A 72089-nucleotide genomic window follows, 5' to 3' on the forward strand; every position below is an offset into this window, starting at 1 on the left:
GGAGCAACTGAGCCAAGGACAGCAGCTGACAGTCCTAAAGGGGGCTTAAGAGAGATGGGGAAGGAAGAAGAGAAGGAAAAAGAGAAGGAGGAAGGGCCAGAAATTGGGAAAAGTAAAGTCACTATACATTTATATTTCTTTCTGAACTCCAGAAATTAATTTTTTTTAAAACACAAAAATTGCACTGAGCATTGAAATGGCTAAGTTCAGGACAGCCTGTTCACTTTCAACCCCAAATTTTGCAAGGGGCACCAAGTCAAACAGCAGAGCTAAGTTTTAAGGCACTTCCAGAAGCCAGAAGGTGGAGTGGATCTCTCTTCCCGTGGCAAGATGTCCCAAAGGGAAGGGGGCATAGCAGAAAGGGTTGTTCTGTTAGACCCTGCCAGCCAAAATTCCTTGACCAGTGGGGTGGGCAGTACACTTCTGCTAGAATGAATGGGGTGAGCCAATTCCATAGGGACGACAAGATGGGTTCCTCAAATTGCCTCACACTCATGTTGGAAGCACTGAGACACTTCTGGGGTGAAAGCAGTGGTGGGATTTAGCCGGTCCGCATTGGTTCAGATGAACTGGTTGTTAAATCACCATCGCTACCCCATTATCAAAGTGGATCCTGGGCACTGTGCTGTGCTGGCAATGGAGAAATGGGCAATGGAGCGGCTGGCACAAGGGAAGGAGAAGGATGCTTTCCCTCTTTCTTCTTTCTGCTTCTCCTCCTTCCCTCATGCCAGCCACTCCGTTGTCCATTTCTCCATTGCAGCAAAACACCCAGGATTCAATTTGATAGTGTGTGTGTGTGTAATTTAACAACTGGTTTGCCCAGGGTCAGGTTGGCCATTGTTGGAGAATCATCACACATGTGCAGTGGAGCTGGAGCATGGGGATGGGCCACGCCTCCCACAACAGTCAACCTGGGTGAACCAGTTGTTAAATTATTTGAATCCCACCACTGGTTGAAAGGATTATACAATACAGTAAACACAATACCAGAGTTGGAAGGGACCTTGGAGGTCTTCTAGTCCAACCCCCTGCTTAGGCAGGAAACCCTTTACCATTTCAGACAAATGCTATCCAACATCTTCTTAAAGACTTCCAGTGTTTTGGCATTCACAACCTCTGGAGGCAAGCTGTTCCACTGATTAATTGTTCTCACTGTCAGGAAATTTCTCCTCAGTTCTAAGTTGCTTCTCTCCTTGATTAGTTTCCACCCATTGCTTCTTGTTCTACACTCAGGTGCCTTGGAGAATAGCTTGACTCCCTCTTCTTTGTGGCAGCCCCTGAGATATTGGAACACTGCTATCATGTCTCCCCTTCTTTTAATTAAACTAGACATGCCCAGTTCTTGCAACTGTTCTTCATATGCTTTAGCCTCCAGTCCCCTAATCATCTTTGTTGCTCTTCTCTGCACTCTTTCTAGAGTCTCCACAACATTTTTACATCGTGACGACCAAAACTGGATGCAGTATTCCAAGTGTGGCCTTTCCAAGGCATTATAAAGTGGTATTAACACTTCACGTGATCTTGATTCTATCCCTCTGTTTATGCAGCCTAGAACTGTGTTGGCTATTTTGGCAGCTGCTGCCCACTGCTGGCTCATATTTAAATGGTTGTCCACTAGGACTCCAAGATCCCTTTCACAGTTACTACTGTTGAGCAAGGTACCACCTATACTGTACCTGTGCATTTTTTTTGATTAGCCAGTGGCATCACCTTTGCCCAGGGGACACTTAGCTGGGGGCTCCTTTCACAGCAGGAGCTGAAGGACGGGAGCTCACCCTGCCCACAGGTAGCACTTGGGTCTTGAATGTGGACTTGCTAACCTCCATCCCAGCATCCTAACCATGCTAGCCACTGTGCTCCTTGGTTCCTCAGATAACTTGGTCCTATTTCACGAAGGACTTAATGAAAGAGGTTTGTGAGGTAGCTCATTTTCAGAGACGCACAATTTCCCCAACTTTACATGTTCTTTTATTCATGCAAAAAAAGGGAAGAGCAATGAGATTGCTGTTTATTCTCTTGATTAGAAATCCAGGTGCCTTATTTACATTTTGCTTGAAATTAATTCAGTGGATTCTTTGAAATGTAAATGCTGGGAGTGCTATCACTGAAGGAAAAGTGGAAATTTGTCCTCTGAGGAGTGACAGGCGATCTAGGTAGAAATAATTGGCAGTTCAAATAGGTGCGAGCAAGCGCATTTAGGAGTGTTGCAAAATCCTCCAGGAAAGGAGACAAGTGGTTTGTGTCAATCATAGGCTGTAAATGTTTTGATTACAAACCAGAAATGGCTGGTAGATTTTGCCCTGTAAGTTGCCTGTTCCATTATTCAATCAATCATATGGAAATGTATGTTTTAAACAACCACTCCCCCATTGGGATGAAAGATTGCAATGCTTCCCCAGATAGCATACATGGCTGTGATATTATTTGCTTCCTGTAAACTTCTGCTGATTTTACAGATACAGACACAGATTAACAGAGTTGGAAGGGACCTTGTATCTAGTCCAACTCCCCCCACCCTAGCAGACAATACACCATTTTTGACAGATGGCAGTCCAGTCTCTTCTTGAAAATTTCCAGTGGTGAATCTCCCACAACTTCTGAAGGCAACTTGGTTGATTGTTCTCACGGTCAGAAAGTTCCTCCTTATATCCAGGCTGAATCTCTCCTTGTTCAGTTTCCATCCATTATTCCTTATCTGGCCTTCAGGTGTTTTGGAAAATAGCTTGACCCCTTCCTCCTCTCTGGGGCAGCCCCTCAAATATTGGAAGACTGCTATCATGTCTCCTCTGATCCTTCTCTTCACTAGACTAGCCATGCCCAGTTCCTGCAACTGTTCTTCATATGTTTTAGCTTCCAGTCCCCTCATCATCTTGCTCTCCTCTGCACTTTTTCTAGAGTCTCAACATCTTTTTTATAGTGTGGTGGCCAAAACTGGATGCAGTACTCTAGGTGTGGTCTTACTAAGGCTTTATAGAATGGAATTAGTACCTCATTTGATCTTGATTGTATCCCTCTGTCAATGCAACTTAGAATTGCATTGGCTTTTTTAGCTGCCACCTCACACTGTTGGCTCATATTTAAATGGTTGTCCACCAAGACTCCAAGATCCCTCTCACATGACTGCTATTTTTACAATTTTTCATTTAGTGACCATTTGAAGCTACAACAGCATTGAAAAAAGTGATTTATAAATTACAATTTTTCACCCTTATGGCCATTGCAGCATCCCCATAGTCATGTGATCAAACTTCAGGCACTTGGCCACTGATTCATATTTATGACGGTCACAACGTCCCACGGTCACGTGATCACTTTTTGCGACTTTCTGACAAGCAAAATCAATCGGGAATTCAGATTCACTTTACAACCATGTTACTAACTGAACAACTGCAGTCATCCACTTAACAACTATGGCAAGTGAGGTTGTAAAATGGGGTAAAGCTCACTTAACAACTCTGTCACTTAGAAATGGAAAATTTGAATTTAATTGTTGTTGTAAGTTGAGGACTATCTATATTGTCCCTTTCTTGCAATCTAAAATATAAAATAGCCAGAATAAACATTTCAGTTGAGAGTTTCTGAGTTGAGTAGATTCATTGCTTTTGTGTTTGAGATCCCAGTGATCTCAGCCAGATCTTTTTGCAAATCCTCAAAGAAGGCTGTGAAGTTAAAAAAAAAACCTCTCCTATTGTTGCAACTTGTTTTTCTGTGATTCTGTTGAGACTCTAGAAAGAGTGCAGAGTAGAGCAACAAAAATGATTAGGGGACTGGAGGCAAAAACATATGAAGAACGGTTGCAGGAACTGGGTAGGTCTAGTTTGAAGAAACGAAGGACCTTGGGCGACATGATAGCAGTGTTCCAATATCTCAGGGGCTGCCACAAAGAAGAGGGAGTCAAGCTAGCTATTCTCCAAAGCACCACAGGGTAAGACAAGAAGCAATGGGTGGAAACTAATCAAGGAGAGAAGCAACTTAGAACTGAGGAGAAATTTCCTGACAGTTAGAACAATTAATCAGTGGAACAACTTGCCTCCAGAAGTTGTAAATGCTCCAACACTGGAAGTTTTTAAGAAGAAATTGGATAACCATTTCTCTGAAATGGTTTCCTGCCTAAGCAGGGGGTTGGACTAGAAGACTTCCAAGGTCCCTTCCAACTCTGTTATTGTATTCTATCGTCTGAACTTAATATTGGTTGAATCCATCATTTCTTTTACTGCAGATATTAAGTTTCTAAATGCTATTACATATGTAGCTGCAAAAAATAAAAATAAAGTAAGAAGGATGTGAACATATCCTCCCTTTCTCTGTGCTACTCTTCAGCTAGCCTTCTTTAAATAATTATGGGGATATCTACACAGAATATACTGTTAACATTATAAATACGTCATAATTTAATGTAAGCAGACAGGTTAGTGAATTCCTCATTCTGTCTCCAATTAAGAAGTCAGTGTTGTTGTTCTGAAGTCTGCATTCCAAGTTGTGTTTGTACAAAAACAAGCCAAGGGAAAGAAGGTGTGTGTGTGTGTGTGTGTGTGTGTGTGTGTGTGTGTGTGTGTGTGTATCTTTCAATGCAAGTGACTCACAAAAATCTCTCGGAAGAATGAATTCCTGGAAAGGAACAGTTTGCAACATCCTTTGAAGAAAGAAAAGGAGACTTAAGTAAAAGTCCACTCTACAATTCAAGATCGACAAGCATATTAAAAATTTACAAAAGGCAGCCCACAGCCAATCAATTAGCAACAAACAGAATGTTAATACACTTAAACCACTCTGAGCAATCCCTGGCTACAGATGGCTGTTAAGCTACACTTGGCAACATCGCTGGAAACTTCAGCACATTTAGTTGATAAGAGATGGGCTTTTCTATGAGTTTCTTCCTCCAAGTTTGCTCTGAAGGAAATGTTATATACAGAGGGCAAAGCCTTATACATGGCCCACTGCAGTGGTGGGATTCAAATATTTTTACTACTGGTTCTGTGGGCATGGCTTGGTGGGCATGGTGTGGCTTGGTGGGCATGGTGTGGCTTGATGGCCATGGCTTGGTGGGCATGGTGTGGCTTGGTGGGCATGGTGTGGCTTGGTGGGCACGGTGTGGCTTGGTGGGCACAATGTGGCTTGGGCATGGTGCGGCTTGGTGGGTGTGACTTGGTGGGCATGGTATGACTTCGTGGCTGTGGCTTGGTGGCCGTGAAAGAGGAAGGATACTGTAAAATGCCCATTCTCCCCCACTCCAGGGAAAGAATACTGCAAAATCCCCATTCCCTCCCAATCAGCTGGGACTTGGGAGGCAGAGATTAGATGGGGGTGGGGCCAGTCAGAGGTGGTATTTACCGGTTCTCCAAACTACTCAAAATTTCTGCTACCGGTTCTCCAGAACTGTTCAACACCTGTTGAATACCACCTCTGACCCACTGTCACCAGTCCCTCTAACCAAGGGCGACACCATGCACGGAGAAGAATCAGATTTCACCTCTAAAAGTCTCAAACATGAAATTCTCCTGGGACTATTTGAAATAGGAAGCTGTCGCCAAGATCTGAAGGAAGAATTCAACCAGATTTACTTATCTTTTGTAGTATAAACACACAGTTACTCATCTGATTGTGCATTGACTTATACACATAGGCCTTGACTTACAATAGTTAATTTAGTTTGAAGTTACAACTTGAAAAAGTGACATTTTTTTTCATACTTATGAGTGTTACGTGATCCACCTTCGTTACGTAATCAAAATTCAGTTGCTTGGCAACTGACGCATACTTAAAGGTTGTAAAATGGGACAAAATTATCTTAAACGTTTTACTTAGCAACAAACGTTCTGGGATGAATTGTGGTTGTAAGTCATGGACAAGCTGTATAATGCACATTTAAGAAGGGAAAATTACTGTGTTGTCAATCCAAATACCTATAGTGCGTATGTTTTAGTTAAGCAGCAGATCCAAAGCTTTGGAGCAGAGGTAGTATTCCTTTCCTTTCCCTACCTGTTCACAAAGTGAGTGCATGCATGCATTTTTGGTGAAAAAAGGGCCTAAATGGGATGCCGTAGAGCTGGGGTGGGTGGGCGGAGCCACCCCCGATTTCCGCTATCGGTTCGGGCAAACCAGTCTGAACCGGTAGAATGCCACCTCTGCTATGGAGGGTTACATTTCAATGCCCAACTTCTTCCCAGGCTTATCCCTTCAAGAAGGGACCATGTCTGTAGCCTCCCAGCCTTCAAAACCCTGTCAATATTGAAAGAGTGTTATGTCCTCTGTATGAGTAAGAATTGCCCTAAGCTGGCATCGGTCTCTAAAATTATTTTAGCAATAGCAATAGCAGTTAGACTTATATAGCGCTTCATAGGGCTTTCAGCCCTCTCTAAGCGGTTTACAGAGTCAGCATATTGCCCCCAACAACAATCCGGGTCTTCATTTTACCCACCTCGGAAGGATGGAAGGCTGAGTCAACCCTGAGCCGGTGAGATTTGAACAGCAGAACTGCAGAACTGCAGTCAGCTGAAGTAGCCTGCAGTGCTGCATTTAACCACTGCCCCACCTCGGCTCTATTTTGAAGGACCAATATTTTTTATGCAAAGCAATCAAGCATTTTAGATGCTTGACGAAGTTTAAGAGCCGTGATGGTTAGAATGCAGCATTGCAGGCTAATTCTGCTAACTGCCAGCAGTTTGATTCTCATCAGCTCAAGATTGACTCAGCCTTTCATCCTTCCGAGATCAGTAAAATGAAGACCTAAATTGTTGGGAGCAAATGCTATCATTGTAAACTGCACAGAGAGTGCCGTAAAAGCATTGTGAAGTGGTATTTAAGTGCTATGGCTAAGTGCTATTAGAGTCCAAGAGATCTTTTCGGATTTGAGATTTCTCATGTTCCTTTTTATTAGTTGATGAAGCTGAAAAGGGGAAAAAGAATAAGAAGGAAGAAATGCTTTGTTGTAGGTTGTAATAAAACAAGGGGGAGTTCAAAACAACCGTCTTTTCCTAAAGTTACATTTATTTTTGTTCTTCCTTTATTATTTTTGCAAATAACTCAAGGGAGCAAACATAATCAACACACCCTTTTCCTGTTTTCCCAAACAAAAAAACCCAGCCTGTGAGTTGGGTTGGGCTGAGAGAGAGCGACTGGCACAAGGTCATCTAGCTGCCTTTCATGGTTAAGGTGGGATCAGAACTCACTGTCTCCTGTTTTAGAATAGAACAGAATAACTGAGTTGGAAGGGACTTTTGGAGGTCTTCTAGTTCAACCCTCTGCTTAGGCAGGAAACCTTACACCACTTCAGACAAATGGTTATCTGTTCTGACCCCCTCCTCCATCCAGTAACAAGTGCCGAGACAAGCTTAACTGGAATGTACTTTAATAGCAAGAAACCAAAACCTCGGTGGCTGAAAGCCAAGCATAACAAACAGATAAGAACCTTGGCAGCAACTCAGACAAACCTTGGCAGCAATCCAGCCTGCCAAGCTAATTACAAAGTTCTCCAACTTTTAATCAATGCATTGACTTCTGCAAGAGGGGTGTGTCCGTAAGCAGTCTTTTTATAGTCAGGAGAGGAGCCTAATGACAACCAGCTAAGTGCAATTACCTCCTGTAACTGCGCAACAGTTCCTGACGCCTATTAGCTCTTCGATGCCGTGCATCCAGGAACAACTCACTACTGGTGTCTGGCTCACTCTCCCTTGTCTCCTCCCCACTGGTCCAAGGCTCAGGTGCCTCCTGGTGGCCAACCAGCCTCTCTGCGCCCTGCTCGGAGTTGGAACCTTGTCCAGGGTCCTCCACATCCTCCAGAGCCGACTCATAGGGCCCCTCGCTGTCGCAGTCTGGTGGCAGCTCCAATGGCTCCTGCTGGGCCACAATAGTTAGCCAACATTTTCTTAAAAACTTTCAGTGTTGGAGCGTTTAGAACTTCTGAAGGCAAGTTGTTCCACTGAGCAATTGTTCTAACTGTCAGGAAATTTCTCCTCAGTTCTAAGTTGCTTCTCTCCTTGATTAGTTTCCACCCATTGCTTCTTGTCTTGCCCTCCAGTGCTTTGGAGAATAGTTTGACTCCCTCTTCTTTGTGGTAGCCTCTGAGATACTGGAACACTGCTATCATGTCATCCCTAGTCGTTCTTTTCATCAGACTAGACATACCCAGTTCCAGCAACCGTTCTTCATATGTTTTACCCTCCAGTCCCCTAATCATCTTTGTTGCTCTTCTCTGCACTCTTTCTAGAGTCCCAACATCTTTTTTACATTGTGGTCTGATACCTCAACCACTAGACCAAGTCAAACTATGGTTCCATGTAGCTTGTTGAAAAGGTAGCTAGAAGAACAGGCTTGGCCTACTTAATTTTACCTTAACCCCTACTCTACACCCCTCTCCCAAATAATTCAAGTGCAGAATAAATGTGCATCTCTTGGGATACCAATTTTCACATTTCCGCACTAGTTGAGTTGAAGTTTAAAAAAGAAACAAAGAACTATAAATTGGAGAGCTATAGAGTCTCCTTCACCTTAAACAGACTTGGACCATTGTGGTGGTTTTTGAGAGGCAGAGATGGGTCAAATCCCACAAACGTTTCAATTTCCTGGGGAAAGTTACCCGCACAATGAGGTCTGAATCCTGTGTTCAAGATTCCCCCCCCCCCCCAAGGTTTGGGAAATAATGAGATGACCAAAATGCTCTTATTCTAATTTACTGGTGGGAAGCACTGAAGGGTTCCAGATTGGGTATAAGGTAAAGAAAAGTTCTCCTGCACATGAGTGCTAGTCATTTCCAGCTCTAGGGGGTCGTGCTCATCTCCGTTTCAAAGGCAAAGAGCCAGCACTGTCCAAAGACGTCTCTGTGGTCATGTGGCCGGCATGACTCAACACCGAAGGCGCATGGAACACTGTTACCTTCCCACCAAAAGTGGTTCCTATTTTCCTACTTGCATTTTTACGTGCTTTCGAACTGTTAGGTTGGCAGAAGCTGGGACAAGTAACGGGAGCTCACCCTGTTACACAGCACTAGGGATTCGAACTGCCGAACTTCTGACCTTCTGCTCGATAAGCTCAGCGTCTTAACCACTGAGCCACCACATCCCTTTAGATTGGGTATAATGCTTCCTAAAAAAAAAACCTTCGTCAAAAGAGGAGCAAGTTAGGTGGGCTTTTCCATAGAGCTGCATTGCTGCCAATATTCTAAAAACGAAGGCGCAGGATGCTCTCTTCTACCTTCCATATGTTGCTCTGTTTATTTCATGCAATATTTTTATTTAGCTACCAGTAGTGGGGGGAGAGGTAAGGGAGATCTAGCAGCAGATGTACTTAGAGTTCTCCTAAATTTATTAGGAGATGCTGAAAAAGAAAGAGAGAGAGAGAGGGAGGGAGGGAGGGAGAGGGAGAGGGAGAGGGAGAGGGAGAGGGAGAGGGAGAGGGAGAGGGAGAGGGAGAGAGAGAGAGAGAGAGAGAGAGAGAGAGAGAGAGAGAGAGAGAGAGAGAGAGAGAGAGAGAGAGAGAGAGAGAGAGAGCTTCTTTCTTCAAAACACTTGGCAGAACATAATGTATAATTGCCTGACTGATCTTTCCAATATTTGTACATGTATAAAAATCTGTTTATGAGCTACCTCCTTGTTCTCTCATTCAGCTGCAGACATCCAAACCAGAAGTGATAAATTATAGTAAAAGAACAAACCATACCTCTGTTTTTCAATACGCTGGGCTTGCCAGTGATAAGCTTAAGGCACATAGGGACATGGTGATCCAAGGTATTCATGATATCCTTGGGAAATGCCAATCACAGGAGCCGATTCATTGCTTATTTGTGTGAGAAGAGAGGAGCTCTTAGGGAATCAGGGACTAAACACAGGTCTCTTCAGGCTGATGCTGTTTGAAAAAAAAACAGCTTTGCTACCCACAAAGCTGCATCAATTGCTGTCCTTTCACAGACCTGTCCTTTTCATCATCTGCAACTTTCCTATCTTTTCTGAAGCGTCTGTCTCTGTTTATTATAATTGCATTGCTACTTTTTTTTCATTATTTATTTTAGGAGAGGAGAAACATGGCCACTGAGTAGCTTTAGAAGCTCTAGGTGACAAAAATAGATAGATGATAGATGATAGATAGATAGATAGATAGATAGATAGATGATAGATAGATAGATAGATAGATAGATAGATAGATAGATAGATAGATAGATAGATAGATGGAGGGAGAGAGAGAGAGAGAGCTGTGTGTGTGTATGTTTTGGAACACCTTGAGCAAGTTCAACCAAACTTGGTAGATAGATGACTTACTCCCTGGAACAAATACTGTGGGGGTAAGACACCCCTAAGTCCCCTCAGGGTGTGTGTTCTGTTAAGATACAGCCTGTTGTGCCTTAAAATGGCTTCTATGGTATTGCCGTAAATGGCTTCTACTGTGCAACATAGTGGAATTGCTTTGGTAATGGCTTCACAGTACTACACAAGAGGGCTCCCTCTGGTAAGGAGGAAATTCCAACATTAGAAGAAACGTTCCCATTATTCTCTTTCAAAATTAAGATCCTCATTTTTTTCCTCTTATTACCTCTAAGGACAGAAAAATATCTTCTACAGAAAGCCTGCCATTTTATGTCCCCAAATTTGATACCACTGATATCGTATCATGGTGCAAGATGTGGGGTCCCATCCGTTGCTTTGGGGCAGCCGAAATGGCCACAAGTGGGGAAACAATAACAGTGTCATTTTTTCCCCTTTAAAACATTTTGAATAAACTCACTGTGAACAATTTATGGAATATTTCTTATCAATCTCGTATACCAGTTTTGGAGACCAATGCAATTCGAGCAATTAGGGCCCACCCAGACACTGTTGGTTTTATTTTAAAAAAAGGTTATTCGATTTATACCCACTGCCTCATTTTTATTTAAGATTTCCTGTAAAATAAGACTTAATTCAGTGGCAGAAGCACTGTCTATAGAAACTTGTTTTACAGAGGGGGAGGTGGGAGAGAGGAATGATAGATTTTAAATATTTCCACATAGCTGTGGCTCAAATCCTCAAAGAGTCCAGGATTGTAGGTTTTATACCCCCTGAGGCCAGGTGTCAAACTTCATTGACATTCTGGCATGAAAATGGGTCTTGTGGTTTGGCATAGGCCCAAGGAATTGCTTGTCTAATTCATGAAACCATCACAAAGATCGGATTATATTTGGGAGGAGAAGGTGTTCCTGATAAAGATTTAGCCACGTTGTGAGAGAAAATCATTTGCAATGTGAGTTACCATATTTTTCGGATTCTGAAATGCACTCCCCGCCCCAAAAAGGGGGTGGAAATGGCTGTGCATCGTATAGACCGAATACTGCCCTGGTTTTGGTTTCCCAAAACCCCCATGCTTCCCATTTTCACCAAAAAAGGGCCCGTTTTTGTAAAAACAGTATGCGTGAAGTGTTTGGGAGGCCTACAGAGTGCTCCTGGGAGCTGGCAAAGGCAAAAACGGGACACATGGGAGGTTCATGAGGCCAAAAACAAGCCTTTTGATGAAAACAGTATGCATGAAGGATTTGAGAGGCCTGCAGAGTGCTCCTGGGGGAGGGCAAAACAGATGTGCAGAGACCAAAACCTTTTGTTTTCCTCTTCGAAATGTAGGTGCGCCTTATACTCCAGTGCGTCTTATAATCTAAAAAATACAGTAGTGCTTGAAAAAAAAAAGATTCCCCCCCACTTGCCCCAACTCAGCCAAAGGATATATTATGACAACGTGAACGGACTCTCTTTTCTTGTGTGGGATTCGGAATCCATAAAGCAAGGGTGATGCCTTTTATGAAATAATGCTTTTGGGAATTTGAACCATTGCTTGCTAAAAAGTGAAGAACGTTCTGAAAGTTTGGTACAGTGACGATCCATCCATCTCCATAGAATAAGAACTGGTGAACATGGTCTGATGAGAGGAGATGGGACAAAAATAGTAAATGATTTTTAGCCAATTATAATAATAACAAAGAAATGTTAATGGTCATTGTTTAACAATATACACATGCTATGGTATTGGCACAAGTAACTTGGATATAAATTTTAATCAGTGAGTTGCAGTGGTGGGTTTCAAATTTTTTAGAACCTCTTCTGTGGGTGTGGCCTGCTTTGTGGGAGTGGCTTGCCAGCCATGTGACCGAGTGGGAGTGGCTTGCCAGCCATGTGACCAAGTGGGAGTGGCCTGGCAGTCATGTGACTTGGTGGGCGTGGCCAACATGTAAAATGTGGTGAAACTCACTTAACAACGCTCTCGCTTAGCAACCAAAATGTTGGCTGAGAAACTCTGGCATTTGAAGCACGCAAGTCTTAAAGCTGTCCAGTTACAAGACCCTTGCACCCCTAACCCTTTAGAAAAAAAAATCCCTAGGGGTGTTCAAACTTGACAGCTTTAAGACTTTAAGGTTTAGATAGGACTCTTAGAAGCGGGCGGGGCGATTGGTGAGCCAGCCAATCAGTGAGCGGTGGGCGGGGCAAGCGTGGTGCAGATTGGCGGGGGGAGGGAGCTGGAACCGGTTCTAAATGGTACGGTAGACCCACCCCTGGTGAGTTGTGAAAAAAAGGCGGGGGAGGAGGTTTAGAAACTTTATTAATTCACCTTTACTTTAAAGATACTATAAAAGTGTAATGTTATTGGAGGATTTTTTTGAAATAGCTAATGAATGCCATTATGCGGTTGTGCCTTTAAGTATGAATGATTTGAGGTAAAAGCACGTTCAAATAATTGTAGTCAAATGAGAATTGTGGTACATTGACAGATATACAAAGATTTTTGACTTAAAGTGTATAATCTAATATGAACTATACGTAATGACTGGGGAAGAAATGCACGAAAGTTATCTGTAACCAATCGACACGCTTTCTACAAGATGTAATGAAGGATGATTCTTTTTTTGTGTTTTTTTTTGTTTAATTAAAATAAAATAAAAATTTCAAAAAACAGCAACTGGTGAACATTAGAACTGAACATTTCCAGATCGTTGCGGCATCTGCTGAGGTGGAAATATAATGGTGTTGATGGTTCCTCACTTCATTATCTACTGACTACAAGAGGACCAATAGCATGGGGCTAGAGCGTTAAGGGCAGGGGTGTCAAACTCAAGCCATGCGCCCCCCCCAGCTGCATTTTTGCTAGCAGAGCACTGCAGGAAGCTGTCATAGCCAAAAATGGGGTGGGATGGGGCCTGTGCACAGGCCACATGTAGCCCCCCCTCCCGGGGCCCTGTTTTTGTTGGCAGAGGGCTAGCAAAACAAACTAAAAAGAAAACAAAAGGAGAAATGTTTCCCCTTTTGCACTTGAGCACGCAAGAAGGGACAGGAAAGGAGGAAGGAAAAGAGGAAAGACAAAGAAAAAGCAGGGAAGAAGGGAAGAGAGCAAGGAAGGAAAAATAAGAAAAGGGGAGGGGGAGGAAGAAGAAAGGAGAATGAAGAGGGAAGGAAAAAGAAGAAAAGGAAGGAAGGAAGGAAGGAAGGAAAGGACATTATAATTATAAGAGTGAGGGAAGGTCTGAGGGAACTCCTGCCTTAGCACTTGGCCACATGAGTGATGTTGAGCTGGTCATGTCCACCATGGCCACACCCACCATGGCGATGCCCCCCCACCCCCCTGAGGTCAAACACAACCCTGATGCGGCCCTCAATGAAATCGAGTTTGACACCCCTAGATAAGGATTTACACTGTGTGGGATCCTTGGTGCTCTCTGAGCTTGGTGGTTTCCTTGGAGAAGTTTCATTGACCCCTAACCCAAACATCACATCATCAGTGCACTGAGAATATTACCTAGTTGGGTCAGGAAACCTCTGCAGGAAAACAACTAAGCTCAGAGAGGACCAAGAGCCTCTCATTTGAATCCTGAGCTACAAATATTCTCCTTTATTGCTTTACCTTGTGTTTCATCTTTGCCTATTACTTTGCCAATACAATTGCAAATCTACTTCATCCTTTCTTGCCAGCCATGCACACAGAACCTATTCTTTGACTTTCATTCCAGTAAGGTGTGATTAGCTAGGCAGTAATGCATTTCCTATAACAACAATACAGGGACATGGTGGCACAGTGGCTAAGACGCTGAGCTTGTCAGTCGGAAAGGTCAGCAGTTCAAATCCCTAGCGCCGCGTAACGGAGTGAGCTCCCGTTACTTGTCCCAGCTTCTGCCAACCTAGCAGTTTGAAAGCACGTAAAAATGCAAGTAGAAAAATAGGAACCACCTTTGGTGGGGAGGTAACAGTGTTCTGTGCGCCTTTAGTCATGCTGGCCACCACTGTTCCCTCTAAGGTGCGCGCGTGCGCGGCCGCGCACGTCGCTAGAAACCTCCGCGCAGAGCTTTCTAACTGCCGCGCAGAGCTTTCTACCAAAGCAAACGTGGAGAAGTCCTTTGCAGGCAGCTAGAACTGGCCGCTTGCAAAGGACCTCCCCAGACTTGTTTTGATGAGCCGCCAGTCCTCTTGCTTCTTCTCCTTCACCAGCAAAGCTCCCGCAGTGGTGCCTCTCTCTCCACGCGGTGCACCTGAGCTGGCCCCCGCGTTATCCCTCCCCCTTCCTCCTCTGCCGTGCTTTTGAGGCCGCGGGAGCTAGTAGGAAAGCGGCGGAGGTGGAGGCGATGGCAGGGATAACCCAGAGCCCAGCTGAGGTGCTCCGAGCGAAGGGGGAGGCACCACCGCCGCTGCTTTGCCGGTGAAGGAGAAGGACCAAGAGGACTGGCAGCTTTGAAATGGTCCCGCCGGCTGCAGATTTGATTCAGCGTAAGCAGGGGCCGAACACATGCTGAGCCGACTTTGCGCAGTGAGGCAGAGTAATTCAACCCCCACCCAAAGAACACGTGTCTCTGTGTGTGTGTGTGTGTGTGTGTGTGTGTGTGTGTGTGTGAGAGAGAGAGAGAGAGAGAGAGAGAGAGAGAGAGAGAGAGAGAGAGAGAGAGAGAGTGAGTTTGATCAAAATTGGTGGCCAAAGGAGTGGAGGGAAGGAAGGAAGGAAGCCCTGCCCCCTGTGAAAAAAACTGAAGATGGAGCAGTGAATGAATAAACCATAAAAGCAACAAACAGTTAATGCGTAAGTAAGCTGAGGAGGAAGTTCTCAACTAAGGAAGAAATATTAGAAAGAAATATAAAAAGCTCAATATGCCAAAACACTTATTTTAGTCTTCATTTAATTACTTGTATTGTAGTCTGATGTAACATCTTTTTAAAGTTAACGTTAGTTAGAAAAGATAGGGTACAAAACTTAAATAATAAAAAAAATTGTACATTCATTTTGAAAAATAAATGCAATACTTGATTAATTTCATATCTTTATTTAAAATAGTTTTGGCATGGCATATGATTTTATTGACTCAGTTGGAAATGATGTGGATGTTGTATCTGATTCTGAGGCATATATATTCTTAAGTAACATAACATATAGCATATTGTCCAAACTTGCTAGACTATTTAATTGATCTTATTACTTTAAAGGGGGAGAGTTTCATGATGAATTATTTTATTACATTTATGTTGTATTTATATATTATATTTATTACATTTATATTCCACATTATATATTTGTATTGTTATTTTAGTGTTTATTGTCAATTTTGATAGATATATTGATATATCAATACTGATTTTAATCATACTAAATAACAATTACTGCTATTATTTATCAGCATTAAATATTTACATTTTTAATATCGAGTTAGTCATATTTTAGAATAATAGGATTATCTTTTAATAGGATAATTGGCAAAATCTGATTCAAATGTGATGGGTTGCATTCCAAAGGAATGTGAGAGGACAGGTTGCCTGCAAAATGCCAGGACCCAGGACCTGTTGGTGCCATGTCTCTCTCTAGCCAGTCTAATGATCTAAAAGCTGAGCAGAAGTCTTTTTTTTTCCAGGGTGAGCGGAAAAGTATAGTGTTTGAGTAGCACATTTTCATGCCTGGCATTCATCAGGCTGAAACCTCGCTCGCAATTGGCGCTTGACGCTTGGAATGTTGCGCAAATGTCCAGCAGACGAGACAGAAGTTCAAACTGTGGCTCTCTTAGGTGCTCAGGCATGAAACTGTGCCGCTCAAACACTATACTTTTCCGCTCACCCTGAAAAAAAATTAGAGGGAACATTGCTGGCCACATGACTACGGAGATGTCTTCGGACAGCGCTGGCTCTTCGGCTTTGAAACGGAGATGAGCACCGCCCCCTAGAGTCGGGAATGACTAGCACATATGTGTGTCGGGAAACTTTCCTTTTATATCAACAAGAAAACTTCTTTCAGCTACTCTTATAAAACCTGCTTCAATAATCATTGTTTAACTCAGAGCCTTGCTTTCATGTTCACATGCACACACGGACTGCTGCCATCTCTCCACAGTCGTGGCTCATTGGCTGAGCTCTACCATTTGACAGAGTGAAGAGGTCACCTCAGGTGGTGGATTTGGGAAGTGATGAATGGGCAGCTGGTGGCTCATTCGTTATGATTATATGCAATAGCCAAGCCTTGGAAAACAAATCATTTTGATGTTTGGGAATATTGATAATGCTGATAAATAAGTCTAGGATGATTCTTCAGGCACCCGATTAGCATGTTTATGAATTTCTACACCTGGAACATAATCAATCAAGTGTGCTTGTTTCACCCACTGCACCAACAGAAATGGAAGTCCAGTGTTTGTTATGGGACTAGCCACAAATATGAGAAAGCTAGCATGGAGGTTTTGTTTATTGATATTGACTTGGAAACAGGCAGTAGAAGGCTGAGTTCCTTTGTTGAAAGCTTCCTTAATCTACGTGATCAGAGGATTCATTTCCAGAGTGATGTGAAATTGTTTCAGACTTTGGGTGATGAGAAATCAGCATTTATCCCCTTAAAATAACTTCTAAGGCATTATTGGTGTATCCCCTAATTCAAAGTAACGGGGTGTTATGAAATTACAGTGAAATTGGCTTTGTCTTTTTGTAAACCTAGTACTGTTCTTAGGATGGGTATCAGGGGTGGGTTCCTGCCAGTTCTAAGCTCTTCTATAGAAGAGGTTCCACAAATCTACAGTGCCATTTAGAACCGGTTCCAGCTCCCTCCCCCCGTCCGTCCACACATCATCAAGAGGACGAGCAAGAGGAGGAATTCTGGGAGCTGAAGTCCACAAGTCTTAAAGCTGTCAAGTTTGAACACCCCTGGGGTTTTTTTTCTTAAAGGGTTAGGGGTACAAGGGTCTTGTAACTTGACAGCTTTAAGACTTGTGTGCTTCAAATGCCAGTGTTTCTGAGCCAACATTTTAGTTGCTAAGCAAGAGCGTTGTTAAGTGAGTTTCACCGCATTTTACAAGTTGGCCACTCCCATCCAGTCACATGGCCAGCAGGCCACTCCCACAAAGCAGGCCACACCTACAGAAGAGGTTCTAAAAAATTTGAAACCCACCACTGATGGGTATTACCCTCATGTCAGTTCAGACATTTGGAGAACAAGGGCACAAATATCAATTCTAGTTTCACCAGTTTTTATAGGGGGAAAGTACCCTTCCCCTTGATTAATTTTGACACCATTCCAGTAATATCCTACTGTTTCATTATTTATTGCCCAATGTAAAGTGAAAGAGCATAGCTCAATGGCAGCACCCTTCGGAAGATGTCAAGTTTAGCTCAGAAGATTTCATTAGAAGGATCAACTAGAAGGTGGTAGATAAAACTATAGCTTTGCTTAAAATCCTGGATCAATATAGTCAGTCAGAGCAGGTATGATTGGATTGGAGAGAAAAAAAATACTAAATTGGACTATGACAATGTCCTGCTCCTAAGAGAGAGAGAATTGATAGCTCACAGATATAATGAAATCCTAGGTAAGTTCTTTCATCCCTGTTTATTCTCATCTTTGTTTATTGGTGTGACATAACCTCTGGTTGCTTCCGCACAGTTTGGGATGCGTTCCTATTTACTCAAGGTTATTTTTCTATGGTTGGAAGGAGGACAAGACACATTAAATCCAGTTAACATGTAAAAAAAAATGTTTGGTCTGGCACAAAGCTATGAAAGCTTCAGCTCTTCTCTGTGAGGCTGAGTATTCATTTGCCTATCCATGAGTTTGTGCGCCTGGTTAAGATGAGGACAAGGTAAATTCGGCCAATTTCCTGGTGTATGAAATGGAGGCTCAGGACTCTTCTATAGGCAGCACAATCGCCAAGACAATATTGAGGATTTAGCGCCACAGGGCGCACATAATTCAGGCCTCTCATACATGGTCACTGTCACAGCTCCTTCACTTAATAACCAAGAAAGAAACCACTCAACTCCATTTTGCAGAATTAAGAGTACTTTCACTGATTGTAAGTAATAAGAAGCTAAGCAAAGCTGGATCTGAGCAAAAGAGCGCGAAAGCATTAGATATCAATACATGATTCATTCCCCTCCCCTTGGTACCCCAGTCCATAGTCCAATCATATATCTCCACAGCTGTCAAGTGGGAGACATCTTCAAAATCATCATCAGGTTGGTATGCCGGACAGTTGGCCTTGGCGGGAAACTCCCCTCCTTCCACATGCGCAAACGAATGGTGAGAACAACTCCTAATTAACAGTCCTCCTGTATAGATTATTTCCCTCACCCAAATACCATGCCCTCCCTCCCGGTTTCAATGGCAGCCAAAAAGCAAGCAGCAAAACAGAGGCTGACATCCACTATTTGTCAGTCCTTGGATTCTGGCGTTCAAGATGGCAGAACCATTCTGCTCCACTAAGCAGGATGTTGAGGCCACATATTTGCAGTTCTCTCTTAAGCTCCAACAACTGGCGCACTACAATAAAGACTTGTATGTTATAATAAGTACTTGATGTTCTTGGAATATAAATATATCAAGAAAGCATTTCCCCATAATTGCTACTTTTTAGCTCTGTTTGCAAAACACACTTAACAAATCCAAGCGTTGATGTATTGGTACACATTAAACCTGATACGTTTGTTGTTGTTGCTTAGGGGGCTGTGAAATTGAGTTAATTTATGGGTTGGGTTAATTTATGGTTCAGTGTATTGTGCCAACTCAGAATATGGATTATTTGTATAACATGGTTAGCATGGGGTGTGAAAATAGCAATTCAAAGCTCATTTACTTGGCTTTGGCATCGCTTCATATTGACTTTGCTCTTGTTGTCTTGGGCTATGAGGACAAAGAGTTGGAGGTTTGGAGGAAGAAACCAGCAAGTTGTGTTTTCTCCTTCAACCTCTTGTGTTCCTAATCTGAGTTTGGGATTATAGTATGATTCTATTGGTCTTCTGCAATGCAGGTACATCAAATCCATAATGGAAACGTCTGTAGATTCTGACAAAAATGAAATCAGGAACTTGAAGTATGGATATTCTTTCAATAGATCTACCCAGAAGAAACAATATGTGGGTTACAAGAATTCTACCAAATAAATCGGTTTTGATAACCTGGCGGCCCTCTTCATTCTTAACAGGGCTGACTATAAAACTTAAACTGAATCCTTATTAACCTGGACGTTGGCTATCACATCTGCTTACAGTTGTCCCGTGTTCTCAGGCAGCTCCTGGGAGTGAAAAGTGTTGCCATGCATAGTGTGTGTCAGAGCCTGTTTGGATGAATCTTTCCTATGAAATATGGAAGGGATAGAAACTTTGGAGAAAGAATCAAGGGAGAGTTGAGCAGGGACTTGTGTCTCCAAAGGAGCTCTTTCCAACTCTTTTAGATCTGCAATTTAGGAGATATCTGATAGCCCTCAAGCTAATGGTAACAGGGTTGTTGCTGAGTCTAGAGCAACAAATAGAATGGTCCAGGCTTCAAGGCTGAGTTCCTTGAGGCCATGGTCTCTTAAGAAGTTCTAGCTGGGTTCAGCCTAAAGATCTGGAGCAGAAGAGACTCAACTTCTTAGTAATGTTGATGATAGCCTTTCCTGTCACTTGTGCATCCAGAATTGCTACTGCTTGTTCACTTGAACTCCTAGATCTCAATCTTTCTTTGACTATGCTCTGTACCTGCTCTTCTAGGTTTATGGTTCTTCCTCTGCTATTTTGAACACTCTACGAGATTTTACCTAACCTTGTTGCCTTCCCTTTGTTTTGAGAGTTTCTTGCTCATTGATCTTTCTTTACTGGACTACATTTTTTGCTTGTTTCCTGTTTTGGATAGCGCAACACTTGATGTGCAGCTTTCAATGCAGTAGGAAGATTTGATCACTGCCCATGTGTTGGTAGAAAAAAAAGGATGTATGCAGAGGTGGTATTCAGCCAGTTCTGATTCTGGTGAACCGGTAGCAGAACTTTTGAGTAGTTCGGAGAACGGCAAATATCATCTCTGACTGGCCCTGCTGCCATCTATTCACTGCCTCCTGAGTCCCAGCTTATGGGCATCCCAGCTGATCGGCTGGGTCTTCATTTGTTGCCCTGCACAGAATGGAGCTAGAAAGCAGGTTAGTGGGGTGTTCTGACCCCCCCCCTCTGTCCGGTGAGTCATGCCGACACAAGCTTACTGTTAGCCACTCTTTATTCACAGTAATTACTCACAGACAAGACATTGGCAGCAACCCAGACTCCCAAAGATAAGAGACGCACACAAGAGCTTCTCCAGCTTAGTATAACGGTTGTGTCCTGCAAAAGGTCTCCTCCCAAAGTCTCTTCTTATATACTCTCTTGGGAGGAGCCTAATCACAACCACCTCTGCCTGATTATCTCCTATGAGTCTGTCTCCGTAATTGCTGCCTTTGCTTCTCCGCCCTTCTCTGCCTGGCGTCAGGGACAAACTCCTTTTGCTCTTCCCCACAGCTCCAGTGCCTGACATCAGGGACAAACTCCCTTTGATCTTCACCACTGCTCCAGTGCCTGATGTCAGGGACAAACTCCCTTTGACTTTCACCATTGCTCCATGCCTCAGGCACCTCCTGGTGGCCAACCAGCCTCTCTGGTCCCTGCTTGAAGTCTGAACCCTGCCCAGGGTCCTCCACATCCTCCAGAGTTGACTCATAGGGTCCATCACTATCGGAGTCCATCGGCAGCTCCAACGTCTCCTGCTGGGCCACAATAGTGGGGTAGGGAGGAAATGGGGATTTTGCAGTATCCTTCCCCTGTCACGCCCACTAAGCCATGCCCACCAAACCACACCACGCCCACCAAACCATGTCCCCAGAACTGGTAGTAAAAAAAAATTGAATCCCACCACCACTGGAAGTATGTCTAAGCAACTGCTAGAGCAATAGCTTCTCTTTCCTTTAGACAACCGCACCGTTTTTGTAGCTTCCCAATTTGATGTCAGTGCAGAAAAGGCCTTCTGTCTACTATGCCAGCTGGTTCAGCTCAGAAGTCAAGAACAGAAGGACCCAGGATTCTAAAGCAAACTGTATTTCACTGGCAGGGCCACAAACTCCAGCAAATGCAGGTGCTAAGTCAACTCCAGATACATAGGAGGTTTCTTTGAAATTATACCGTCTGGTGGAACATGTTTTTAATGCTCTCTTCAAAGTTCATACATTTTGTTATAAATGGACACGGGAGGAGTCCAGGAATGCATTTTTTTTCCCTTTGGGTAAATAAGATGCTAAGATCTTCCTCTTTGAAGCTCAGGGGGAAATGATTTATGTTTTGATACCAAACATGTTTGCTGCTTCTTTACCTTGCACATATCTATAAATACTGATGTACAAAAATCTAAGGCGCCTCACTGTGTTTCTAGAATGTGAATGTTCCTGCTGTACCAGAGTTTCTAAAAAAAAGAAAAAAAGAAAAGGAAATCTTTCTATCGCCATTAACAGAAAAATGGCACAGAGAAAATTCAGAGTTCCCCCCCCCCCCTTCACATTAAGAACAGCCATAGAGAGTTCATTTACTGGAGGCTGTGAATGAATCCCTTTCATAACTATATGGACTTGTCCATACCAAAAGAGCTTTGTGTACAGAGCAATGCGTGAAAAAAAGAATATACAGTTTTGGGAGAGAGGCCCTTGGATGTTTAAAGTCCACTTTGTTCCCTAATAATGTTGCTGTGTAATATTTATCTAGGAATGAGGGCCCTTTTAAATGAATCAGAATTAAAATTGGTATTATCTAGAGGCAGTTCTCTAGATAATACCAATTTTATTCTAATTCATTTAAAACGGCCCTCATTCCTAGGTAAATATTGATATTATCTAGAGGTAGTTTATAGGGACGTGGTGGCTCAGTGGCTAAGGCGCTGAGCTTGTCAATCAGAAAGGTTGGCAGTTCGACGATTCGAATCCCTAGCACCGCGTAATGGAATGGGCTCCCGTTACTTGTCCCAGCTTCTGCCAACCTAGCGGTTCGAAAACACGTAAATAATGCAAGTAGAAAAATAGGAACCACCTTTGGTGCGAAGGTAACAGTGTTCCGTGCGCCTGTGGCGTTTAGTCATGCTGGCCACATGACTATGGAGACGTCTTCGGATAGCGCTGGCTCTTTGGCTTTGAAACGGAGATGAGCACCGCCCTCTAAAGTCGGGAATGACTAGGACATATGTGTGAGGGGAACCTTTACCTTACCATAATTCTACTCAGGTATTTTTTTTCCTCCAAAAAGTGCACATTCACAAAACTTTTCTATATCATCAGAATTATTGGCAAGTATTTACCTCAGCCACTCAGCCTATGCAGATTCACCTTAGAAAGTCATCCACAAAGAGAAATTGTGTTGGGTATTATTATGGAATAAAAAAGCACCTCTCTAGCCAATTCCTTTGTCTTTCTCACTTTCTGTCACTGTAGTTCTTCACTAACCATCAGGAGGAATGTTGTGATTGAGAACTGCATTCAAATGTAAAATTCATCTTTCATTTCTTGAACTTTCCGCTTTATATCTCCTTTGTGGCTTTCAGTTCTCTTGCCTTTCAAATCAACGCTAAAACAACAACAGCAACCCACTGCTAGGCATATTAACAAAAATGAATAAGAGCATTCCTGTTTCCTAATAGCTTTCTGAGAAATGTCCCATGTGCTTATGGAGTTATTTATGGAGTCCTGCCTTGGTCCTCAGTGTTCCAGAACTTAGAAAAGGCCATTGGCCCAAGACAGTAGAAGCAGTTTACTTACTGTGGCAGACCCTGGGCCAGATTAAAGATGGTGATTGGCAGATAAACTCTTTTCTTCAGCCTTACTTGACTGCCTTCACTGTTCAGGGCTCAAATTCCCTGCATTCCGAGCCTGTCGCTGGTCTCTTTTATAACCTCCCACTTCCTAGCTTAGCAATGAAGCCGTTGTGGAAATTTCAGGTACTGGAAAAGGCCTTGGGGACCTTGTCAACTGCCATCCTTCCAAGCATCCTTTTCCATCTCCTCCCTCCCACTCCCTCCCACTCCCCATCACTCCTGCATCTTAGAGGTTGCCCCCCCCCCCGCTGCCTTCCTGGGGAAAGGCCCCTTAATACCTCAAAACCACCACCGAGACAACCCCACTTCGCTTCCATCCTAAGCAGCCATAATGATGCTCGTTTCTGCCTCCCTATTCTTGCTCCTGCTCCTTTTCCAGAACCAGGGTTCTTCTGCTGATGGGGTCCGTCCTCAGCGGAGAGGTGAGTCATAGAATGCCTTGGTTAGCTTTTGCAAAACTTTGCCAGGTTAGAGCAGCCACGCAGAAAGGAAAGCCAGAAAGAGGCAGCCACCTGAATATTTGTGGCTTAAATATTTATATGACGGATCTTTCCCCTTTTCCTATCACACTATAAAGCTTTCTTCCCAGCTGATGCTTTGGTCTTAATTTTGGATTCCTCACCTTTACGCCCCCCCCCCAATGCAATAGTTTAGACTATTCTGCTAAACAAATAATTCCCTCAACACTGTCAAACTATTCACTACGGCTGCATTTCTATTACTATTAGTCTTCTCATCGTTCCTATTACCCATCTCCTCCCACTTATGACTGCAGGACTGTAACCTTTTTGCTTGTATCCTTATGATTTATATTGATTGTTTCCTGATTGCTTATTTGTACCCTATGACTATCATTAAGTGTTAAGTGATTCTTTTTTTAAATTAAATTTTGTTATTGTTTTTATTACACACACAAAAAAGAAAAAAAAACGAATCATCTTTTGTTACATCTTGCAGAAAGCGTGTCCATTGGTACATATACATTTCGTGCATTTCTTCCACAATCATTACCTATACTTCATTCAAATTAAGTTGTACATTTTAGAATTTATGCATTTTACTATCACTGTATTTGATTACAGTTACTTAAACTTGTTTTTTTTCTAAAATCATTTAGCTTTAAAGACACAACCACCTACTGGCATACTTTCACAATGTCAATGAGTCTACCATAACTTTACATCTTTATAACATATTCTAAAAAAGAGGCAATTAGTAGGATGTCTAACATTCCCTCCCCTTTTCCCCTCCCAACTCACAAATTAGTGCTTATGTCCGAATTACTTTTAGTAGTACAAGTGTTGTACCTTATGATTCTTGATGAATGTATCTTGTCTGTTTATGTACACTGAGATCATATGCACCAAAGACAAATTCATTGTGTGTCCAATCACACTTGGCCGATAAAAAATTCCATTCCATTCCATTCCATTCCATTCCATTCTATTCTATTCTATTCTATTCTATTCTATTCTATTCTATTCTATTCTATTCTATTCTATTCTATTCTATTCTATTCTATTCTTATCACAGTGATAAATCTCAGTGTACATGCAAACAATAGTGTACATACAAGCAACAAAATAATACGATTTGAAGAAGGTCTCAAGGCAGATCAAGCTACAATGGATAAAAGGATTTCTTTACATAATGATGCGTTTTAGTTCTCTTTTCTACAAATGCAGAAGAAAATCATAATCTAAAAGATCTATCAATGGCTATTAGGCTCAGCAGTTATTTCTCTCTCGACCCTCTTTCTAGCATGTTTTCAGGGTTATTGTATTCATCAGTTACAGCCCTGAATATTTTCCAGCTCTTGAGCTTGCAATCTCAAATTCTGCATCCACAAGAGAAAGAGATGGAAAGAAAAGAAGAAACAAGGCAACATTCAGACACTGACGGTTAAAATTATAGTTTTTTGTTCTGTCTTGCTGAACCGAAAACAGCAGTCAGTTCAGTGACAGTTGGAGGAAAAGCAAATGGAGACGGTTTTTCAGAAGACATAATGGAATTACTTTGGCTCTCACACTTTTCTTGCCTCTTCAGATCAAATTTTATTTTTGACCTTGAAGTTAGCTATTCTACCACACTCCTTTGGCAGGAGATTTCAGGCAGTTACTGTATTTGCTTACAATCTCTAGGGATCACAGAATGGAGCAAATACGTGTGATGGGTAGTAAAAATATTTTACTGCAATGTAAAGAGACATGATGGATTTGTCAATATTTCAACATTTCCTCAGGTTTGCAAGGGGATTCAATATAAAATCTCTCTTGATATACATATATACCATACACACACGTGTGTGTGTGTGTGTGTGTGTGTGTGTGTGTGTGTATGTGTGTGTAATTTATGTAATAGAACTGCGTTTGACATATTTAGTTTTACACATCTTTTTCCTGCATGGTTATTGGTAAATTTCTTGTGAGATGGGTGGCTCTATAAATTTGATAGATAAATAAATAAGCAATCACAGGACCAAAATAGCCCCCAACCATCAGCCCATCCTTGACTGTTTCGGGCTGCTGGGTGTAAATTTCTGGGAAATTTGGAGAATGGTGTGAAAGAGCCAAAAATACAATCTTGTTTTTTTTCTTTCTTTTTCTCTGCAAGCCACCAACGTCAGGACAAAGACTGTGTCATTATTTCCTTTACTATAATGACTGCAGATCAGACCTGAAGGCAAATCAGAACAAAGGAAGAGCCTCCATCGTTAATGCAAATCCCAGAAAAGTAATCCCATTTAACATTTCAAGTCCTATTAGACTGAAATGCTTCCAGTTAAGCCAAAAAACCTTCAACCCACCCTCAAACATGGTCAAGGATTTATGTGCCACATTACTGAGTGTGTTGAATGCTGAATATTCAAAGAGGATTGAAATATATATACCCCAGTGGGTTTGTTATTTTGGAGGGAATATAGTCCTAAAGAAAAACACATGGTTATTGGCATCATTGGACGTACCATAAGAGTGGCGCCAACAGACCAGCATCAGAAAAATGGGAAGGGGAAATTAAGTCAGGTTGAGGGCTTATATATATCTTCCCTATTTAGGGTATGGTGAGAATCTTGGATAGTTAGGGATAAAACCACCTCTTGTTCTGCCAACAGCTCCATGTTCTCACACCACATTTTAAGATGTTTCAGTGTCTGAATTTCCCACAATTGACCAAATCAGCAATAGAGACTGATGATGATGATGTTGAGGAGGAGGAGGAGGAGGAGGAAGAAGAAGAGGAGGAGGAGAAACAACTGCTGGGATTTGTCTCTCCAAGAGAAATCCAGTACTAACCTCACAGGAGAAAATGCAAAATATGGAATAGTCTATACTAGAGATTACTGTATCATAAAAGGAGTAATCATTGGGAAAAACGGTGTAGTTTTCGTATGGAAAAAGTTCATAAGGATGAATGTCTATGGAGATTCTCAATCAACCAGATCATAGTTTAACAGATTGTTAGGTCATCGAATCCAACTCCCCACCCAAGCAGGAGACCCTACACCATTTCTGACAGATGGCTGTCCAGTCTCTTCTTGAACTCTTCCAGTGATGAAGCTCCCACAACTTCTGAAGGCCACTTCTGTTCCAATGGTTCTCACTCTCACAATGGTTGCCCCAAAGGTGCTTTTTCGAAAGGCAACTGGACTTTCTTGTTTTCTTTTCTTTTCTTTGAAAGTGTTTCTGAAGAAGTGAAGAAACTTCTTGGGCGAGAAACGAAACGTTTTCAAAGGAAAAACAAAACCCAAGGAAGTCTAGTTGCCTTTTGGAGAAAGCACCTTTGCTTTCGATCATAAGGTTGGAATTCTATCGCCATCTAGTTGAGAGGAAGTCCAAATGAATTTAATGGGACCTGCGTCTGAGTTGTTATATTTTTAATTTTTGAAAAAAAAAGTTATTCCCTTCTCCCAAATAGGTGCCCAGTGCAGGACGAGACCTACAGATCTGGTGTTCATTGTGGACAGCTCCCGAAGTGTGCGCCCCAATGAATTTGACAAAGTCAAGATTTTTGTGTCTCAGGTCATTGAGGCACTTGATGTAGGTCCTAATACAACACGGGTTGGAGTCATCAACTATGCCAGTGCTGTCAAGAATGAATTGTCCCTAAGAACGCATCAAACGAAGACCAGCCTGTTACAAGCTGTTCGCAAGATCGAGCCTCTCTCCACTGGGACCATGACAGGCCTGGCTATACAGTTTGCCATCAACAGAGCATTCAGTGAAGGGGAAGGAGCCAGGGTGAGATCCCCAGAGATCAACAAGGTGAGATTGTCAAGGAGCTTGGCTTTATTTTCTTCTTGCTTTGTTTCGTGGCAATCATTCCATGAACTTAGTTCTCCCTGTCTCTCTTGTTTGCAACCTGTGTTTTCAGGAGCATTGGTGGTCCTCAAAATTATGTACCTTTTGTGGGTGCTTAGATGATTTATTTTTAAAAAATGGTTAAAGTCTAATGGGATTTGGCATAGCTGTTGGAAGTCTAATAGTTCGAATAGCACCACTTGAACACCATTGGCATTGACAAATTCACCATCAATCAATTGCAAAAGGCAGCTTTCTCAGAAGAGTTTGGATATAAAGTCTTAATGTAATGGATGTAAACTCTTAATGTAAAACTTAATGGTGTTCCAGAAACCATCACAGGATGTTGTGATGATTTCTGGAACACTATTAAACATCCCCTTCTGCCTATCCCAGGTCCTCAGGAAGGGCTCAATAGGCAGACAAAAATGCCAAATCCAGTTTGAATATCTGACTGACTGAGCAAAGGACCATAATAGTATCTCATGCTGTCATATAAGATTTGAACCATTTAACTGCAGGCAAATGGGAAGTGTGGAAACTTAATGCTTCTGACATGCCTCCCAGCAACTAACTGTGGTTTCCAAAGGACATAATCTCCTATCCTAGGGGCTTCATCTCCTCTCAGCAAGTTAATGAGATACTTGTTTTCCCACTGTTATTAGCTACTAGGAAAAATGGGTAGAGTTCCCAGTTTTATGTGCACCACATCTAACAAGCTTTGGAAGGCCATTTGAGGCCTGCAGACCTGCAGTTGATCACTAACACCCAAGCGGAATATAAGTTTATCCATGAACAAATGCTTTCATCCCTTTTATTTGTCATGTTTAATTTCATAACATTCTTCTCTTCACCCAATTGCTGTTCTGCTTCTCAATTACCTAACTGACACTTAGATACAAAGAGTAACAACCGTTTGATGAAATGTCTCCTCATAAAGTCCTTCAGGAGATACAAAGATTACCATCTTCTTCCATATGTTCCTTCCCGTTTGTCTTGGCCATTTTCTGAGGCACAGCTTCAGATTCCCTGACCTCATAGAACTAGTGATAGAGCCAAAAATCCAGGGGTGGGCTGCCACGGTATCGTCTGGGTTTGGGAGAACCCATAGCTAATGTTATGGCCAATTCAGAGATCCCCCAAATCCCACCCCACCCTGCCCTTCCCACCTCTCCCCACCTCTCTCAGAAGTCTCCATGTGGCCGGTTTTAGATGCAAGGTAAGTGCAGAGCCCATGTTGAGGCTCGGGAAGGGGGAGGGAGAAATGGGCCTCCTAGAAGTTCTGGAAATCCAGAAATGGGCTTGTTTCCAGCCTCTGGAGGGCCTTTGGAGCTCGGGGGAGGCAGTTTTCACCCTCCCAGAGGCTCGAGGAATGCCTCCGGAACCTGAGGAATGCGAAAATGCCCCCCCCCGCCATGGTGCAAGAGGCTGACTAGGCCATGCCCACTATGGCCATTCCCACATGGCCACACCCACCCAGTAACTTGGCAGAGAACTCGTTGCTGAAATTTTTGAATCTCACCCCTGCATAAAGCCTACATTTGGAGAATTGATACACCTCAGCTTTGTGGGATGGGGTCAACATATTTATCAAGCCATGATGCTCTACTGGTTAAGGCTATAAAAATGTGGTTCTTTAAAGAACAGAGGTGGGTGAAAGTGAGGAGATCTTTAGGTTTTAGGCATAAATGCCCTTTTCTATGAGCATTTTATTCTTGGAAGGATTTAAAATTAGCTAAATATAGTTGACTTCATCACCTTGAATTTCACTCACAGGTGGGCTAGAAGCTAAATATATACGAAGTCAGATATTCTTTGGGGGGGGAGACATAAGTCAACAAGAAAAAAAATCTATCTTGTGGGAAAGAGCTTGAAATACTAAATTAAAGGTTCCTTTCCATAACATTTTCACGAAGATACCTGTTATTGCTATTGTTTTTTTTTATGACCATTTCTGCTGCAAGGGGGAAAAAGTTACCTCAAACAGAAGGCCCTTTCAACTTTATTAAAAGAACCTTATGGATCAGGGGAAACCTTTGGTCTGAAGGACAGAAATGGTAGGCCATAATTTAGCTGGCATCTCATTGTTTTTAAACCAAACCGAGTTTCAATTTCTTTCACAAGCTGAAAAGAACAATTCTGCTTTTTCGCTTTTTCTCATAAAAGAACAGTTTGTGCAACATGATCTATGCATTTTGTTTCCAAATATTGATTCATGTCAAGTCAATGCACATGGGTAACTGGATGTCACACTCTGATTCATGACTACAGATGTTCATTCCACACTTGTAAGAAACGTTTGTACATAAACTTGTATGTGTGAAGTCTTTTTATAGTGTTTGACTATGAATGCCTAAACATGGAAGCTGATTATCGCAGTTCCCATCTGTCTTTATTCTATGTGTGGAGATCAAGACTAAATATTTATTTATCTGGGACAGACACTCTTTTCTTTTGCTTGAATAATCATAGTTTATTTAGGTTCTAGTTTTTAAATCTTTTAATTCCTAATGAAGTAATTCTTTTCATTTGGGATCAAGATTCAGAAACTCTGGTCTGTTTCTTCTTCTTGTGCCATATCCATCATCGGACGTTGGCGATCATGTTGGCAATCCTATTTTTATCAATAGCCACACAAAAAAAAGTGTTGCTGAGTTTTGTCCAAACCAGTCCTTAGGTTCTGACGCTGTGATGGTCTTCTTCCTGGACCTTGTTTGCCTTCAATCTTTCCCTGGAGCCTTAAGTGAAGGATGCCGTATTTTTCTGGGTGTCGCATCACATGTCCAAAATATTCTAACTTTTGCTTTTTTGTGGTTTTGATGATTTCCCTTGGCTTTCCCAGGAGGCTTATCCCATCCTCATTTCTGATTTTGTCAACCCAACTTATATGCAATAGCCACCTGTAAATCCACATTTCAGATACTTCTAGTCTCTTCAAGTGGCTTTCTGTCAGAGACCAACTCTCCACTCTGTAGAGCAGGATAGAAAAAATGTAGCATCTGACAAGCCTGATATCTGTTTAGAATGAGCAAATCACTCAAAATCTGATCCTTTGCTTTGGCACTCCAGGTTAGGCTGGTTCAGAATCTTCTTACATTTTTTTAAAAAATAGATGGGTAGGCATTTTCATTTGTTTTTCTCAACCTATGACTTGACCAAGAAATCTGTTCACGCTTCTTTGATCTCCTGCTTATTCACAGCAGTGGAAGGTGCTTCCTAGGGAGATTTCTTTCTCTGCAACACTTCTTGGACTAAATAAATGAATTGCTGAAGGCACAAAGGGTTTGTTAGTGAAGCTACGAGGTTGCAAATATCACACAGTCTTGATTTCTTAAAATAAGAGGGAGGTATAAGAGATTTTACAGCTCCACCTATTGCTGAAATTGACATGTTACACCATTTGGAACACACCAGTCTAATTCGGTTTGTGCAAATGGTGCTCGCATAACAATCCAGTTAAGATCGAGTTCTATGTAGACCTTTCACTTCTCAATTTCTTTATTTATTTCAAGAAACACAATTCATTGACACCAATGCACAATGAACTTAAAAAGGAGTCTGTGTGGGCTTCAAAAGTTAATATTACACCAAATGAATCAGTGCAATGGTATGTGGGAAGGTTTTGTTTTTGAAGGTTTGAAGGCTATGGTTTTCCCAGTTGCAATGTATGGCTGTGATAGTTGGACCATAAGAAAGACTGAGTGCCAAAGAATGGAAGCCTTTGAACTCTGATGTTGGAGAAGACTCCTGCAAGTCCCTTGGACTGCAAGGCGATCAAACCGGTCAGTCCTAGAGGAGATCAACCCTGACTGCTCTTTAGAAGGCCAGATCCTGAAGAGGAAACTTAAACACTTTACCACCTAATGAGAAGGAAGGACTCACTGGAGAAGAGCCTAATGCTGGGAAAGATTGAGGGCAAAAGAAGAATGGGACGACAGAGAATGAGGTGGCTGGATGGAGTTACAGAAGCAGTCGGTGTGAGCTTAAATAGACTCCAGAGGATGGTAGAGGACAGGAAGGCCTGGAGGAGTGTTGTCCATGGGGTTGCGATGGGTCCGATGTGACTTTGCAACTAACAACAACAAAATGTGGGAAGGACCTTGGCGAACAGGAGGAAGAACCTCGGAGAGCACAACAGGCATGTCAAAGAGGTGTGGGATGCATTTCAGAAAGGACCTCTCCCTCAGTTTCCAGAAAGGAAAAGAAAAGAAGGGGAGGAATATCTATGGAACTTCTCAAACATCCAGGTCAAATGTGCTTTTTTCGAAAGGCAACTGAGCTATTTTTTAAAAAAAATCATCTTCTTCTTATCCAAGAAGCTTCATCAGTTCTGATCTTCATCAGCTTCTTAAATGAGAAGCAAACAGCTTCTTCAAAGAGAAAACATTTCTTCCTCCAGGAAAAAAAAAACATAGTCCAGTTGCCTTTTGGAAAAAGCACCTTTGAAACAAGGGAGAAATGTTTTCAGTTAATGTTCAGTAGAAATGTTTCTACAAGCTTGGAACTCTGACTGATATTCTCCTTTATTGATAATATTTTCAGTCTTGCAAGATACAACCTTACAATAGAGTTAGTATTCCTGGTTATGCTTCTTGTCCAAATTACCCCGAAGGGCTAACAATGAGATCCGTGTCCTTTGCAAGAGATCTCCCTTGCTAGCTCATTTCTTTGGTAGTTGAATGTGATTCAGAAATATGCTGGTTGCTGCCCTACTTTCAAAACCGTTCATGCTGCTGCTCTTGCATTTTTGCCACTGAGCTCTGGAGAAAAGCCCTGGGATGTAACTGAGCCTATGAATCAGATGCATTGTATCACCTGACACTTCTACAGCAGAAGCAATGAAGATGCCTCCAAAGCAAATGGTACCATGAAACTGAATGGGGCATCCAAGCACTCGCCTGCATTAGAAGACTCCCATTTTTCATATCTTTCTCCCCCTCTTGTTGCTTTTCAGTGGATTTAACGATTATAATGCGTCATCTTTTATTCAACTAACTTAGCCAGGCAGATGTTCAGCAATTTGAACAGCTGGAGCTGCATTTAACTCTGAACATAATGAAGCTTCAACAGGTTGCAACCCAGACATGGAATCATGTTACCTTCGCTACAGGTTTGGGACCGGGAGGGCACCCTTGCATGCACAGAGTGTCTATGATGACGTCTGGGTGGATGGGTAGAGCCTCCCACCCCTACTGCTACTGGTTTGCCCTAACCAGGGAGAACTGGCAGAATGCCACCTCTGTGACAACCCTATGAGTAGAGGACACTTAAAAATTTGCAGAAGAGGCATAGAGTATGCAGGATGGGTGGGCGGGGATAGGTGTCAGGTCTGCCTATGGCCTTTTAGAGTCACATGACAAATGTTTATATAAGGGGACATCTGTCAAGGGTGGGTCAACAGCATGATCGATGCCCTACTTCTTTTTTTATATATATGAATCCCTCCTCACCTTTTGCAGGCCTTTGTATCTATACGAGAGGATAATTTATTTACTTTTTTTTTGCTGTGAAATTTTAGGAAACAATCCTTTATTTGGGGGATTCAGATATCTAGATGGAATTTATCCAGCTGAAAATGAAAATGTTTAAAGACAGAAAGTAATTTTAAGATGAGGAATAATTGTAACTGATTCTGACCAGAAAAATCAAATTAGGGGTCTTCTAGAGAAAAAAAAAACTACTCTGTTACATTTTCAGTTCTTTCTTTCTTTCTTTCTTTCTTTCTTTCTTTCTTTCTTTCTTTCTTTCTTTCACATTTTCTTTCTTTCTTTCTTAATTTCTTTCTTTCTTAATTTCTTTCTTTCTTAATTTCTTTCTTTCTTAATTTCTTTCTTTCTTTCACATTGTATTTCTTTTTTCTATTTTTCTTCCTTCTTTCCTTTGTTCCTTTCCTTTCCTTCCTTCTTGCCTTCCTTCCTTCCCTCCTTCCTTCCTTCCTTCCTTCCTTCCTTCCTTCCCTCTCTCCCTTCCTCTCTACCCTCATTTCATTCAAATATATGCCTCTCCCGTCTGCAATCATGAAGCACTACTTTGTATTATTGTTCATCCCTTTTAAGGCCCAGATACAGTCTCTCCTTTTAAGATGTACTCTGGGGAGCCTTCCTTGTGCCGAAGTGCCTTTTAATAAAGAAGCAAGAGATTATTACAATATCTAGGGAATAGGATCCTTTGTTTCTATTTGTGGTTGAGATAGTGGAATATTAATCTCACTTGGTTTGATAAACACCATTAGGGAACGGTAAACATCATCCCCATCCCAACTCTTGCTGGGGCCCAGTTGGGAAAGAAATCAAGGAAGTCTTCATCCTCTCATTCCCAGGTGGCCATTGTAGTGACGGACGGTCACCCCCAGGATGGGGTGAAAGATGTGTCAGCAAGGGCAAGAGCTCTTGGGATCGAAATCTTTGCCATTGGTGTGGGCCGTGTCGACATGCGTACTTTGCGACAGATAGCCAGCCAGCCCCTGGATGACCATGTGGATTATGTCGAAAGTTATAGTGTCATTGCGAAGCTGAGCAAAAAGTTTCAGGAAGCTTTCTGCGGTAAGTCTGAGACATTCCTGAAGGAAACACCTACGAGAAATTGTCCTTTCCCAACTACAAGATGTTCCTGGGTATTTCTTTGTTAAAAATAAGCATCTGATTAGAAATAACTAGGAAGCAAAGAGAATTCACACGGGGCATTTTATAAGTAGCTTAGTTTATAGCAGTTCACCCAGCCAGAGGTGGTATTCAGCAGGTTCTGACTAGTTCTAGAGAACCAGTAGCAGAAATTTTGAGTAGTTTGGAGAACTGGCAAATACCACTTCTGGCTGGCCCCGCCCCTGATCTATTCAATGCCTCCGGAGTCCCAGCTGATTGGTTGGGTCTTCTTTTGCTGTCCTGAACTTGTAAATGCCACCTCTGACTGGCCCCATCCCCATCTATTCTCTGCCTCCCGAGTCCCAGCTGATCGGGAAGAAATGGGGATTTTGCAGTAACCTTCCCCTGCAGAGGGGAGGGAAAGGAGATTTTACAATATCTGACATGCCCACCAAGCCACACTCACCAAGCCATGCCACGCCCACCAAGCCACACCCACAGAACCGGTAGTAAATTTTTTGAATCCCACTACTGCACCCAGCCCTAAAAAATCTGTTATGTTCAAAAATTGTGGGGGATACTATCTTGAAATACATGCAGCATCCTTGGCAATTGTAGAGAAGATGTTTGTCTTTGCCCACTCCTGATATTATTTGGTAGTGTCCCATGCAAATACTCACCATATCTGATCCTACGTAGCTTTGGAGAACTAGATAAAATCAGCCACATTCTGTTAAACCTAAGGAAATTTACTGTGCCATAAAATGCCTCTTGCCTAGGTTCGGGAGGCTGATGCACCTCCTTTGTTCAGGAGTCTCCAAGGATGCACATGGCTCATGGGCCATTTCATGATCCTGGTTAAAAAGTTTATGAAGAAAGGAACATTCAGATGGTTTATAAGGTCAGATGTTGATTCCAGGAGATTGGAATTGCTAAAGTTTTTAGGACCCAGGGCAGAGGTGTGTTCCTACCAGTTTGGACTGGTTCAGCTGAGTAGGTAGTAACTCGGCCTGCCAGGCCCCGAACCGGTGCTACCCTCAGCACCGCCATCTTGATTTTCGTTTCTGCGCATGCACAGAACAATCTTCATTGCAAAGGTGTAATTTTTCTTTCCTTTTCTAACATTGTGCACATGCACAGTCCTTTTTAGGTGCAAATGTGCACGTGCACACAATTTGGTGTCATTTGGTGTGCGCGCAAGCATTTGGTTGGCAGCAACCCACCCATGATCCAGGGATGTCAAACTGGCAGCCCGCAGGCAGGATGTTTCACACCAGGGGTGGTATTCACTTACTTTCCCTACCGGTTTGCAAATGTGAGCGTGCGCCCATCCACGCATGTGCTCAGCCTTCCGTGCATGCACCTTGATCATGTGCGTGGCTTGCACGCATGCACTCGGCTTGAAAATGTGCCTAAATAGGACAGCATAGAGCTGGTTCGGGTGAACCAGTCCGAACTGGCTGAATACCACCTCTGTGTTACAGGCAGGCCATGCCCACCCTGAAGGGAAAAAAAATGTCATGATACATCATGTGACGGCAACATGAGTTTGACACCTGTGTTCTAGATGATCTACTCAAGACAAATGGATACTGTAGTCAAAATATTTTGATCAAAGAAAAGAATAGAAGGACTTTTGTTTCCACATGGAGACCACTTCGGAGCTTTGTGCTTGAAGTGGAAAAGAATGAAACTTTGATTTTGGGTTTTACCGATTAGATTAATAGATCTTTATAGAAATGGCTTGTTCGTATTATCAGGAAAAAACAAAACGTTGTGATTTGATATTAATGCCTTATTTTACTGCAAAAGAGAGAGTTGGAAGTCAATGTTTCTTTTTCTTTTCTTCTTATCCTTCCTCACTTCTCTTCCTTCTCTTCTTCCCCACCATTTTCCTATTTATTTTTGTACCAGTATTTTGTATCGTATTTTAACTCAATAAAAACATTAAACCCAAAAAAGAAGAAGGATACTGTAAGCTAAAGTCAAACCTGCTCGTTTACTGCGTTTATTACTTTATTACTTTACAGTTGTGTCAGATATGTGTGTCACCGGAGACCATGATTGCCAGCAGATTTGTGTCAGTACAGGAGCATCGTACGCCTGCGCTTGTGAAGTGGGCTTCACCCTTAATAATGATGGGAAGACCTGCAGTGGTAAATAAGTTTTGTTTAAAACTTTGTCAAGGGAGCCAAAGTTGATTAGAAGTCATGGAAATGCGTGCCCAATTCACAATGTGTGAAATAACCTCATTCCTTTGAGGATAAACTGACATTCTGTAAAACAGCCAAAGAGAACAAAGAACACGCTTTCAGACAGGAATCTTAGTTTCGGACTTTCTCTTGTCTAGCGCAGGGGTCCCCAAACCCAGTCCGTGGACTAGCACTGATCTGCGGCATTCCAGGAATTGGTCCGCACAATAGCAATAGCACTTAGACTTATATACCGCTTTACAGTGCTTTACAGCCTTCTCTCGGCAGTTTACAGAGTCAGCCTATTGCCCCCAACAATCTGGGTCCTCATTTTACCCACAATGGAAGGATGGAAGGCGGAGTCAACCTTGAGCCTGATGACATTTGAACTGCCAAATGGCAGGCAGCCAGCAGTCAGCAGAAGCAGCCTGTAGTACTGCACTCTAACCACTGCACCACCATGGCTCACAAATAAGCAAAGCCCCATCCTCAGGGAGGACTTGCAACTATACCCCCGCTGGTCTACAGAAAACCTCTCTCCTTGGAACCAGTCCCTGGTGCCCAGAAGGTTGGGGGCCACTGGTCCAGTGTGTAGTTCAGGAGTTACTAAATACTAAATACTAAAAATTGCTTCTGCGCATGCACAGAAGCCAAAAACAAGATGGTGATGCCTACGGTGCCACCGAGAGAACCAGTTCAGGGGTATGGCAGACCTGGCTGCCAAGTTACTACTATTCAGCTGAACTGGTCTGAACTGGTAGGAACCCACCTCTACTGCATACTATGGTGTAGAGTAGAACAACCCGTTCTTGAAAATAGGGGGCCTGTTCTGACCCCACTCTTTGCTCGTTCAGAAACTACAGCCACACAAAGCTTGTAAAGGAATGTCTTTATCAGTCCTGGCTCAAGCTGGCTGCAAGGCCAAAATAAACATAGATAAACGGCTCTTACAAAAAGTTGAACAGCAAATGCAAAAACAAACTCTCACAGCAAACCAGGTTTACATAAAGCAAATCACTTATCCAAGTGCTTCTTTGAATCATGAACACGAACTAGAACAGGAATGGAACGGAACTAACAAACGAACGAACGATGAACGTTGACTTCTGCAACTAGGGTGTGGCACCATCAGTCTTTTATCCACAGGAGGAGATTCTTAACGAGCCACAGCTGCTTGTTATCTTCTCCTGTGAGCATCCTGAAACCACTCACTGATAGCAGCTCCAAAGGCTCCTACCGAGCCACAACAGGGCTAAAGCAGAAATTATAATGCTTGAACATAACGACTTATTTTACTTCTTGTAGTGAGGACACACCTCTCTAAACACACTGATCTGGCTGATTAAAATCAGTTTTTAAAGAAGTATTGCTATCTAAATGGAAGAAGTGTCCATCCCCCCCGTCCCCCTCCCCCAGTAGTGGCTTTCTTCCCGTTTTCTGTTTTTCCCTTTCCTACAGTATGCAATGGAGGAGCTGCCACAGACCTCATCTTTCTGATAGACGGGTCGAAGAGCGTGAGGCCCGAGAACTTTGAGTTGGTGAAGAGATTCATTAACCAGATTGTGGATTCTCTGGAGGTGTCAGATAAAAACACTCACGTGGGCCTGGTCCAGTACTCTAGCTCAGTCAAGCAGGAGTTCCCACTGGGGCAATACAAGAACAAGAAGGATATCAAAACAGCAGTGAGAAAGATGACATATATGGAAAAGGGCACCATGACTGGCCAAGCTTTGAAATACCTCGTCGACAATTCCTTCGCCATCACTAGTGGAGCAAGGCCTGGTGTCCCCAAGGTGGCCATTGTATTTACTGATGGGCGCTCCCAAGATTACATCAACGATGCAGCCAAGAAAGCTAAAGAATTAGGTAAGCATTGGGAAATTAGGACCGTAGTTTGATAGAGCCCAGTTGGGTTCATTGCTTAATCTCATAAATTGATAACATTGTGCTTTGAGGGGTCCTGGATGCTCTCTGAGCTTGGTTGTTTGTGACACTGATGAGGTTCTCTAGTTTGGGTAATGAAACATCTGCAAGAAAACAACCAAGCTCTAAGAGCACCAAGGAGCCCTCATTTCAATCCTGAGATGCAAATATTCTCCTTGTTCTGACCTAGGCTTCCCCAAAAAGTATGAAGCAGACTCTTGTAATTGTAATTAATTGTAATTTAATAAATTTATATGCCGCCCAATCCCGTAGGACTCTGGGCGGCTTACAACATACAAGATTAAAAAGATAAAAAGTTAAAAAATAGGGAAAGAGAAAACAGATTTAAAAGCAACACACCATACACTCAATCTGGGTGGGGCTGGACCTCGTACATGAGGTCAACAGCCCCAGGCCTGTCGGAATAGCCAGGTTTTAGTGGCTTTTTGGAAGGCCAAGAGAGTGGGAAGGGTCCGGATCTCTGTGGGTAGATCGTTCCACAGGGCCGGAGCAGCTACAGAGAGTCGCCAGCCGGCATTGTCCGGTCGATGGCACTCGGAGAAGGTCCAACCTGTGAGATCTAATCGGCCATTGGGAGGTATGTGGCAGGAGGCGGTCTCGCAGATATCCAGGTCCTAGGCCATGTAGGGCTTTAAAGGTGATAACCAGCACCTTGAAGCGCGTTCGGAGACCGATAGGAAGCCAGTGCAGCTCGCAGAGGATAGGTGTAACATGGATGTATCTAGGTACACCTGATATCGCTTGTGCGGCTGCATTCTGGACTAACTGTAGTCTCCGAACACTTTTCAAGGGTAGTCCCATGTAGAGCGCATTACAGTAATCAAGCCTTGAGGTGACGAGGGCATGAGTGACCATTTGAAGTGCCTCCTGGTCCAGGTAGGGGCGCAACTGGTGCACCAGGCGAACCTGGGCAAAAGCCCCCCTGGTCACAGCCGACAAATGGTGTTCTAGTGTCCCAGGAGGACACCCAAGTTGCGAACCCTCTCTGAGGGGTGTAATATTTCACATCCCAGGCTAAGGGATGGAATATCTGGACTATCCTTGGGGGACAACATCAATAGCCACTTGGTCTTGTCTGGATTGAGTGCAAGCTTGTTCGCTCCCATCCAGACCCTGACAGCCTCTTGGTCCTGATAAAACCCCTTTTATTAAATGAATGTGAATTCCTCTCATTCACATTCAGCAAAGGCCTGGTAAACAGGCTTTCAAAGGTGAATTTATGACCACAGACCTTATCTGGCTTGGAAAGCTGCCATGTAAATATTTTCCAAATGAGGTGCTGTGCAAGGAAAGACTTGGCACAGAGTCTCTGAGATTCACGGACAGATCTTCACACTCCTGAAACTAATGAATGAATGAATGAATGAACAAATTGTTTCCTGCAAAAGCCCACTCCCTTTTCACTCCTCTTTCATTTCCTATGGGAGGGGCCATTCACTGTCCACCTGTGGCTTTACTCCCAAGTTGCCCATGATTTCTTAGCTATTCTGGCAGCTCTGTGAATGTGCACACTGGGAATAGGCTCCAACTGTTCCTCTGCCTCAAAGCTGTGTAGCTCCGAAGGTATCTAAGAACTGCCAGACAGCCTTGGCTCCATTTCTGCCTCTGACGCAGAGCCCTCGTCTGAACTTTCCCCAGGCTCCAGGACTGGCCCATGTTCCTCCTCAACCTCCTCACTGTCTGATTCTGCTGCCAGCTCCGCTGGCTGCTGGAAGGCCATAACATTCCTTTATTGGTACATTGTATTATATCAACGAGGATTATATTTCTACAGTAATACATTCCCCTTTCTCTTCCGGGGTTGATCAACCCTCTCTTTTACTGTTGCATCCAACGCATGCAACTATGATGTCATAATGTTTACAAAACTAGATGTGAACTTGACAAAGCCAGGAGATGCATAACAAAGTAATTTGCCTGATGCAATACCTGAAAATCATTGTGAGAAGATAAGGTGATGGCCCCTGGAGAGGAACAGTCCAGATGAAAGTTTTTTATTTATAATGCCTCCATGTTTTCCAGAATTTTTTTAAAAAAAATCTTTATATACATACCCGCACAATGCCTTTTGATCAATAATGCTTTTCATGAACAGGGCAAGACACAGATGATTAGATCTTGTTTGTTTCAGGATACAAGATGTTTGCTGTTGGGGTGGGCAATGCCATTGAAGATGAACTCAAGGCAATTGCCTCAGAACCAGTGGCAGAGCACTACTTCTATACCGCTGATTTCCAAACCATCAATCAAATTGGAAAGAAGCTGCAGACTAAAATATGTGTTGGTAGGTGAAATTGCACAATAGGGCATTAATAGTGCAACACTGTGACATTTTGTTATGACAAATACCATGTTTCCCTGAAAATACAACCTATCCTGAAAGTAATCCCTAGCTTGATTTTTACACATGTACCCAATATAAGCCCTCGCACACTTCAGGAAAGGCCTCTGACGGTGAAACAGAAGCCAGGGGGCACCACACACATCAATTGGGAGCTAGTTTCTTGGCTGCAGAGACCTTTCCTGAAGACCTCTGATGGCGAAACAAAGCCAAAGGGTGCCACTTGTGTCAATCTGGAGCTCTTTTCTTGGCTGCAGAGACTTTTCCTGAAGGCCTCTGATGATTAAATGGAGGCCAAGAGTGACACACACAATTGGCAGCAAGCGGCCACAGAAGAAGTGGGATGGCAGTGGGCTCCTGCTGGGCAGGGCTGTCGGTGCCACCGCCATTGCAAGGTGAGTCAGTGGAAGACATCCTCCCAAAATAAGACCTGGTGCCTTTTTTGGTGGCAAAAATATATATAAGACTAAGTCATATATATTTTCAGGGAAACACGGTAGTTGCAGATTCTATTTGTATAACAAGCAAGGTAATGACTATAGAGATTCTCATTCTTCCAGGTGATGGATTGTCCCAAAGGTTCTTTTTCAAAAGGCAACTGGACTTTGATTTTCCTTGAAAACATTTCATTTCTCATGTAAGTTCTGAAGAAGCTTCTTGGATGAGAAGGGAGATGTCTTCAAGGAAAAGCGACCTTGGGGAAAAAACACCTTTGGGGTGACTAAGTTAATGATTCTTCTGCTATTTTGTCTTGATTTTTCTAGGAATCATTATGCTCATGGTAGTATCTTCTGGCATTATTGATACCAATTGTCTCCACAAGTTTCTAAATTATTATCTTCAGGGATCATGTCTCCTGTATGTCCTCCATCACCTGAATGGTGGCTATTACGGAGAGTGTTTCTTAATGGTGACTCTTCATTGTGGGATACCCATCCCAAAGTGGTTCACATTATGTTTATTGCATTGTTAACACCCTCACTCCATGGGGACCCATCTATGCATTAAGATCTTCAGAGCATCCTGCTGCTTCCACAATTATATAATCCTCAATGGGCTGGTAGCACCATATCCTACTGAGTATCATATGTGTACAATCTCCCATGGTGCCTGCATGAATAACTACTGCCAATGCCTTTGCTCTATCAACAATTGAGGGGGTGGGGTAAGGAGTTAGAAACCCAGAGGCTTTATCTATATTTGAGGAAGCAGTCTTCAGTGCTTATTATCCCATCCTGCCATCAAGATGAGCTTTATCCCATTCATAAAATGACAACTGTGAAGTAGACACAAAGCTGGCCCTACCATTATATCAAATTAAGCAATGGCTTCCAGAAAAGGAAAGACAATCTGTTAGAGGACATAGCCAGGGGTGGTATTCAGTCGGTTCATACAGGTTCGGGTGAACCGGTAGCGGAAATTTTGAGTAGTTCGGAGAACCGGCAAATACCATCTCTGGTTGGGCCTGCCCTCCCACTCCTGTTGTTCCCTGTTCTATATTCCCTTTTTTAGCTCAGCTGATTCACATGGTAGAGAGGATTGATGTGCATTTGAGCCAAAAAAAAACAGCTCAACTCACCAGCGCTGACACCGCAAAGCGCTCTCTCAGAGAACTGGTAGGAAGAGATTTGGAACCCCACCACTGGACATAGCAACTCATGTCATACAGTCTGTCTATTATTTTTCAAACCTGTTTTCCCTCAAGGAAGGCAGAGAACACTGTCACGTTCAACGTTGAAGTAAGATTGAATTGGTAAACTGGTGACCTTCTCCATGAAAGTGATGTTGGGGGAGAGTCTCGTCCCTTGTTGGGTCTCACATTTCAAAGTGCTTCAGTCCGACCCTGAACAGATGGTAGAAAGAACCAATCCCTTCAAGAGTTACTTGAAAGCTGTTATTTGAAATGCTCAATTAACCTTCTTGAGGATGGTCCAGAAATCAGTTGAATGCTCAAAGAGCTCAATTCATTTTCGCAGCAAGGATTAGCCTGTCCGTGCATCTTGAGTTAGATGCATACCCAACGCTTATGCTCAATCTCTTTCTGTGAAATGATGTGTTTGGATTTTTTTTTGTCTAAGTAGGGGCTAGAACATGGCAAACACATTTCCAAAAGTGAGTGCTGCAACTGGCTTTCTCAACCCATTGAAGATTCTCCTGTAAATACACCAGGTGATTCAATGTGTCAAAGACAGGGGTTGAGAACGTTTAACAAAATAACAGAATGACAGAGTTGGAAGGGATTTTGGAGGTCATCTAGTCCACTCCCCCCCCCCCACTCAAGCAGCCAACCCTATAATATTTCAGACAAATGGCTGTCCAGTCTCTTTTAAAAACGTCTAGTGATAGAGCACCTACAACTTCTGGAGACATTCCACTGATTAATTGTCCTAACTGCCAGGGAATCTCTTCTTAGTTTTAGGTTGGGTCTCCCTTTGATTCATTTCCATCCATTGCTTCTTGTCCTACTTTCAGGTGTTTTGGATAATAGGTTGACCCCCTCTTCTTTGTGGCAGTCCCTCAAATGTTGCTATCACTGCTATCATGTCATCCGTAGTCTTTCTTTTTATTAAACCGGACATACTTTTTCATTGTTTGAAAAAGGGTTTAAGGATAGATGTTAGTATGAGAAATCTCTGGAAGTCAATTTTTTTTCCTCCTTCCATTCTTAAACACGCAGGCACCCCTTCCCCCAACATTTCTTCCAAATGATCGAAAACCGTTCTTCTGAAATTTAGTTTTCAAATGATGGGAATTTCAGCAGTACAATGTGGGGCTCTTTGAAAGAAAATGGATTTGAATAGGCTTCTTGGTCTTATTGCACTTTTACTTTTGAAGAAATAAAACACACAAATGGTGCTACTGAGAACTAGTTATTGCTGAATTTCACTGATGCAAAGTTGCAATCTCAGGGCCAAAAATAGAGTGCTCTGAAACTGTTTGCAGTCTACCATCATCACAGGTTGCATGATGAGGACTACGAAAAATATGTCCCATAAGCTTTTATAATATTTCATAATATTCAAGACCTTCTTCCGATATTTTATTTCCTGAACCATTTTGTCTTGTCTCTTCAGAGGAAGATCCATGTGAATGTGAAGCTGTTGTCAAATTCCAGAGAAAGGTAGACAATCTCATAAAGGCATTGACCCGAAAACATATCCTTTGGGGGCCACTTGGAATAGAGTGTGTTAGGGCATCTTTGGGGCTTGAGGTGATTATGGAAAGCACAAACCTGATTTACACCAAGTGATGCCCTTGTCCACCATGCTTGAGATTTGAAGAGGAGGATATTTATGATATTTCCTCAACAATGAAAAATAAGTGATGGCTACATGTGTTGTTTAGGATTATTTTATGTAGCTACTGATCTTATTTCAAAACTAACTCTCTATTCACAATGCATAGAATATTCCTGATATCTCCTGCTGTGATGTAGCAATAGATGATAGTAGATAGATAGATAGATAGATAGATAGATAGATAGATAGATAGATAGATAGAGGTATGGATGGATAGATAGATTAGGTAGATAGATGATAGATGATAGATAGATATAGATAGCTGATAGAGATAGATAGATAATATATAGATGATAGATGATAGATAGATAATTAGGTAGACAGACAGAGACATAAACATGATAGAGATGGATGGATAGGTAAATAGATAGACAGAGAGAAAGAGAGAGAGATTGAGATATGGATGGATGGATAGATAGATGATAGATAGATGATAGATAGACAGACAGACAGAAAATAGCTGATAGATAGATAGCTGATAGAGATAGATAAATAGATAGATGATAAATGATAGATCGATAGAGAGCTGATAGAGATAGATAAATAGATAGATGATAGATAGATAGCTGATAAAGATAGATAAATAGATAGATGATAGATGATAGATAGATAAGTGGATAGATAGACAGAGACATAAAGATGATAGAGCTGAATGGATAAGTAAGTAGATAGAGAGAAAGTGAGAGATTGAGATGATGGATGGATAGATAGAGATAGAGATAGATATAAGGGGTGGTGGTATGGGGTGGGAAAAATGATACTGGAGAATGGGGAGGTCAGAAAGGCAGAAAGATGCTGTACTCATCCCTTTCCATTTTTGCTTAAGTGACTTCTACTCTTGGCAGCCATTAGAACCAAATCATTCTTAAAAGAATGTGACTTTAAGCAGAAATTGAATAATCATCCCTGGATTATATTGGTGTTTCCCAACCTGAGCAACTTTTTAAGATGGGTGGCCTTCACCTCCCTTGCTGGCTGATGAATTCTGGGAGTTGAAGTCCTCCCATCTTAAAATAGCTGTGGTTGATTCATATCTGTATCCAACAACTTATTTCCATGATTTTTATTTAGTCCATCTCATTGAATTGAAACTCCTGAAAATATGTTCATCCTCTTTCTATGTATGTTATTCCTTAAGTCTTGCTCACTGGAAGCTGTATCCAAAAAGCTTGCCCTTCTAGAAAACAAGATCTCTGTTTAAAAAGTTGGATACTGTGGCTTCTTCCCAACTTAAAATGAATGTACCAGAAGACTCTTGCGGATGGATATGTCTCTTTCATAGTATCCAAAGTTCAACTAATTTGGAAGTGTCTTTGTGAAATGAAAAAGTTGAATCTTTAGCATGTAAACCATAGCAAAATGTTCTTGTTTATTGAATGTCACTAAACTTTTCTTACCTCACAGAATATGCATGCATTAATTACCTGGAGAATTGTTTTAACCAAACCTTAATATATACACTTACACTTATTATATTTTAATGCATCGTCTTGCAAGTTCTGTGGATGCTAATTGGGATTTTTTGTATTTTTGGGGTGGTGGTGGTTTGCTTATTTTTATTTTAAAGAACAAAATTTGATTTATGTGGTTTTGAATATTACGGGTTTTTTTCTTTTAAAATGGTAAATATCTATGAATTACCTGCAAGTAGATGAAAGAATTATATCAAACTTGCTCAGATATGTTAGAATACGATGCATCTGCTCTATACCTGAAAAAGGAAGATGAATTTTGAAATCTAATAATGATAACAACAACAATAATAATACCCTTAACAGTTACCTTAACAGTTCCTAGGTCCTTGGTTAGGACTCGAGCTGCTGAGCTACTAACCAACCCCAAAGGCTATGAATCTCACTAAAGATTTAATAATAATAATAATAATAATAATAATAATAATAATAATAATAATAATAATCCGGTGAAACAACTGGCCGCTGTGATACAATTGTATAATAATAATGACTTTTCTGCTCCTAGCAGCATAACCTCTGATATTAAAAGTTTTCTATAATGAATTCATCTATGAATGTAATGACAATGATAGCTATTATGATGCTATTATTAGCTTCTAGATAGATAGATAACTTATAATGTACCAAAGTGTTGGAATTCATTGTTGGAACATATTTCTATGCAACAACCACAGTAGTATTCAGCCAGTAGATGGCAGTGTTTACAAGTTTGTATCTCTATGCTCTTTTGTTCTAAGTAGTTTTTTTGTTATTTGTTACAGTAATAGAGTTGAGCAGTAAGGCACATGGTGACTGTTCTCTTTATTTGCTCTATATGGTGCTTTATACAAACAGAATTTCTAACACAAGGATATTCATAGGGTGTAATCAAAAGTCAAGACATTAGCCATTGTGGTGTGATCAAAATTCCATTTTTTTAATGTGTGATACACATGAAATATGGTGTACCTTCAATTATATGGCTGGACCATTATCTTGACTTTTTTTTTTGACGAAAACCTGCAGACATTCCTGAATGTTATTATTGACTGCACGCTAGATGAATATGATCTTTATTTAGATGGTACCATAACTACAGACCTGTCTAAGTCCACCCAGTGATATGACCATCCTGTTCGCTTTAGAAGATTAAAAACCAAGTTCCGAGCTATGCTATCTGTCTTGCGTCTGTTTATCACCACGCTTTCCAGTGTGTGAGCACATGGTTGACCTTGACTTCAGTTTTTTTTTCTTTCAAAGCGTTTGTACCAAAATATTGACACTTGAGGATACATAAATGGTCTTTGCAGAAATATCATGCTAAACAAATATTGTTTTGTGTGGGAAATAAAAACAAAAATCACTGAAGACTTTTTGGCTTATGCTGATCATCTCTCTTCATATCCTAATCTTATTTTTCGGATTAGAAAATTAAAAGTATTCCAAAGTAAAGGAATGTCAAAAAGATAAAAGGTTAGGCTTGATTGGGTGAAATTTTCAGGGAGTCGTCATCTTTTGTGCATTCCCAAAATGGTGGTAAAGTAGTTAAGTGCACTATTATAGGCAAACTCTTCCCAAAGTGTAGAGCAGGGATGGCAAAACCTTTTGGCACTGAGTGTCCAGACCAGAAAGTTTGTGCATGCACTGGAGTGCTGGAGATTGAGATATGGATGGATGGATAGATAAATGATAGATAGATGAAAGATAGAGATAGATAGACAGACAGAAAATAGATGATAGATAGATAGCTGATAGAGATAGATAAATAGATAGATGATAGATGATAGATAGATAAGTAGATAGATAGACAGAGACATAAAGATGATAGAAATGAATGGATAGTTAAGTAGACAGAGAGAAAGAGAGAGATTGAGATGATGGATGGATGGATGGATAGATAGATAGAGATAGAGGTAGGATATAAGGGGTGGTGGTATGGGGTGGGAAAAATGATACTGGAGAATGGGGAGGTCAGAAAGGCAGAAAGATGCTGTACTCATCCGTTTCCATTTTTGCTTAAGTGACTTCTACTCTTGGCAGCCATTAGAACCTTGAACAGTGCCCAGACCAGAAAGTGCATCCATGCGGGTGGACTGGAGTGCTGGAAACCGGAAGACCAGCTGGCTGGTTCACGCATGCCTGTTTTTTTGGCCATTTTCAGGTGGTTTGGGGGGCGTTTTTGGCTGTGTTTGGGGCCATTTTCAGGTCGTTCTCTAGCTGTTTTCTGGCCATTTTCCACCTGCTTTCCAGGTCAAAAATGGTCTGAAAATGGCCCCTTCTTTTTCCGCCATTTTTGGCCAGTTTTTTGGCCATTTTCTGGCACTCAAGCACCCGCAAAGACCAGTTGGTGACACCACCATGCTCATAGAGAGGGCTCTGCATGCCACGGATGGCATAGGTTCACCATCACAGGCCTAAAGTTTGATCTTGATGGGGCTCAAGGTTGATTCAACCTTCCATCCTTCAGTAAAATAAGAACCCAGATTGTTGGGGGAAATATGGGAAAAATGCCGACATTGCAAACTGCTCAGAGAATGCTGTGAATATAATAGAATAGAATAGTTGGAAGGGACCTTAGAAGTTTTCCAGTCCAACTCCCTACTTAGGCAGGAAACCCTACATCACTTCAGCCAAATGGTTATCCAATCTCTTCTTAAAAGCTTCCAGTGTTGGAGCATTCACAACTTCTGGAGGCAAATTGTTCCATTGATTAATTGTTCTCACTGTCAGGAAATTCCTCCATAGTTCTAAGTTGCTTCTCTCCTTGATTAGTTTCCACCCATTGCTTCTTGTCCTGCCCTCAGGTGCTTTATAGAGTAGCTTGACTCCCTCTTCTTTGTGGCAACCCCTGAGATATTGAAACACTGCTCTCATGTCTCCCCTAGTCCTTCTGTTAATCAAACTAGACATACCCAGTTCCTGCAACTGTTCTTCATATGTTTTCATCATCTTTGTTGCTCTTCTCTGTACTCTTTCTAGAGTTTAAACATACCGCTATGGGGCTGTATGTAAGTCTAAATGTTTTTGCTATTATTATATTCATGGACAAATCATTAAGCAATGTGGCATGGTTTTCTCAGCATTCACAGTTGCTTATAGTCTTGGGTAGTGGAATGGAGAATTAGTTAAGCTTCTCAAAGCTCCTTTAAGAAAATGTGTCATGCCAACTGGAATAAGATATAATTACCAACTGATGAACTTCTGAATCTGGAATTTGAAATGGGTGGCAAAGATATGGGACCAGACATGATATAAGTTTATGTCTTTCATCTTAGAACTGAGATGTTTCTTCAAGGTCATGGATATAAATATCTGATCAGCTTCCCATATAAAGGGCAAGACAGCCTTTAAGGAACCAAGCACAATACATCATGATAATTTTGTGAGCCAAATTCAGTGCCAATAAATGGATACTCCAGCTTATTTTGCTACAGAACAGCCCAAAATAGCTAGAATTTATTAGCAGTCAGAAAGCTACTTTCTGCTTTGTTTGGGGTCGATTGAATAGACAGAAACATTAATTAACTCTCTTTTCTCTTCTTGTACCAGTTTAAAATATGAAAAGTTGCATTCTTGGCTCCAATGTTGTATGAGACATTAGGCAACAATGTTTGGCAATCTAATTAGACTTTCTGAAAAGATTCAAGCCAGCTTTTGATGCCAATTGCAAAGAGGCACACCCTTCATGCCAGACACGCTCTTAATCTTTAAATTACACGATCCGCATTAATTACATAGAAATAAAAGTGGCATAATAAACGACGCAATGTTGAATTTAACCGTACGCTGCTGATGGGAAGGCTGTGATTTAGAAATGACTACACCCTACAAGATACGGATTTAAAATACTTGTAGAATGTGCATCCTTTACCAAGCATCAGGCATTTTCCAAGTTAACAAATGACCTCCCCCTTCAATAATGTAGACCTTGAAATTTGAAACACAACCACTAAGCCCGGTTTTGCTTGTAGGGCCGGTTTTTGCCCTCCAGAGCCTTCCGGGAAGTCTCCTGAAGGTCCCTGAAGGCTCCGGAGGTCAAAAATCGGCCCTATGGACAAACTGGAAGTCATTATTCCCAAACTTCCAGGTTCCCCATAGGTCTGTTTTTCGCCCTTCGGTGGCTTCAGGGAAGCTCCTGAGGACTCCGGAGGGCATCTGGGGGAAGGCTGTTTTCACCCTCCCCAGGCTCCTAGAAAGCCTCTGGAGCCTGGGGAGGGCGAAAAAACCATGCCAAAAGTGTGTGTGTGTGTGGGGGGGCTGGTTGCACATGCATGTGAGCGGTGTGTGTGTGTCACACACATAGGATTATGGGTGTGGCATGCTCGCGCATGACCCCCCTGCGCTCCCCCCATTTTTGGCATGGGACCCAAAAAAGGTTAGCCATCACTGCACTAAGCTGTGTGCTGGTTTCCGAAGAAATAGTGTAAATTCTTGGACTGCACCAGTTTTTATTTCATAAGGAGTTTACCAACGAAATGGAAGACAAGACAAATATATCTGTATGAGAATGTTGTTGAAAGTACCTGGAAGCTACAGCTGATCTAGAATGGGACTTGGCTGCACTGATTACCAGATGGCTACTGGATGCTAATCAAGGTGCTGGGTATCAATTTGTTGATGTAGGATCTGAATGTCTCCAGGATCGCCTTCTCCTCATTTGTTTTTCCCAGCCATTGAGAGTTGGAAGGAGGACTATTTCAGGTCTCTTCACTTAGATATTGCTACCTTCTCTGCCTAGAAAGAGAGCAGTTGAATGAAAAGAAGGACTAGGGGAGACATGATAGCAATGGTCCGATAACTCAGGGGCTGCCACAAAGAAGAGGGAGTCAAGCTATTCTCCATGGCATTTGAAAGCAGGATAAAGCAATGGGTGGAAACTAATCAAGGAGAGAAGCAATCTAGAACCAAGGAGAAATTTCCTGACAAGAACAATTAATCAGTGGAACAACTTGCCTCCAGAAGTTGTGAATTCTCCAAGACTGGAAGTTTTTAAGATGAGATTGTATAACCATTTGTCTAAAATGGTGTAGAGTTTCCTGCCTAAGCAGGGAGATTGGACTAGAAGACCTCCAAGGTCCCTTCCAACTCTGCTCTGCTATTCTATTCTATTCTATTCTATTCTATTCTATTCTATTCTATTCTATTCTATTCTATTCTATTCTATTCTACTCTACTCTACTCTACTCTACTCTACTCTACTCTTATTTATTTATTTATTTGTTTGTTTGTTTGTTTGTTTGTTTGTCTTGTATGCCGCCCACTCCCGGAGGACTCCGGGCGGCTCACAAAAGACAAGGGAAAGGGGGAAAACGAGACAAAGACAACATATTAAAAACAAAACCAACATTCACAATTTCTGTGGAGGTAGATGCTTCTCAACCCCCCCCCCCCCAGCCTGCTGGAACAGCCAGGACTTGGTGGCTTTGCGGAAGGCTGGGAGGGTAGTAAGGGTCCAGATCTCAACAGGGAGATCGTTCCAGAGGGCCGGAGCTGCAACAGAGAAGGCCCTCCCCCGGGGAGTCGCCAGCCGACATTGGCTGGCAGATGGAATCCGGAGGAGACCTAACCTGTGCGATCTAATTGGTCTGAGAGAGGTAATCGGCAGGAGGCGGTCTCTCAGGTATTCTACTCTACTCTACTCTACTCTACTCTACTCTACTCTACTCTACTCTACTCTACTCTACTCTACTCTATTTCTATGCACCTCAGAGGTGGACCTTTCATTTGCTGTCTTTCCCCCAGAAATCAAGAGGTTAGCTGCCTTTTGTTTCTCCTTCCCTAGCATCCTAAATCCATTATCTTTTACCATTATATCCACAGAGGCACCTTCATTCCAGCCTTCCTGCTTTGGATACGTTTTGCATGCAAGAAACATATCATCCAAACTCAGCCAGCATTCTCCTGACATAGAAAAATAAAATAAAATGCAACATACTCTACAAGACCACCAAGATTAGGTTTGAAAATAATTCTCCCCAAGAGCATTAACATAACAAGCAAATGCAGATTACTTTTATAAAAAGCTCTGCAAACCACTTTCCTCCTCAACCAATATCCCCTGCTTCACACTAACCACTAGATGGTACTCTTGGAATGAAAATCAAGCTGGTACTACTTATCCCACCTGCAGTTTTGATAAACAGGCTTCCATTTCCTCTTTCTTTTTTGCTAGATTTAAAATGAGTTTTTTTTCCTGACATTGATCATAATTGAGAATAATACCATTTCGCCTTCTGTGATTTGGGGGTGAATCAGTGAAGGTTTTTTTTGCATGTGTGTGTGTGTGTGTGCAGCTGAACCTGGGTATCCTTCGTGCCTCCTTTTTCTGCTGCTTGCATCTTTCAACATGTTGTTTCCTTGCTCTGCTGAACGAAAAGCAAAGCATGTGAGAGCTTCAAGAACCCTGCAAGCAACTTATTGATTCTCATTTGATATGCTCCATCTGAGGCTCAGGGGAGCATTCCTTCTTGGTTTCTTGCAGTCCTTGTGACTCCCAAATGTGCATGGACAGTGGCCCTTGATTTCTGGCAATCTCTGGTTGGTGCTTACTCTTGTTTTAGGAAGAGGTTCCATTTCTCTTTCAATCTCTGTCCAGGGCTCAACTGCATATTATACATAAGGGCATATAAAATCCAGCTTCAGCTTGCTTGTTATTTATCAGTTTTGAATAGTATTAAACTGGGTGGGCATGGTGGGCCTGGCCTAGTCAGGCTACCACACCATGGCAGGGGGGGTGAGGTGGAGGGCCCAAAGCACTTGCTTAGAGTTACATCACTTGAGGAGGGTTGGACTTAGTTCCCTTGTGGCTACATAGGAATTCTAGGCTGATAGCTCTTTTCACTCCTCCCCCAGGTTCTGCCATTCCTTCTCCTACATCAAGGGAAGTTGGATGGCAGAGAAACAGAGAAGATGATGGAGAATGTAATAAGTGAAAGGTACAATTCAAGGTCTTTTAAAAAAGATAAAGGGATACAGCTAAAGGGGTGGGCTTCAAAAATTGCAGCAACGGATTCGCTGCCCTGTTCCTAACTTAACAACTGCAGTGATTCATTTAACAACTGTGGCAAGAAAGGTCATAAAAATCAGTTAACAACTGTCTCACTTAGCAAGCAGAAATGTTGAGCTGAATTGTGGTTGTAAGCTGAGGACTATCTATTCAGATGTTCATTCAGATGATGTCTTGTTTCTCCATTCCCTTCTTTTCCTCCTGATAGTTTGAAATCTTCTTTTAGCTTCCAACATCATTTTAATGTTGGCTCTAGACCCTAAATGAAGGAAGAGCCCATGGAAGATGCAGTGGATGCCTTAGACTCATTTCCAATTTTAATCCTGTGTGCGGTGAAGCTAGGAAGTATTTGCTTTGCCAGTCAATGTTTTATTTACATTTCCCCCCCACCCAGGGTGCTTCTTTAGTCTGTATCCATCACTGTCTTTGCCATGTATGGATATTTGTTAAAACCAAGCCTGCTGAGAGCTATTTTAGTATGTTTGTTTGGCTCAGGGTAGCTCAGGTTGAGCAAATATAACCAGACACACGAGGAAATTGTTTGAGGCCCCTGGTAGCAATCTCCCTATCTGAGCCACCAATTTGTAGGCAGGCCCAGGGAGCGGCAGGCAATGCTATCGTATTCACGTCTTGTTATGAGCGATCACGATGAAAGAACACGCTGCTGAGAATACGGCAGTTGCACATGAAAAGATGCACAATCACATTTGTAAGCAGCAAAACGCCTTGCGCATTGCAAGCAGCAAAGCTCTGAGCTTTGATTTAATGATTGCCAGTCCAGAAGAAGACAGGAAGTGATGGGAACAAGGTGAGTATGGCTGCCTGGGTCGATTGAGAGCAAAAATCCAGGAAGATTTCTTTCAAAGCATTTGTACAAAAATATTTATACTTGAGGATACATAAATGGAAGGACTGCTTAGCAAAATCCTGTCTTGAGGGCAGAGAGATCCAGTGGTGGGATTCAAATAATTTAACAACCGGTTCTCTGCCCTAATGACCGGCTGGGTAGGTGGGGCTCGGTGGTCATGTGACTGGGTGGGCGTGGCCTGTTCAACATCACTCACGTTGATGAGTCCTTCACCTTAGCTGTTACAATGCTTACAGAAACTACCTCTCCGGGTTAACCAGAGAGGCAGTTTCTGTTAGCAGGGCAATAAAGATTAGGCTGGAAACAACACCAGAATGTTTCCTTCCTGCCTTCCTTATAGGATGAGCCTTATAAAGTGGAAAAAACAACAACATGAGATTTCTTCCAACAACCGGTTCTCCGAACTGCTTAGAAAATTAATAACCGGTTCTCCGAACTGCTTAGAAAATTAATAACCGGTTCTCCTGATATGGTGCAAACTGGCTGAATCCCACCACTGGAGAGAGCCCTCTATGGCTGTCTTCCATATTTGTTTTTAAAGTCTTGTGGATTTGATCAACAGCTGACTTTATCTGACTTCAGCCACTAAGTAGGACTGTGTCTAGTTTGTTATTGGAGGGGACATTATCAGGGAATTCCAATGTCGACGTTCCGAGTAATGTACCCATTGAAAGTAGAACTCCGAGGCAGGAATATATCAAAGAACATATATCAGGGTTCTGACGGATGCCCTAATTAAATAATGAGCCTTGGGCAAAGCTTCAAAAGAAATTGAGTTACTTATTAGGAGCAACATGTCCGCATGTACCCAAGTGAAGCCAGCTCTGACCCCACTTAATTTACGGCCCAATTATGACCCTGTTTCCCCCCTCCCCCCAGTGTGTGTCATAAATCACATTCTCCAATGGAGCACTTTCACGGGCTGTAGAGATCACTTCCCTCTGGCTACTCTGGGTAACCTGGGATACAACCTTGAAAGAGATAAGTCTGGAATGAGCATCTGTCTTTTGCTGCTGTGCCTTTTCATTGGTTTCTCATCCCCCCCTTTCCTATGGCAACTCGAGAGCAGGCCAGGGATGATTTGCGAGTTGACAACATGTTTATAGGACACATCAAATCAGCACAGCCAGTGAAAACCAACTCTGAAGAGTTTTCCCCAGTAATGACATAATTAAAATACACTTTGTTCCCCTCTCCTATTGTCACAGGTCACATTCTCCACTCAGGATGTTTGGCAGGCTCCTTAGTTAACTTTACTCCCCCATCAACTACCACCTGTGTATTTGACCTTGGTTCCCACGAGAAAGCTTTTTGTTTTGACTATTGGCTAGATTATCATGTCCCCCCTTATAAATTCATGGCAACTATGAGGCAGCAGAAGATGGCTTCAGCCAGGTTTGCTTCAGAGTTGACATCCAGGCTGTAGGCTGGGCAGGGGAGTCAGAATACAAGAAAAAGAAAAAGTCACTAGCAAGTCTTTCTACTCTTGCCAAGGAAATGGCAGGGTATGTCCCTGAAACCATTAGGGGCCAAGCTCAATTTAAATGAAATTTTATCTGTATGTTAGCTGATTTTGGAGGCAAGAGGCAAGCAACAACCTCTTGCTAATGTTAGATTTGTCCCTCCTCCTTAAAACATTATGTGTGTTTCCTCCCTCCCTCCCTCCCTCCCTCCCTCCCTCCCTTTCTCCCTTCTTTCCTCCCCCCCTCTCTCCCTCCCTCCCTTCCTCAGCCTGGTGCCTACTGCCTCTCACCCAATTAAAGTGCAATGCATATTTTGCTGGAATGGTAGCTGCATTCTAACACATCCAGTGAGCAACTTGGTTGGAAAATGAGACTCTGTTTTAATGCAAGATCAAGAGGACCCCTGCTTGAAGAAAGGTTTGTTTAGCACCACTTAATTAATTTAATTGCCTTCTCAAAGGGCCATTGGCTTCCTTCTAATTTTGTTTGAGAGACAGTTTCATTTGGCTTGAGAGCCAGTTGTTAAATTTGCTTCCTTCTAATTTTTTTTTTCAGAGTCAGTTTTGTGTAGAAACTTAAGACATCAGGGAGACCACGAGTTCTAGTCTTGCCGTAGGCCCAAAGCTAGCTGGGTGACCTTGGCCAAGTCCCTCTCTCTCCCAGCCCTAGGAAGGAGGCAAAATGGCAAACCCCTATTGAAAAAAACTTATCAAGAAATCCTCAAGGCGCTTATCCAGCCTGTCTCCAAAAAATTGGACTTGTTTGAACAGATGAAAAAAACCATTTTTCCTTCACTTTTGTCTTTAGAACAGAGAGAACAAAGTCAATTTTATTGACCAAACAGAGAAAAAGATCTCTATGGTCTTCAGTCTTTCTACGTGATCTCCTTTGCTCCCTTATGAAGTTTTATTGTCAACAGGAATAAGTTCTTTTGTTGTGACAGGAACCGCAGAGTTTTATTTTGGGCCAATCTGCCTGAGACACGGAGCTCGTTTGAAATTCGCCTTTTTGTGGAATTTTCAACATTCAATTACTTCTGAGGCAAGCGTTCCCGTCTTTGCTTTCACAATGGCTGGGCAGATCTCTCATGTATTCACCCACACCTACAAAACCTTGTGTTCTATAAAAGTCAACATAATCGCCGCAAATCAATCCTCTGATATGTATCTGTAGTTGGGGAGGGGAAAAAAAAGAACAAACAAGATAGTTTGCTATCAAATACAATTGTGCTACATCCAAGTGCCTTTTCATTCTCCAAGCCAGCTTTATTTCACAGCTATCTTTAAACAGAAACTTGGATGCTTTGAAAATGAAACCTGGACAGTGCTCACTTACAAAGCACGACGGGAAACTTTTCATGCTCTCATGCTGCAGGTCTGTGGGATGGTAGCAGTGGTGGGATTCAAATAATTTAACAACCGGTTCTCTGCCCGGCTGGGTGGGTGTGGCCCAGTGGTGGGTTTCAAAAATTGTTGAAACCTACTCTGTGGGTGTGGCCTCCTTTGTGGGAGTGGCTTGCCACCCATGTGACCGAAAGGGAGTGGCTTGCTGCCCATGTGACTGGATATGAAATTATGAATTAATACTTAGGTCGGTCCAAGTAGCTATTCAGAAACATGCAAGCCTTAAAGCTGTCAAGTTACAAGATCCTTGCCGGTGGTGAGTTTCAAAAAAATTTGGAACCTCTTCTGTAGGTGTGGCCTGCTTTCTGGGTCCACTGGTGGAACCTCTTCTAACTGGTTCGGTAGATTTGACGAACCGGTTCTACCGAACTGGTGCGAACTGGTAGGAACCCACCTCTGGTGTGGCCAAGGGGTGTGACAGGCAGCACTCGGCCTCCTGCACCCCGCCCGGGAGCAAAAATGGACGGCGGAGGAGGGTGTGCCTCCCCCAACCCATTTTGGGCCTACTAGGCTTCCCTGCACTTAGCTGGGAGGCAAAACTGGGTGTGTAGGGATTCCTAGAAAGGGTGGGGCCTGAACTGGCCCAAACCGGCTGAATCCCACCACTGAGTGATGGTGATGAAGAATTAGTTAGATAAAGAATAATATGGCTTCAATCTTGCCACAAATGGTCTGCCAAAGAATGTTACGAATCCCCCCCTCTTTTTAATGGAAGCCATTAGAAATATTTATCCATCTATCTACTTGTTTATAGCAGAATAGAAATTTCTTGAACTTTATTGTTGGAGATCCGAGATGAATCCAAGCTGAGCAGTTTTCATTTGTTGCAGAAGCAGGAATGGCAGAACCTGCAGGGGTGGAGTAAAAAGTGGGGCTAGCCTAGAATTCATACATGGTCACAAGTGAACTAAGTCTGGCTGCTCTTGAGTGCTGTTGACCCTTATCTAACTCTAACTAGGTGTTGGCAGTTAGTTGAGAGGCCTTTAGCAATGAATCAGCCCAAATGAACCTTCAGGTATGGACCTAGTATTTCATACCTGACATTAGAGGCACAAATAATAAAGGTAAAGTCACAACCTTTTGATGAAATGTCTCCTCATAAAGTCCTTCAGGAGGAAGGTTCCCCTCGCACATATGTGCTAGTAGTTCCTGACTCTAGGGGGCGGTGCTCATCTTCGTTTCAAAACCGAAGAGCCAGCACTGTCTGAAGACGTCTCCGTGGTCATGTGGCTGGCATAACTAAATGCTAAAGGTGCAGGGAACGCTGTTACCTTCCCACCAAAGGTGGTCCCTATTTTTCTACATGCATTTTTACATGCTTTCGAACTGCTAGGTTGGCAGAAGCTGGGACAAGGAACAGGAGCTCACTCCATTACGCGACACTAGGGATTTGAACTGCCAAACTGCCGACCTTCTGATAGACAAGCTCAGCGTCTTAGCTACTGAGCCACCATGTCTTATTAGAGGCACAAATAACCAGGGTCAAACTATATATGAACACTGACTTGATGGCACATAATCTGCAAAAGTGATGCTGTAGCAATGGATGAAAATGCTAAAACAGAGATGATGGTGTGGGGTGGGAGAAGTAGTAACGTATCATAGTTTCATTGATGGTCTCTCTGAAATCTACAGGTGATCTGAGTTATGAGTTTAGTTTCTATTTGTTTCATGTGCCTCCGCCAGACACTTTCCTTAATTGATATCTTAAGCAGGCAACTAAAACAGAGGCTTTGATCTAGGTAATAACATGCTTTATCCTAAATTACAAGCTATTTACAGATTGAAAATCAGGCTTTTATGTACAATCTTTCCAGCTTTAATACATCATGCAATCTAGGGAAAGATAAGTGGCACCCATTGGTGATTTTAAGGAAATCTTTGGCAAAAGCTCAGAATAACGTGACCATATTGTGTAAGGTTGCAAGGATTTTACTTACACTTAGGCAAAGATATACACCCTGAGGTTTAATTGGTTGTTGCTGAGAAATAATCCTTTTTTGTTTAAGGAAAACATGTCGTCCTATGTAGGATCCAGATTGAGCCTTTCCTGCTATTTTCCAACTGCCTGCTAATGGTGTGAGACAACTCATGCGGATGTTGTAGGGGTACAATTATTCTTTTTTCTTCCTCATACTATTGGAAGAAATATCCATCTGGATTCAGTTCCAAGCGGGGAGAAAGACCTTGGAAACATGGAGGCTGATTGGAAAGATGGTTATTGATGGACAGGACCACATGGGTTTTAGGTCCTGGCGCAGCTGAACACATGGAACAGAGAGTGAGAGTTATTTAAACCCTCTCTTGGGCCTTGCCCTTGAGCTTCCTGTTTCTGTGGCAAGAGCATGTATTCTATTGGCTATAGTCAGACTCTCATTCATGTTTGTCTGAATCAAGTTTGGTGAAACCTTGGACTTATGTATTGTCCCCAGGTGATTTCGCAAAGCAGTGAACCGTAGATGGGTAGAGGGTAATCCTATTATGTCCTGAGGGGTCATGTCTTAATCCCATCACCCTGGAGCTGGAAGACTTTTTTCTTGTAGATAGGCTGGCCCAGTCTTAATGGACACCAAATATCTGCTGGGGGCAAGGAGCTGCTCTCTGTCTCATCCAGGGAAATATAATATTCTGCCTTTTTAATATTTGCTAGAATATTTCATTCTCCTAGGAAAAGGGTAGGCGCTACCCAGTGGTGGGTTCCGGCTCCTGTTGCCACTGGTACACTGCACACAGGGCCAGGTGTCCTCCTCGGGCACACGGGCTGTGCACACGCATGTGCACGCTACTGCTCTATGACACCCAGCTGCTTGGTGGAGGTCACGCAGGTGCTGGACCACTTGAGAGACTGCCTCCTGCCAGTTACCTCCCAAAGACCGATTAGATCCCACAGACTAGGCCTCCTCCGAATTCCATCTGCCAGACAATGTCGGCTGGCAACTCCTCGGGGGAGGGCCTTCTCTGCGGCTGCTCCGGCCCTCTGGAACAATCTCCCCATGGAGATCCGGACCCTTACTACCCTTCTGGCCTTCCGCAAATCGGTTAAGACCTGGCCTGGGGCTGTTGAACTATTCAGCCCCATTCGAGGTTATAGCTGTTGTAGAATTTTAAATTGTTGTTTTTATTTTATTTTTTTGTATCCCCTCCCTTTTTTATTGTGAGCCGCCCTGAGTCTCTCGGGAATAGGGCGGCATACAAACTCAATAAACTGAAACTGAAACTGAAACTGGACACTGTGCGCGCATGTGCAATTGGCCCAGTTTCTTCAAAAACAGGTAAGGAATGTTGGTGGGCCAAACGAGCCACTGTCCCAGTACGGGGGCCGCTGCTCCCAGCTAATACTGGTACAGCCGTACAGAGACATACCGCCCAGAACCCACTACTGGTGCTACCTTTCTATATTACCTTTTCTCTGCATATCTACAGGAGAGGAGAAAGCAGAGCTGGGCAATCAGAGTTAAATGCATCATCTTAGAGTCATTGCATTCCCACAAATGCTCCAAAGAACAACCCCTCCTGAAGTCCGTTGACCCTTATTTGGCTCCAGTTTAGTGTTGAAGTTTAGTCAACCAGTTTCTTCTCTAAATCTTCTATGCTGCAACCTGATTTGAGTCTCTCTCTCTCAAACGTTTGGCATATGTCCATTGATGTCCTCCCCCTTTTTTTTTGGCTAAAATTTAGATCAGACTCAAAAGGTCTGCAGCTTTTGGCTGATTCCTTTCATTCCCTTTCTTATATTTTCCTTCTACTATTAATGGGAAGTTAAGTCTCTGATTGCCTGCACCATGCTGGGAGATCTCTAAATCAAGATATCACTCCTAAACCTTCATTCCCATAAACGGGCCTCTTTTAGCTATTAGGAGCCATTATTTTCTCTTTTCAAGAAAAGCTTAAGGCCTATGATTGTGACAAGCACGGTATTTGTGACTGAAGTGCATTGATTTAGCCCTGATTGTTCAAGAAGCTCTTGGGCACATCGTATCACCTGGCACAACCCCCAGTCTCCCTTCTAGCAGGTAACACCACACTTATTTCCTTTTTTCTATATTTCAAATTCTTCTGCCAACCTAGCAGTTCGAAAGCACATAAAAATGCAAGTAGAAAAATAGGGACCACCGTTGATGGGAAGGTAACAGTGTTCTGTGCATCTTCAGTGTTTAGTCATGCCGGTCACATGACCATGGAAACATCTTCGGACAGTGCTGGCTCTTCGGCTTTGAAACATAGATGAGCACCACCCTCTAGAGTCAGAAATGACTAGCACATATGTGCGAGGGGAACCTTTACCTTTTAAACTTCAAATTATCTTATGTTGATGCACTTGGAATGCTTGACAGATCGATGGGAGAAGTCACCTGGCTCCTCTTAAGTTTCTGAACAGAGTTTTGCTTCATTTAAGCCCAATGGACAAATCACAATGCTTTTGTGCCTTTCCTGAAATGGGTTTTCATCCACACAACCGTATAAACTGACAAATAATCTATGGGTCTTTATGGTACCACACAAGATGCTTCTCCTGCTAGGTTTAATGAAGAGAGCCCTTGACTGAAAGCAGGAAAGGAGCATTGTTTTCAAAGAAGGTTTTTACAGAAGGTTCGCCATCTCTTCCCAAAGCATGTCAGTGAGCTGTTGTGATTAATGAGGTCTCATTTCATAGGTTTCTAATTCTTCACATATTGTAAAATGACGCAAAGTCATATAGGGCTACGAGCAACTCTGAGGCCGAAGGGTCTCTTGGCCAAATGTCAAGAGAGTGGAATTGAGTGGATGTGGAATGTAGATGTTTAGATTTTTCCTTCCTTCCTTCCTTCCTTCCTTCCTTCCTTCCTTCCTTCCTTCCTTCCTTCCTTCCTTCCTTCCTTCCTTCCTTCCTTCCCTCCCTCCCTCCCTCCCTCCTTCCTTCCTTCCTTCCTTCCTTCCTTCCTTCCTTCCTTCTTGCCTTCTTGCCTTCCCTTATTATGGAGTTTAGCTACGTAACTTAAAGCCATCTCTATCTGTTGGCCCTGATGGATTATGTGCCTACTTCTTGAAAAAGCTTTCCACTACCATTGCTGAACCCCTAAGCACAATCTACGAGGTATCTTTCAGAACCAGCTCTTTGCCCGACCTGTTGGTCATTAGCCAAGGTCATAACTATCTTTAAAAAAGGAGACCCTAGTCTAGTAGAAAATTACAGACCAATCTCCTTGTCCTGCGTCGCCTGTAAAGTCATGGAATCAAGGATAAACCAACCCATCACCCTCTACCTGGAGACAAACAACCTGCTCTCTAACAAGCAATTTGGTTTCGGAAAAAAACATTATCCTGTAATCTGCAACTCCTACACTGCAGAAACAACATCTTGACCAGGGTAAACTAATAGGGGCAATTTACATAGACTTCTGCAAAGCCTTTGATCCAGTGGTGCATGATCAACTACTATTAAAACTAAGTTCTTATGGCACTTCTGGATCCCTACACAAATGGATAGCCGCATTCCTGTCAAACAGGCAACAAGTATTCAAAATAGGGAAGGCTCTATCAAATCCAACACAAGTTAACAGCGGTGCCCCCCCCCCAAGGCAGCGTTCTAGGACCCACACTCTGTGCTTTACATTAACGACCTAGGCAGTCATATTAAAGGCAACTGCGTCCTCTTTGCTGATGACGTAAAATTATTCAACACCATTGACAAAGCTGCTACCTTACAAAGATTCTTATGCTAAATAGAGAGATGTACTTGTGGACACTTATAGCTGCTTTCAACTCTGAAATTCTATTGATTTAGTTGTAGTGATTGTGACATGACAATTGTGGGCAATAGGAGTCCTTGTTTAGCAACTGCCTGTTTAGTGATCACTCACATTTACAGTGGTGATGAAAAAGTAACCTTACAAGAATCTTTAAACTAAATGCATGTTTTCCTGGAATTTGCATAGAATCTCTGTAGACCTGGCTTGCTAAAGGCCTGGCTTAGTTCTCCCATTGCAATAAAAAAAGAAGTATAATTACTTGAGTTCTCAGCACACACCAAGCCACAAACCATGTTTTGCAAACTACAATGATGCTTAGTCCACTTCAAACACTAAATCAGATTCAGATATTATGATTATGTCAATCTAGCCTTTATACTATATTTTAAAATAGCAGGAATTGCAATTTCTCTCACTACCAGGAGATGGAAACAGCATTCCATGCACAATTTCTTTTAAGTATTTTTCCCTTTTGCTTTTATGGAAAATATATCAGATTAAGTTCAAATATTTGGAGAAGCAGTGGATCTTTTTAAAGAGAAAAGTTGAAAGTGAAATCTAAAGAAAAGAAATATCTTTTAAATATGGAATTAATGTTTGAAAACACAGATACATATATATATATATATGTAGAGGGAGAGATGGGGAAAATGCATTGATTGCACTTTGAAAAGGCAGTCAAATGAATTCTTTCATTTCAGCATGTAGATTTCTTCATTCTGGGGACAACCAATCCTGTTTTACATTTCGTTGGCATCTTTAGAAATGACATGAAGGAAGTAAATTAGCTTTGGGATCCTTCATCCATTTTTTAAGTAAGAGCAGCTGCTGATAATAGTTCTGGCTTGCAAAAAATGGTTGGCATGTTGGCATAAATCAGATAACACCTGAATGATGGTTGGTCTTGCACCAGATGCTTATTGGATGGAGTTTAACAATTCTAACATTGTGGACTCTCTTCAAAATAATATAGTAATTAAAAAAAACCCTTTCTTTTGGGAAATGAGAAGAAGGAAATGCAGAATGGAAGAGGCAGACCCTTCAAATGTTCTTATGAATGGATACTGGTTGGAACTTCATGGAAAAATCTTGTCTCTTAAAGAAGATTCATATTACAAAGTTGGGATGGATTATGCTGGGCATAATCTATCAGTCTGCTCCTCGGTACACATCCCTGGAAACTCTAATAGCAAAAGTATTTAGACTTATTTACCACTTAACTTAAATATTTTGGCCACCTAATGAGAAGGAAGGATTCACTGGAGAAGAGTTTAACACTGGGAAAGACTGAGGGCAAAAGAAGAAGGGGACTACAGAGAAGGAAGTGGCTGGATGGAATCACCAAAGCAGTAGGTGTGAGCTTAAAATGGACTCTGGAGGATGGTACAGGAAGGCCTGGAAGAATGTTGTCCACGGGGTTATGATGGGTCGGACATGGCAACTAACAACAACAACCACTTCACAATGCTTTACAGCCTTCTCTCAGCAGTTTACAGAGTCAGCCTCTTGCCCCCAACAATCCGGGCCCTCATTTTACCCACCTCAGAAGGATGGAAGGTTGAGCCAATCTTGAACTGGTGAGAATGCAGTTTCTCAACCTCAACCACGTTAAAATCTGTGGATTTTGACACCCAAAATTCCTCAGCCATCAATAAAGTTCGCATTAGACATGGAACCAACTCCACATTCCCACTTAAAAGAAAACACCAGAGTTGATATCCCAAAGGTGCTTTTTCAAGAGGCAACTGGACTTTCTTGTATTTTCTTTAAAGACACTTCGCTTCTCATCCAAGAAGCTTCTTCAACTCTGACAGAATAGTGGGGAATGGAAATATTGACGTTCCTCGCAGACAGCTGGTCATTTGCACCCTTTTACAGGGTCACTGAAGCACTTGGAGATCAGCAACTCTCTAAAAAGGTGCAAATGATCAACTGTCTGCAAGAAATATAAATCCTTCCATTCTCCACAATCATCCATTCAGAGCCAAAGAAGTTTCTTGGCTGAGAAGCGAAACATCTTCGAAATAAAAACAAGAAAGCTCAGTTGCCTCCTGAAAAAAAGGATCTTTGGGTCAACCACGACCTGGATGACCAAGAATCTCTACAGACCAAAGTTGATACAGAATGGATTTTCTCAGGTGAAGGAAGGAAATTAATCCGGCACAAATAGTTTGCTGTCACAATCCCCACACTTTAAAAAACGGGTATGTTCTGAGTGTATAACCTCTTTGCTTTTCATCAGTCCTATCTTTTTGGGAGCAAGGGGGTGGGGAGGGGGAGAGCACAGATCAAAAGAAACTGATGGTAGTCTTGTTTGCCTTCATATCAGAATTTTAATGCCTGGTTGTGATTGCGAAAAATGACTTTGGTTGATCCTTGGCTCTGGAATTAGATTAGTTTTGTAGGCAAGGTAAGTGGATTAACTGTACCCTGAAATAAATGATTTCCTGGGAAAACAGACCACAGGAAAAGAGGAACGAACACAACATCTCAATAAAAAGGAATGTGGAAACTTGCCTTAAAGATAGTCAAATCAAATCAGGCTCTTGGAAAAGATTTTCTAGAATTGTTGCTCAAATTGAAACAAACAAGAGAAAAGGGGGGAAAAATGGGTCAATTAAAGTCTTTCCATCACTTCATATCCTGTCCAAATATATTGGCAGGCCTACCGAAACCTGTCATCATTTCAATAACTCTGCTTAGATCAACAACACCATGGATTCTTGGCATGCTCGCAAGCTTCCAAAATGTCAGATTTGCATATTGTCGTCTTTTAAAAACTCATTTGGACCGTACCGTAGATTTCTTCTCACGAGAGGCACAAGAAAAGAAGAACCGGTTCCATGGATCATTGAAAGCTTTTCATTCAAAAGAGTGAGAGGTTTGTTTCAACTTTGATGTTGCCTCCATTTTGACCTCCAAATACCACCCAGGCAGAAGGCCAATATGGAGTTCGTATGGACACACATCCCGGGGGCATTTTGCTGGTCATTAAAAGAAATAAAATGCAAGATTAGACTAGGTCTTGGCTGAGTAGTACACCAGAATATGCTGAAATAGGTAGTGGGTGAATTCAGCATGTGTCCTGGATCTGATTTCAGTTGGCTTTCACTTACGTGTAACAATAGTGGACCATATGTATAACTCAGCGTTGAATTGTTGGATTCTAAGTATGTATGCATTTATTATTTGAATGTATATGTTCTGACTTAGGCTTCCCAAGAGCCTGAAGCAAACTCCTTGTCCCAACAAAAAAAACCTTTTATTAATTGATTGTGAATTCTGCTCATTCACAGCCAGCTCATTCTGCTCATTCATTCTGATTCAATGGGAACATTCCTATGTTTCAATGTCTAACGTATTTTTAAGATGGATTCCCCATGAACCGCAATCTATTATTTATTCATTTGATTTTTATTTTGCCTTTTTGGCCCTCTTGTTGTACTCAAGAAATGTGTAACATGGCTCTAAGGCAGTGTTTCTCAACCTTGGCAACTTGAAGATGTCCGGACTTCAACTCTCAGAATTCTGGGAGTTGAAGTCCGGACATCTTCAAGTTGCCAAGGTTGAGAAACACTGCTCTAAGGGGAAAATTAATCTTCCAAGTTCGATGTCAGTCGGGAAGCCATTTTGGGGACTGCCACCGCGAGGTCAGGTGGAGCTGTGGGAACGTTAGGAGGGAGGTAGATAGTAGGGGCGGGGAGTATAGCCAAAATAACAACCTTTCTCGTGGGAGCCAAGGATGCTCTATCAGGTGTTGGAGGGACATGGACCAAAGCCATCCAGAGTTGGGATGACAGCCTGATTGGACCATGTGATGGACCTATGACCTGAAGTGCAGGGGCTTTGGACTTTGATTTGGGTGAGGAAAACCCTGGGCCCTTCAGAGTTGGGTTTTCCCCAGCCATGCCAATATGACATCCAAAATAAATATATTCTTTGAGGAAACTCGAGGCCTCAGAGTTTTGATTGCTTTGGGGTTATTACTTGTTCAATTTCATTCTGTTTCTTTTTTTTAAAAAGAGACACCCAACCTAGGACTAAGGAGAATGTTCTTTTCAGTGAGAACAATTAATCAATGGAAAGATTGGGCTCCAAAAATGGTGGGTGCTTCATCACTGGAGGTTTTCAAAATGAGATTAGACAACTATTTGTCTGATATGCCATAGGGTCTCCTGCTTGAGCAGGGGGTTAGACTAGAAGACCTCCAATGTCCCTTCTAACCTATTATTCTGCAATCTATTTTTTTTTACTCATTCTAGATCTTTCCATCTCATGGCCATCTCAATTGGTGCATATTTTGATAATAGCAATAGCAATAGCAGTTAGACTTATATACCACTTCATAGGGCTTTCAGTCCTCTCTAAGCGGTTTACAGAGTCAGCATATCGCCCCCACAGTCTGGGTCCTCATTTTACCCACCTCGGAAGGATGGAAGGCTGAGTTAACCTTGAGCCGGTGAGATTAGAACCGCTGAACTGCAGATAACAGTCAGCTGTAGTGGCCTTCAGTACTGCACCCTAACCACTGCACCACCTCGGCTCCCTAAAATTCCATGCCAAACTTTTGAAGCCTATTTCTCATAATCTATGCATGCTTGCATGCACCAGTGGATGATTTTTCCTCCCAAACAATTTTCATTTGTTTTTGAGATTTTTTTTTTAATGCAAGACGTTTCTCACTAGGTTGTCTGGAATTCCCTGTAACTTTAATTTCAGGTACAGGAGGAACTTGCCTCACAAATTCAGGAAATGACGGATGATTAAAGAATAATTTACATTCTGGCATGTGTTAAGGTTGGAGATGTGACTTAAGCTTCCTTTAAATAAGAATGGGATTAATGGAGGTTTTCTATCAAAGGTTGGACGAGCATTTCTCTAGGATAGTTAGAGGATTTTTGCTCTGAACAGGGGTTGCACCAGGTGAGCCTATGTTCTCTTCCAACTCTGCAATTATAATTCTACAATTCTAGGCTATTTTGTATCTTAGTCTGGGCCAACCCTGGTCTCTTCTGTCACCACATTCTGCTGCCTTCTGCATCCAATGGACATTTGTTTGATGCTCAGCTAACAAGATGATGTGCTTAGTTGTCTGTAGGTACAGACAGATTTGATACATGATCATGGACTTTATTTCAATAGAATAGAATAGAAGAGTTGGAAGGGACATTGCTTAGGCAGGAAACCCTGCACCACTTCAGACAAATAGATATCCAACATCTTCTTTTAAACATCCAGTGTTGGAGCATTTACAACATCTGGAGGCAAGTTGTTCCACTGATTAATGGTTCTAACTGTCAGGAAATTTCTCCTTAGTTCTAAATTGCTTCTCTCCTTGATTAGTTTCCATTTATTGCTTCTTGTCCTGCTCTCAGGTGCTTTGGAGAATAGCTTGACTCCCTCTTCTTTGTGGCAACCCCCGAGATATTGGAAGACTGCTATCATGTCTCCCCTAGTCCTTCTTTCCATTAAACTAGACATACTCAGTTCCTGCAACCGTTCTTCATATGTTTTAGTCTCCAGTCCCCTTATCATCTTTGTTGCTCTTCTCTGCACTCTTTCTAGAGTCTCAATGTCTTTTTTACATTGTGGCGACCAATACTGGATGCAGTATTCCGAGTGTGGCCTTACCAAGTCATTATAAAGTGATATAATTTGGCCAGAGTCCCTCATAAGGCAGCATTCCTTGCCTGTAAACATAGCACATTCATTTGGATGATTATTAAGTGGATGCTGATTAAGACAGTGAGTAACATGGTTCAGGGCTGGGTCACACCAAGCTGGATGAACAGTCATCAGATCCAGCAGAGACCTCGCTATGTCACTACCCAAGATGACAACTCATCAGTGGGTACCGTACCAAATGTTTCAATATTCTGTTCAGATAGTTTAATGCAATCATGCTGGGCTTTAACAATTCAGTTTCACATAATTGGTTTTGTAACATATCTAAGAAATCTATTTGCCACTGAATTACGTGCTAGTAGTCAAAAAATGAATGTGTGTGTGTCTCTCTCTCTGTCCGTGTTCCACTAAGATTGCTTCAATCGGTTCAAACTCCTAGCTTCATTGTTCTTTCTATCTTCAATGAAGAATTTAATTGAAACAAATAAACATGACTCTTAATGGAAAGTTTGGCCCTGTTCGGCAGCAGAATTGGTTCCTGTATGTCTGTGATGGCGAACCTATGGCACGCGTGCCCGAAGTGGCATGCGGAGCTATGTTGCCTGGCATTGCGTGGCATCACCAGTTTCCCTTCTGGGTTTCTGGTGTGCGTGTGACAGTCCGCTGGCCTTTGTGCGTGCCGCAGTGCCAGAAACTGGAAGAGCTGGTCTTCTGTTTTCTGGCGTGAACATGCATGCATGCTGGCCAGCTGATCATTGCGTGCACATGTGCGCCATTAACCAGAAGACTAGCTGGCTGGTGCCAATGCACACACCAGAAACCAGAAGTCCATTTTCTGGTGTGGACAAGCCCCTGGGCAGCTCTTCTTCTGGGCCTCATTAAAGCAGGATAAAATGTGAATTAAAATATAAAAGTCAGATGTGGCAGAAGGGAAAGATAAAAGCCTGCTTATAAGTCATGTACAAAGACATGTTATCAGCCTTCAACCACGGAAGTCCGGTAAAGGTTCCAGTAATTGTCCCTATGTCAAAAGCCCAAAACCACAAGGTTCAGCTAAAGTTCGTAGAGAGACACGTAGTCAGTATCTATGGCCCAAGACAAAAGGAGAAGACAGACCCTATCTACTTATAAGGCTTCTTTCCTCAAGGTAACTAATAAAAAATAAGTTAAGTGTTTCCGTGTTACGCTGCCTTTGAGAATGTATAAGAATGCATGCTTCAATGGCGAAGGTTGTTCAGAACTAGCAATACTAGCCTTTGACTAATTTTTCTGAACCTGGCTGCCAATAAATTCTCCTTGCATCCCGAGACGTCTAAGCCTGTCATTTTCTGCAACATCGTCCTAGACGAGAGCATGCATGTACTCCCTTTTCGGCATTCGGTGCCGAAAATGTTCGCCATCACTGTTTTTATGTCAGCAAAATCAATGTAGAATGTATATTTCTGGGCTCCCCATCAGGAATTGAGTATGTCTCATTTAACAAAAAGAAAAAGGCTTTCCTTTGAAGGATTAAATGATCAGCATTTGATAAATGCACTGTTCTTTGGGCCTTGGCAATTACCGATACCCAGCATTTCTGAAAACCAACGTAATTAAAGCTGGGAATGCAATAAAAAAGAGGTAAAGGTTGCAATGGCTGCAAATGGATTTTGTCCCATTAGTAAGGGAAATGCCGTCTGAATAGAGCATGTTGGTAAGTGCTAGGCAGTAGGAGAAAGCTAGGTATCCCTAATGGAGACAAAGAATGGGTTGTATCTTTCTTTCATTGCTCATTTGTACCATTAGATTATTTACTCATTTCAATTATATGCATTCCTTCGGCATTCCTTTGAGATACTATTGTTTCCTTCCTTCCATAGGTATCCATGCAGGCAAAAGTTGGGGAACAAATTGAGTTGCACAACTGATAGAAATGATGCAGCATGCATAACTTACACAATAATGTCACAATTTATAGAAAGTTATCTTTATTGAACTGAATTTCCTTCCTTCCTTCCTTCCTTCCTTCCTTCCTTCCTTCCTTCCTTCCTTCCTTCCTTCCTTCCTTCCTTCCTCCCTTCTTCCCTCCCACCCACCCTCCCTCCTATCCATCCTACCTTCTTTCCTCCCTCCCTCCCTCCTCCTCCTTCCCTCCCTCCTTCGCTCCCTCCTCCCTCCCTCCCTCCCATCTTTCCTTCCTTCCCTCATTCCCTCCTTCCTTCCTTTTCCTCCCTCCCTCATTTCCTTCCTTTCATAGGTATCCATGAAGACAAAAGTTGGGTGATAAATTGAGTTGCACAGCTTATAGAAATGATGCAATATGCATAACTTACACAATAATGTCACAATTTATAGAATATTATCTTTATTAAACTGAATTTCCTTCCTTCCTTCCTTCCTCCCTCCCTCCCTTCTCCTTCTTCCCTCCCTTCCTCCCTCCCTCCCATCCTTCCTTTCCTCCCTCCCTCCTCCTCCTTCCCTCCCTCCCTCCCTCCTCCCTCCCTCCTCCCTCCCATCTTTCCTTCCTTCCTTCCTTCCTTTTCCTCCCTCCCTCCCTCCCTCCCTCCCTCCCTCCTTCCCTCATTTCCTTCCTTTCATAGGTATCCATGAAGACAAAAGTTGGGTGACTAATTGAGTTGCACAACTGATAGAAATGATGCAATATGCATAACTTACACAATAATGTCACAATTTATACAGTCAACTTTATTGAACTGAATTTCTTCCCTCCCTCCCTTCCTGTGAGAAACTTCCTGGAGATCACTACCTTTCATGGTCTCAAAAAACTCAAAATATTATATTCTTGTGTTCCAATCAATGCAAACAACAATAATATCCAGTGGAAAATGGCAGTTTTCTTTTCTTGGTATGCCCTGGAATGATATAGTTCACAGTTCATACAGCGGAGTGCACTAAACTAATCTTAGTTTGGTGGAACTGTGAGTTATTAAACAGATCACAGGTGGCTGGATTAGCAGGGAGCCTTTAGCCCTAAACCATGATTAAACAAACACATAACATACTAAGCCAAACTAAACAAACCAAATTAAAGCTGTAGCTTTTGTTGCAACCGCAAGAGCACAGCTTCCACCGAGCACCTGCTGAAATAAGACCCTCATTAAACTATTCCCGTTCTTATGAAGCCTTGCCAAATTTGCTCCTATCAAATGCAGCCTCCTATCGGTTTAGGGGAGGCACCGAGAGCCCCTGCTGTGGATTGTTGTTCTTCCTTTTCATACCTATCCCAGGACTGAGCTGGATCCAGACTGATTGCAAGTGACAAAGTGTGCTCTTTTAATTAATTTCCACTTCAATTTGAACTAATTAATGGCTGACTAACGTATCAACCCACATAATTATGTATCAAAATAAATAATCTTACAAGTGAAATGAGGCAGCTGCATGCAAAATAATGAAGACTTGCCCTCCATGTAAGCAAACCCCCACTCCAGGACTCCAATGCTGGAAATAACTATAATCCTTCAGTTTTTCAACAAATTAAATTCCAATCTCTGTATAGTCGCTTGAGCATCTGCTAGATTGAGCCGAGGTGGCGCAGTGGTTAGGGTGCAGTACTGCAGGCCACTCAGCTGACTGTTATCTGCAGTTCAGTGGTTCTAATCTCACCGGCTCAAGGTTGACTCAGCCTTCCATCCTTCCAAGGTGGGTGAAATGAGGACCCAGACTGTGGGGGCGATATGCTGACTCTGTAAACTGCTTAGAGAGGGCTGAAAGCCCTATGAAGCGGTATATAAGTCTAACTGCTATTGCTATAGATGTGGCATAGAAGCTCACCAGTTAACTATAAAGAAGTTTGTATTCTCTGACAGGGAATGGTTCCCCCAATGGTTTAAACCAGGGGTGTCAAACTCGATTTCATTGAGGGCCACATCAGGGCTGTGGTTGCCCTCAGGGGGCGGGGTGTGTGTGGCCGACTAGGTGGGCATGGCTGACTGGGTGGGCATGGCCAGCTTGACGCCACTCCCCAAACTGCTGCCATATTTGCTCTTCGCATTGGGTAGACTGGGCTGATCGGGTACACTGGGCCAAAGCTACATTGGCCTGATCTTTCCTCTTTGCACTGGGTAGACTGGGCTGAATCTATGCTGGCCTTGTTCCTCCCCACCCTCTTCACTGTCTGAATCTGCTGCCAGCTCTGTTGGCTGGTGGCAGGCCACAACAGTTGCTGAGATTCAGCCTTGACATTTCTCCTGTGTCAAGGACAATACAAGTTATGGTGAGCCATGGTGGTGCAGTGGTAAGAGTGCAATACTGCAGGCTACTACTGCTGGGTGCCTGCAATTTGGCAGTTCAAATCTCATTATACTCAAGGTTGACTCAGCTTCCCATCCTTCCGAGGTGGATAAAACGAGGACCCAGATTGTTAGGGGTAATAGTCTGACTCTAAATCGCTTAGAGAGAGCTGCAAAGCACTGTGAAACAGTATATAAGTCTAAGTGCTATTGCTATTGCTGCTGGAAATTGTAGCTCATGAGACCAGAGTTCCCACCTTTGAGCTAAAGGACTTCTGTGAAGAGATCTGGGAGAGACTTCTGATTCAGAATCAAGAGCTGATTAATAGTCTCTAGACCTTCTCACCTTCTTCCTACATGAAATACTTTGTATGCTCTAGCCTCGGGCAAATGATTTGTTTCAAAAGAGGCTGTTTACCCTTCCTGGTAAATGTTAAATGGTCCCAGGTTTCACAGGCGCCTAAATAAGATTGTCAGTTAGAAAAAAAAGTAGCCTTGTTTAATGTGGGCTCAAAAAGAATGAATTCCATTGTACCAGAAGAACAGGGAAAGAAACAGTTGTCTTGCTACATAGAGGTGAAGGGAAAGGCACAGAAATGGGTTTGTGTTATGTATTGTGAATG

The 72089-nt window shown here is 42.4% G+C and overlaps 1 protein-coding gene across 1 annotated transcript; it reads left to right on the top strand.

The window, feature by feature from the left end:
• Window positions 1-18997: 18997 nt before the first annotated feature.
• On the top strand, window positions 18998-44939 carry MATN1 (matrilin 1). The gene is made up of 9 exons (XM_087728030.1): window positions 18998-19102; window positions 23411-23453; window positions 26947-27293; window positions 33649-33871; window positions 35941-36066; window positions 37561-37968; window positions 40178-40330; window positions 43462-43542; window positions 44835-44939. Exons 1-9 carry the CDS (start codon window positions 18998-19000, stop codon window positions 44885-44887), a joined length of 1539 nt encoding a protein of 512 aa, XP_087584156.1. The 3' UTR covers window positions 44888-44939.
• Window positions 44940-72089: the final 27150 nt, after the last annotated feature.

Source organism: Thamnophis sirtalis, unplaced genomic scaffold, assembly GCF_051295495.1.
Source record: "Thamnophis sirtalis isolate CommonGarterSnake01/CBP01778 unplaced genomic scaffold, rThaSir2_p1.2 scaffold_13, whole genome shotgun sequence".
Taxonomy (NCBI): domain Eukaryota; kingdom Metazoa; phylum Chordata; class Lepidosauria; order Squamata; family Natricidae; genus Thamnophis; species Thamnophis sirtalis.

Coding starts and splice junctions, on each gene's coding strand:
- MATN1 (XM_087728030.1), top strand. CDS start 18,998: ATGGGGTGTGAAAATAGCAATTCAAAGCTCATTTACTTGGCTTTGGCA. Junction 27,294..33,648: donor GATCCCCAGAGATCAACAAG/GTGAGATTGTCA, acceptor TCTCATTCCCAG/GTGGCCATTGTAGTGACGGA. Junction 33,872..35,940: donor GTTTCAGGAAGCTTTCTGCG/GTAAGTCTGAGA, acceptor ATTACTTTACAG/TTGTGTCAGATATGTGTGTC.